At 34.5% G+C, this 61,367-nt stretch overlaps 4 protein-coding genes and 1 pseudogene across 5 annotated transcripts; 1 reads left to right on the forward strand and 4 right to left on the reverse strand.

The window, feature by feature from the left end:
* Positions 1-971: 971 nt before the first annotated feature.
* LOC108996324 lies at positions 972-8,670 on the reverse strand (annotated as a pseudogene).
* Positions 6,908-13,688, forward strand: LOC108996323 (60S acidic ribosomal protein P2-like). The gene is made up of 2 exons (XM_018972158.1): positions 6,908-6,937; positions 13,431-13,688. Exons 1-2 carry the CDS (start codon positions 6,908-6,910, stop codon positions 13,686-13,688), a joined length of 288 nt encoding a protein of 95 aa, XP_018827703.1.
* Positions 13,689-30,331: 16,643 nt separating this feature from the next.
* On the reverse strand, positions 30,332-38,192 carry LOC108996284 (pleiotropic drug resistance protein 1-like). The gene is made up of 24 exons (XM_018972082.2): positions 37,523-38,192; positions 37,251-37,371; positions 37,072-37,160; positions 36,881-36,965; positions 36,610-36,769; positions 36,410-36,486; positions 36,152-36,205; positions 35,945-36,035; positions 35,560-35,861; positions 35,103-35,384; positions 34,703-35,019; positions 34,457-34,617; positions 34,245-34,348; positions 34,001-34,157; positions 33,790-33,915; positions 33,506-33,657; positions 33,056-33,388; positions 32,430-32,720; positions 32,250-32,333; positions 32,007-32,140; positions 31,621-31,848; positions 31,331-31,502; positions 30,981-31,235; positions 30,332-30,890 (listed from the first exon to the last, which is right to left on the reverse strand). The coding sequence occupies exons 1-24, from the start codon at positions 37,846-37,848 to the stop codon at positions 30,630-30,632; spliced, it is 4,362 nt and encodes a 1,453-aa protein (XP_018827627.2). The 5' UTR covers positions 37,849-38,192; the 3' UTR covers positions 30,332-30,629.
* A 5,464-nt stretch (positions 38,193-43,656) lies between these two features.
* LOC108996310 lies at positions 43,657-47,424 on the reverse strand. 2 transcript variants are annotated; one of them, XM_018972136.2, is made up of 2 exons: positions 47,206-47,424; positions 43,657-47,009 (listed from the first exon to the last, which is right to left on the reverse strand). In XM_018972136.2, the coding sequence occupies exon 2, from the start codon at positions 46,994-46,996 to the stop codon at positions 43,826-43,828; it is 3,171 nt and encodes a 1,056-aa protein (XP_018827681.2). In that variant the 5' UTR covers positions 46,997-47,009; positions 47,206-47,424; the 3' UTR covers positions 43,657-43,825. The 2 variants fall into 2 exon arrangements, with proteins under 2 accessions (XP_018827681.2, XP_018827680.2); XM_018972135.2 differs by having other exon boundaries at positions 43,657-47,022.
* A 7,061-nt stretch (positions 47,425-54,485) lies between these two features.
* On the reverse strand, positions 54,486-56,386 carry LOC108996388 (molybdate transporter 2). The gene has a single exon (XM_018972262.2). It carries the CDS (start codon positions 56,322-56,324, stop codon positions 54,954-54,956), a length of 1,371 nt encoding a protein of 456 aa, XP_018827807.2. The 5' UTR covers positions 56,325-56,386; the 3' UTR covers positions 54,486-54,953.
* Between the last annotated feature and the right edge of the window lie 4,981 nt (positions 56,387-61,367).

Below are 61,367 nucleotides of genomic sequence, written 5' to 3' on the forward strand. Positions count from 1 at the left end.
TTATATACGAATCATAAAAAATAAAAATAAAAATCGATAATTATATGTGAAGGATAAACTAAGATTTGGATTTTCTAAATAATGTATAATAGTATATTATATTGAAAGGTTTTAAGTAGTACATGAATTACAGACTATGTACGTACCTAGCTACCCAATCAAATGTGAATTTCTTCATTAAATATATTTCATTCATATAATTATTATAAGTCTTAAAAAACAAATAATATAATATCAATTTATGATTTTCTTCAAATTAAATACAATAAAAAAAATTTACTGAAGACTAACAGCTAATTTAATGATGAAAAAAATGGTCCACTTAAAAAATTTAATTTTTATGAGACAAACATTAATCATTAATCTTATAAATGAACGTGTGGCTTCTGGAAGTTGGGAGACTTTTGACTTGCTTTCGTTTTCAATTTTTCATGGAAGAAAAACTATATATTCTACCTCTACCCCCACTTTGTTTGGTATTTAATTCGAAAAAACGTGAATACAATGAACAACGTTCTGGAAAGAGGAAAAGTTGAGAGAAATGAAAGGTCTTGTTGAAGAAGGTGGACTTCATGAAAAGAAAAAAAGAGAAAAGGAGGATAGAATTAGTGTCGATAACAAATGCAGGAAGATGCCTAGCCTACATGAGTTATATATCTACATCATCATCTATATATTTATCCATCTGATATCTACCATTTGTGGGCCTTGAACCCACAGTTTCTTTGACAATAACTATATATATATATAGCACCTAAAATTAGAGTGGACACAACCAAGTTTCATATGAAGGTATACTTTCTTGACAGGAAGCTTTTGACAGCTCCTTACTAACACCATACTTTTGGGCTGTCAAAGCAGCTGGGAGGCTTTTTCTCTAGCCAATTGCTGCAAGTTCACCTCCCTAGTGTGCAGACGTGGCTAATTTTCATGTAAAAGGTTCATTTTGAGCACCAAACCAGGACTAAAAATGAAAGCAAACCTTAGCTCGGTTGTATTATCAAGTATCTAATGATAAATACATTTGGAATTGGCAAGAGAGAAAATAGTATGGACGTGATTGAGGTTCGCATTGACCCCAAATACACCCAACCCCCCTTACAATCAAAACACTTCTCTATCGCCTTTGGAAATTAAAGACCATTATAGAAAAGGCAAAGATACATCCAAAGAGGACTGCAAAGCCTGCAACCCCAACTGCCACTGCTGCAAGAAAATCATGTTTGTATCCGTAATAACTCCTCGTAAAACCTTCAACTGTTATACCAATATCAAGCATGTCCTTTACATCCCCAAATTGTGAAGCAACCAATCCGTAAATGGACCAAGCTACTGGACATGCCCAGTAGTACCATCTCCACCACATAGGAATCCGCTGTCGTTCACCAAGTATAGAAATAAAAGAAAAAGAAGAACATCAAGTTAGATTTTGTTAGATGCAGGTATCACATAGAATCTGCATACAAAAACTGGCTTATACTCACAGGTAGTGGGATAATGAATCCCGAAAAGATGTTCCATAGTGCATAAAACGCAGTGGCAAATATGATGGCAAAGTGGTGATTTGGTGTCACGGCTACACACATCATGCCATAAAAGGTGAAGTACAATAACGTGAAGTACATAAAAAATAGGTACCAAAAGAATTTGGCAGCAGTCCATTCAAATCCAATCACTGGATAGACTATGACACTGTATACTGCAGCTTGTACAAAAACATATGAGAGCTCAACCACAACCTGCTACGAAAGATGGAAATGAATTAGGATGAAAATTTTCTTTCATTATTATTGATCATGTCTGCTAGATATATCCCCTTATTTACCTGTGCAAATGCATATGAGAAGGCTGAAAGCATTCCAGCAGCCCTCTCTCTGTAGAAGACAGTTCGTTCAACGTCCACAACCGGCTGAACAGCTGAAGCATTTTGGATTCCCAAGAAGATAGTGGCAGCATACATAGAACCCATTGCATTAAAGAGATCTTGTTCTTTCTTGCTACAATTTGAAATAGTTAAATCAAGATGTAGCAATAAACTGCAGGAGTTCAAATTTATTCTTCCAATGGTAACTTACATTTTAGAGCCAAGACCCCAGAACATTGTCCCGAAGGTCAAGGCTATGGCAATTGTGAAGAGCATTCTTGCAGCAGTGTATGGAGGGTTGCGCCAGTAGGACCAGTGTTGTTTCCATAAGCAAGCCACGCATTGTGTGAAAAAGGATTGTGAATATTGAGATGGAAAATAGAGGTCCTTGGAACCAGGAGCAGGCTTGCTCAATTGTTTAATAAGTGCTTTGTTTCTCCTGATGCATTGCCATAAAACATTAGAGTTTCAGCCCCAAATTCAAGGTACAAGGAACTGGGACAAAGATCTTCTATCAGCATTGTCAAGACATACGATAGACTACTATTCTTTTGTACATTGTTGTTAGATGATAAAACATTAAACCTACCTGTATAGCTCTGAGTTTTTGTACACACTAGTAAAATCAATACCCAAATCTATTTCATCAGCTGAAGTGGTAATTTCCAACATCCAAGTTGCTGGGTTGTAGCCATCTTTAATTTTTCTGATTCCTTCAATGCTCTACATGAAAATATAAGAAAGGTCACTAGTATTAGCAAGTCTACAATACATCAAAATTGTTTTTTCCTGATTTCCAAAGCATCCCACCTCAAAATATTTGATAAGATGGCAAGAATGGAGACCCAATGGCCCCACATATATCTCCTGTCCTCCACGTTTCATTAGGAAAAGCTGCAACTCCATGATTTAGCATCACACTCCAATCTAGAAGAGAACCTACAAAAATGCACCTACGACTCATGGATTTTAACATTTCTCACCTCATCAAAAGCTTCAAATACGTCAATGCTTGGTTGATGAATGGTGCAAACTACCGTTCTTCCTGTGTTTACAGTGTTCCTAACTGTCCTCATCACGATTGCAGTGGATCTTGCATCTAGACCGGTAGTTGGCTCATCCATCAATACTATAGAGGGATTTGCAACAAGCTCAACTGCTATGGTGAGCCTTTTCCGCTGCTCAGTTGATAGACCATTCACACCAGGCAACCCAACTAATGCGTGCCTCAAAGGGTTCAGCTCCACTAGCTCCATGACTTCCTCAGTAAACATCTGCAGCCATACACTAGTATTGAGAATCCACAGTTTACAGGCACTGGTATAATATTCAAGCTCCCTAAACAGTTTCAAACTATTTACATTTTAAGTTCAATCACTAGTAATTTTGTTATTAAGTATGTTTAGCTTTAGCAACACCACGCTTAGCTACCAAGCAAATTTTCTTGTCCCTTGAATAAAAAGACTAGTTAATTTGAAAAGGCAAGTAGGTCTATTAGCCTTGATATTGCTCATAAACTGATTTCACAACGTCTTGGTCTGCAAACTTGCCAAGAGAAGACAAGCCCAAACTCTCAAATATGAATGTAAACTAAAATTAAACAAAAATTGACAGCATCCAGCAGGGGAATATGGCTATTTAAGCCTAAGCCATATCTCAATCAAGTTTGAACTGCCACTCGCATTAGAAATCAAGGGAAAAAGAAACAACAAAATCCTCAAACAGTTTGACTCTAAGCTACCGACCTTCCTGGATTCAGAATCAATATCAGGGGATAAACGTAGCCATGCTGAGTAGAGCAAGGACTCATAGACCGTAACATGTGGAGAGTGGATGTCATTTTGCTCACAGTACCCAGAAATTCGAGTAAATGTTTCTTGCTTCTTCAGGTAACCTGAAATTGTGATGTTTCCCTCAATATATCCACCAGTTTTCCTGCCAGCCAACACATCCATCAGAGTTGTTTTACAGGCACCACTAACACCCATCAGAGCTGTGAGAACACCAGGCCTGAAAGCACCACTCACGTCCTTCAGAAGCACCAATTTATCCTCAAGAATACCCTGATCCTTCATTCCCTGCAAGTTCAATTGAAAGAAACGGGAATTCAGTTTCTGGCCAATACTGTCTGAATGAGAAACAATAAGCACTAATTCAAAAACATTTACCATGTGAGTTACCTGTGGCATGTCAACAGAATATGTAATTTCATCAAAGGTGATTGAGTGTGGTTCAAATGAAAGGACCATTCCTCTTTTTCTGTTATTGCTTGCCCTGATGGATGCTCCTGCCAATAGAGATGACGATCCGGAGGAGGTAGTAATTTTTTCTCCACTTCCTGGATGTTGATCAAATTAATTTGGAACTTAAATGGCATGTTAATGATTTTTTTTTTTTTTTTTTGATAAGTTGGCATGTTAATGAAAAATACAAGAGATCAGTGACAATCACAGCACGATAGATAAAAGACATATCACCTATGTCCCTTGAGCTATTCCTTCTGTATGTTAATTGTATGCCGTATCCTGTCCATTCTCCCTGATCATTGCTGTCTGGTAATTCTGATTTCACAGTCTGTGGCTTCCCAAATGCTGCCCAAATAATTAGCAATCAATGCATAGCTTCTACAAGACTTAAAAGAATTGAAAGTTAGAACAGGAGATGAAACGCACAGTTGAGAAGAGTAAGAGCTATGGTGTGATACCCCATATGATATGAGTAAGGGTAGGTGGTGTATAGGATCCCACATTGCTTGGGAAGGGAAAGTTCTTGCTCTTTATAAGGTTCCAATGGAATTCCAATTGTATCATTGACTAGTCCTTTTGGAGTATAGGCCATGTGGTTTGGGCCTTCCATTGGGGCGTTACAAATAGTATCAGAGTCTATCCCAACCAGAAATGTGGGACTTGAGCCGTGCCACCTATAATGGACAGGCCCGACGAGGACATCGGGAATTTAAAGGGGGTAGATTGTGACACCCCATATGATATGAGTAAGGGTAGGTAGTGTAGGGGATCCCACATTGCTTGGAAAGAAGAAGTTCTTGCTCTTTATAAGGTTCCAATGGAGTTCCAATTGTATCATTGACTAGTCCTTTTAGAGTATAGGCCATGTGGTTTGGGCCTTCCATTGGGGCGTTACATATTGTGAAACAGATGTTGAGAAGTAACACAAATCCAATCACTGCCCCAGTGCCTATCCAGTACCAATACGCATGTACGAAGAACCCTCGGGACTTCAATACTTCAACTCCAAGCGGTTCGGTTGAGTTGGGGAGAACCTACATAGTTGACGTTTTTTCTTTAAAAAAAATAGTTTTCTTTTAAGAGGAAGAAAGAGTCTGTGTCAAAATTAGCGGTTCAAATCACTTACATGGCTCCAACTCTTCCCAAGGAACTCATTAACCACTATCGCAATCTGCCCATACATCATTGGCGAAGCCCAGTAGCCCCAAATCCACCCTTTTTTTATATCCTCTGCAGCAGTAAGAAGAAAAAAGCATTCGTTAAGCTATAGTCTAACCATGTGAAACGGGTTAACTTCAACAAAATTTATCAGCTGGACGAACCTCTTGACAGGACAAAGCCACCCAATGCAAAAAGCAAGATCAATACATAGAACCCAAACGTGTTAGCAATAATCATGTTCCTAGAAATTGCCGCAATCAATCGGAATAGTGCAGAAGCCATCTGGGTTAGAGCTACTAGCAGAAGGTATTGTTTAAACAACCTGCAGTTGTACATTTCCAACTTTCATTTGGAACAAAAACGAAAACGTGCTAAAGTAATCTCTAAATACGTGACAGCTTCATCATATGAGTGGATACCTCCCAACATTTGGATCATATCCAATGATATAATAGGTCATAAATACCCAAACACCAACTTCTACGAATGTTATTGGAATTTTGAGGATCCATAAAGGAAGAGCATATGCCCAAGAAGGGTAGAAGAGGAGGTCTCTTTGCTTGAGGAAAAGAGGAAGCTTTGCAATGGTCATTGGTAACTCTCACAATCCATTGAACATGTTCATAGCCACAGTGGCGAACAAAGCACCCATGAAAACTCCTCCATCAGCTACTGAATGACGATGCATCTTGGTTCGTAGGAAAACCGTCATTGTTATAACTCCCACCGATGAAAGCTAAATACAGAGAAAACAGTACTAATCCAAATCACTTTTGAAGACAATTAAAATAGAAGTAAAAAAATAAAATATAGACGCACTTGGATGAGCATGAAGAAGTAGATAATTGAATTCCTCTTCATAAGCAAGTATTCTCTTGAGAAGCAAGCTTTCAACAGCTCCTTAATGCTAACACCATACTTCCTAGTTGTCAAAGCGGCTCTATGGCTCTTTCTCTTGTCATACGGATCCGCAAGTTCGTCTCCGAGTCTCCTTCCCACATCGAATGATTGGAATGCCTCGGCGAATTCCGGGACAGTGATAAAACTGTAAGGTTCATCTTTGCTTACCCAATACTGCTCCTGATCTTTCCTTGAAGTCACCTGTGAATGTATCTGTTCGTTGGTCTATTCCATTTTACAAATAGGCGAGAGGAGGGAAAAAGACTAGATTTAAAATTACCTCTTGCAAGAAGTCAGGCACGCTTTTCCTTTCTGGACATTTAAAGCCCATGAATGCGAAAAAGTCAAGAACTTGTTCACGGGGTCCCTGGTACACAATTTTGCCATCGGAGAGGAGAATAATGTCATCAAAAAGGTCGTAAGTTTCCGGTGCTGGCTGGAGGAGCGAGATGACCGCTGTTCCATCAAGAATGTGAATGTAGTGCTTGAGCGAAATAACGATTTGAAAAGTGGTAGAACTGTCCAACCCAGTTGATATCTCATCCAAGAACAATGCCTTTGCTGGTCCGACCAGCATCTCCCCTTAATTCCATTTCGTAGAGATTATCAAAGCACGAATCACGTTCACATAAAAGTAAGAGAAATGAGTATGAAAGTACTGTACAGTCATTTTAAAAAAATAAAAATAAATATGAGATTTATGTAAAAAGAAATTTATTTTTTATATTAAACAGCTATGCAAATTATATTAAGCAAAATTATTTCAGTATTGATTTCTTAAGATGCACTAATCACCAGATGACGTTTTGAAATTTAAACTCAAAGAAAAGATCATGATCAAATATCAACTTGAATCAGACCAACCATATCGCGATCCGACCCCTTGGCATCTTGCAGAAAAGTCCAAGGTTTCCCTTACAGTCATTTCTCCAATATGGACATCATATTGACTGATATAAGCAGCAGTTCTCTCCGGTACAAATTCTTTCTTGTCATGGCCATTATAAGTCACCCTGCCAGAAAACTGGCGATTTTTCTAATAAGATCTCACTAATCAGTGAGCTTAGAAACAGCCTAGAACCATTTAATTAAAAACTAAATAGAAATCAATTGGGCTGTAACAAAACTTTTGCACCTTAAGACCCAGATCAAGCTTTCCGGCCAACGCCAATAAGAGTGTGGTTTTCCCAGAACTTGGAGGACCCAATAGTAATGTCATTCTTCAAATTTCATATGAACATGCAATATAAGAAATGAGTGCCAGAAATTCTATAAATTCAGAATCCATGGACGTTCCAGATTACACTGATCAAGTTTTTTCAATTCTAACCTACTAGGCCTGATGATTCCACTGACATCTTTAAGGATCCTGAAATGTTTCTTTCTACTTGGAAGGATGTGGAGATACGTCAAGAATCCCTAAACAGTTCATGGGAAAAGTAAATGTAAGAGCAAACAACTAAGAAAAATCCCATTTAATATCTTGTGTGCTTGGTTTTTTGCAGGTTCATATCTTTGGTTTGTTCCGATTTAGGTTAAGTGTCTTTCTTAATAAGGCCATGTGGACTACAGGAATATAATAATTTTGATGTCTAGATTTTTAATTTCATAGCTTATATGCACCTCCCAGATGTCGTATTTATAACCATGATTTTCTTCCGTCACAAGCAAAGACAATCAATAAAATTGGATTACAGTCATCTTCTTAAAAAAAAAAAAAAAAAAACAGAAAACATGTTTTTCTAGTTACCTCTAGGATATTGGCATTGAAGTTGAGGAAAGTAGGCAAAGCCCTGCTTCCTACATAAGCTTCTGCCTCTACATTTAGATGCTCATATCGTACTTCAATTGTAGGAAGCTTAATCCCAACTCTGGAAAATTTCAAAGAAAAAAGAATACCTATCACAGTACCCCAACAAAAAATTAAGAACAAGAGAAAAGCTAATAAATATTGGTAAATCTCATAGCATTAAATTGGCATCAGAGGATAAATCTTACTTATCTATCCGAGCCCTGAGCTTCAACAAGAATATTTCATTATCATCTTCAATTTGTAACCTCTCAATTAACTCCTTCCTTTCTTGCTGTCCAAGATTGTCTATATTGATTTCGGTGGCCTCACCTCGCGATGTAGTTAGTATGCCTATCCTTAAAAGATCGTATGTAGGAAGCCTTTCGAGTGCAGCCCATTTGAGAGCTTCTTCGTCATCTTCATCTCGTGAAGATCTGGAGAAAACTTCCACACCGTTGTTCCTCCATGCAGATGAACTGCTCACACGCAAACTGTTTCTGGTCTTAAAGAGGTCACCAGTCTCCATTACAACCCCAGTACCAAAGATCAAATGCTGCAACAACAGTTAAAACCCGCCAAAAACACCCAGAACTAGTTCTTCGCAGTACTCAACGGCCAATAAAACGTAGGAGTGCAAGGTCTTACGGCTAAGCCCAATGACTCACTTGGGTGGGAAACGCTGAAAACAAAGTAGGAAAAAACTACTTTGCCAACAAAGTATACTCACTGGTACCCCTTTCTCCCCCGAGGTGGTGCTAGGGCCCCCGACGCTTCTACATATCTTTCTATGGAAATTGTTTTTTTCTTTTTTTTTTCGAACGTTTTTTAAATTCATTTAAATATTTCAAAAAAAAATTATAAATTCATTAAAAAATATTTTCTTAATTATTAAATTAAAAAAAATTAAAAATAAAGAAATAACTCGTTACAAAATATCGGTAGAAGGATGATCTACAATTTCTCATCTAAGTTCAAATTATAATTTTTTTTAATTAAACTTTTTATACTAGATTAAATGAATATTTGTAAAACTTTGAGTTATAGTAATTTAAAATTTATTATCAAATTTGGAGAGTTATTGTAGAATGACCAAATCAGTATTTTATGATTTTTCCATCCAACTATCTCTCTTTTTTAATATTAAATTTTAATATTAATACAAAATATTAAATATTACATACAAGTGTATTTATAAAATATTAAATGTTAATATTAATACAAGTGTATTTATAAAATATTAATTTTTAAAAAACTATTATTAAAATATATAATATTATATTATTATTTTGACTTTAAAATGACTAGCTAAATATGAATTATTCTCTCTAAAAATTTTAGCTATAACCAAAACCTTAATTTATAGTCAAAATTTAGACTTTAGCCATTGTCAATACTCCAAGGACTAATACTCACTTGTCAAACGAAAATGGTAGCACAACAAAGCAATGTTTTAAATACTGTATCGGACGTTGTACCGATCAAAATACTGAAATGAAATATTTTGATATCGGTACTGTTTTGAGATAGTGTTTCGGGATAACATTTCGGAATAGTCGATATATAAATAAATTATATTCCAAAATAATAGTCTATATATAAATAAATTATATATAAATACATATATATATAAATTATAAATAGCCTGGTCTGAATTAGGGGTCAAAAAATGAGCTTGTAGTTTGAAAAAATTAAAAAAAAATGAAGGCTGAAATATCGACCGGTACAGACCGAAATACAGGCCGAAATGATCGGTACTGGCCGGTATTTAGGCCGGTACGAAATACAGGTAGTACCTGTATCGGCCCAATGGCCGGTACGGCAAATACCGGCCTTACTGGCCTGTACGGTACGATTTTCACAACTTTGCAACAAAGTATTAAGCAGGTGTGTAATCAGTTTAGTTTGATTTTAAACATTTTGTATACTCAAAAAAGTATATACTAGTTTTGAAAATTTAAGAATTGATATTAGATTGATTAATTATAGAAATCGGGACTTTCCATTTTTCAATTTCAATCCGATTTTTTCGATTTTACAAATAAACAAAATTATACTCCTACAAAACTTTAATAAGTAATTGACTCATATCCCTCATTTTATAATTTTTTACTAAAAATATATAAAATTAAGATTTATATGTTAATATCAATATTCAAATATTATATTAAAAATATAAGATTAATTTATGTTATATCATAAATCAAATGCTATATTAAAACTTTTAAGATTACTTTTATGTTATATCAAATGTTATATTAATTTTATATTATAAGATTAATAGACATAAATAATAAGATTAAAATTTTATTTTATATTAATTAGCAATTTAGCATATAATATAGATATAATATAATATAAATAATATTTTATATAATATAAAAAATTAAATTTAAAAATAAATATCGATCTGGTTGGATTCGAACCGATTTTTAAAATATAAAAATCGATTTAGAACCAATTTCAATTCTTAAGAATCAATTACGAACCAAATTGAGCACACCGGTTTGACCATTTTTTTTACCTAGTGCTGAGTAATTGAAATTTTGCTTCTCATTGTAATGCGAGGAAATGCACATTCTGATCATCGGCCGAATAAGTCAATCTAGTCTGTTTGATTATGCAATTTAGATAAGATAAAATGAAATATTTTATTAAAAATTAAATAAAATATTATTATAATATTTTTTTTAATATATTTTTTAAAAATTTTAAAAATTTGAATTATTTATTATATTTTATATATAAGTTTAATAAAATTGTAATGATTATATGAAATAAGATAGTTTAATTTTATATAACCAAACTAATTCCAAAGAAGATTTATCGTCCGAAGAGTTCAGCTATAACCTTACATAGGAATGCGTGTGTATATATATATATGAGCAAGAATAATAATAAGTATAATTTTTAAATAGACGTACAAAAGAGTAATATTATATACAAGTTCTAAATAGACAAGTCTTGTATAAATTTTTTGTAAAATAATAGGTCTTACTAATAAAGAATAGTTTTTTTACACTTTTTTAATATGTAGTCTATTTTTTTATAAGGACTTGTATGAAACTTATCTATTTAGAACTTGTACAAATCATTTCTTTTTGTAAAAAGTGTCAAAAAGAGCAATTTCTCTTACATTTTTTTAAAAATTAAGTTTACTTTTTTATAAAAATATACACAAAATTTATCTATTTAAAATTTATTCACATTAATTTTCATTTGGACAGTCGGGATACGGGTATTTGTATATGGGACTCTGTATCCAAGTTATCTCTGTATATAATTTTGTAGAATCGATATATTTCAATATATAAAAATTAAAATAAAAGTCAAATTCTTTACCTGTGTTTCCTTGCAGGCTTGCGCCCCTCTTATTCCTTTTTAGTATAATTTTCCTCATTTTTTATCTACTTTATGATTTATCTCTTCTCCACATGGATGACTGAAAAGAAAATTGCCTTATCGCATATCACATTTTATTGTTTTTATTTTATTTCTACTAAATTAATTAAATTATTCTAGTCATTATCTCTCCGCTATATATTTACTAGGAGAAAAATAAATCATATATAGTATATAATATAGGGAAGGTCAGTGAATTTAAAAAAAATAAATCTTCTCGCAATTGGTGGGCTAAAAATGATGGTTCTACAGTTACTGTTAGGATGTGTTTGGATGTTAAAGTGAATTGAGTTGAGATGATAAAATATTATTAAAATATTATTTTTTAATATTATTATTATTTTAAATTTAAAAAAAAATAAATTATTTATTATATTTTATGTTAAGATTTAAAAAAATTATAATAATAAATTTAGATAAATTTAGAATTCCAAGTCATCCGCTCCTGCTGTAGGATGTTTATTTTTTGTTACTTCTTTTTACATGTATTTTTTTAATATTTTTAAATATTTAAAAAAAAAGTTACAATGTTTTTTAATCACTAAATAAATAAAAAAATTTAAAATCTCAGCGGGAGGTTCGGATGACCAGCATTTTCTGGCTAAAAAATCAATCAGTCTGTCACTGATGGAGAGTGCGTCATTGTGCAGCAGGGGATGGGGAGTACTTTCCATTCAATGGCGTTCTTCTGTTATCATTCATCATTCAGATCGATCAGCTCGCGTGAGGGATTGGCTCTCTCTTTCCTACTGTTGCCTTAGGCCCTTAGGCCCTTATCTATCTACCCTCCTTTAAAATTTAATATATGTTTTTCTTTCTTATTAAGAAATAATAAAATAATACGAAATATAATTTTAAGATTTACGATTCGTTTCTTTTTACAAAAAATATAATTTATTATTTTTTTATGTAAATTTAAAATTTATTATTTTTAAATGAAATACGTAAAAGTTATCCACTCTAATATTACGAATATTATTTTTCATAATAATATTAATAATGACAATAACAATAATAATTTTCATACTCTCTACTATCATGATAAATAAAATATAATGAATACTTTCTAATAATTTCATATAAGAATAAATAAAATAAAAGTGAGTGTTGACACCTAAATCGTTAATTGATGAAGCGTGGGATAACCTGCTACTTTCAATTTTTCAAGACCGAGATGACTTGACTCATTATAGATTGATGCTTTTAGCTGAAATGTGGCGTTTGTTGCTCTACTTCACTGATCTTTGGGAGACTTTGATAACAGTAATAATATGGTTTGGTAGGAGAAATCACCTAAATTAAGCTAGGATTAATGAACGGTAATAACTCAAAGTTTATGTTTGAATCTAGATTAGTTAGTTTAAATGTCGTCAATCAACGGTCTTTTAGTTGTGAGAGCAGGATTTGAGAGTGACTAAACGGTAATAACCCAAAGTTTATGTTTGAATCTCTCTCTAGGCCACTTCATTGTAGTTCTTATTTAGGAATAGTTCAATTCTCCGTCATCTTTGTTAATAATATGAGAAGAATTCTTTCTTATAGAACTGAAGAACGGTAGCTCAAGATGGCTATTGGCAAATTTTCTTGTTGTATCATAGATATACTTTGCTACCAATATGTGGCAACCTCAATAAACATAAATGAATTATTTTTCTCGATAGAATTCTATTGGTTTTATCATTTTGGCATATCTTTCTAGTGTGTGATTGAAGGAAGCTTGAGGCCTTTTAAGAAATGGGTTCATAGAATTAAATTAAAAGAAAATCATTTCGTACTACCATTAACTTATGCTCATAATAATCTTTATAGTAATTGGTAGGTTACATTGAGGATCGGAGGCCAGCATCTAACATAGATCCATATATTGTCACTTCCATGATTGCTAAAACCACAATTCTCATAAAGCCTTAGAAAGGATATTGAAGATTGGGAGATAAGAGGAAGGTGGGAGGAAGAAGACTACTATCGAATTCATGTGAATAATTGTCTTTCTCTTTGTCTTGGGGGAAAAAAACTCTGTTTATACTTAAATTGGTTCAATGATGTTGAAACTTTGTGTGTTTTCAAGGTTTTAGGAGGAAATATTAGCCCTTCAGCTGAGAATTTGAAAGACATCCTTAGATCCGTTGGAGCTGAAGTTGTTGATGATAAGATTGAGTTGCTCCTATTTGAGGTGAAGGGTAAAGACATTACTGAGCCTATTGCATCTGGAAGAGAGAAATTGACATTTGTCCCTTATGGTAGTGGTGGTGGTGGTGGTGGCGGCGGCGATGCTGCTGTCGCAGCAGAGCCAACGAAAGCGGAAAAGGTGGAAGAAAAAAGATGAATCAGACAATAATATAGGCTTCAGTCTGTTTGATTGAGAAATTAGGATATTGTGTTATGTTTCAAGATTACTCTAATTCAAGGCTTGGTAGAAATTACAAGTTCATGTTTCTGTAAGCTGTTTATTTATTTTTAATGTTTGGTACTCTTTTAAGATTATGAAGTTATGCAGAAATCTTACATATTAAAGTTAATTATTCTTTCGAATATTGCATGTTGTTTTCTGGTCCTGAGATATTGATATAATCTACTAAAAATAAAAAAGTATGGTTGGTCAGCTTCAAGTTTTGACCAATCTTCCACACAGATGATTTATTACATGAGAGCTGTTGGGTTTTGCCTAGTATTTCTTGTACATGTAGTTTGTAATTGGTTTTGGGATGAGGAAGAATTCTCTAATTAAAATGAAATTATTAATTAATATATAAAGTGTATTTATAAAATATTAAAATAAAAGTTTATCAAATATTATTAAAATATATAATATTATATTATTATTTTAAGTTTTAAATAACTAATCCAACGTGAGTTTACCTAATCAAAAGTTTATGTTATAGCCAAAAGTTGATATTCTAACTAAATTTTAGACTTTAGGCCATTGTCAATACTCTTACATCCCCAAAGAAAAGTTGGATATGGTTAATGAGAAGCAAAACTCTACTCCCACCTATAATCTCCATCGATTTTTTTCACAGATTTAAATTTTTTATTTACTTAATAGTTAAAAAAACATTTTTTAATAAATATATTTTTTAAAATTGTTAAAATATTTAAAAAAATAAAATTATACATTCGGTGAGGAATTTCGATGATATCCCTAAGTGGATGTAGCATCACCTTAATGAGAAATGCCATATCCCTAAGTGGATGTAGCATCACCTTAATGAGAAATGCTACTATATTGTCTCGTTTATTTTATTCTCATATAGTGTCATGCAGTTTATTAAAAAAATATATAAATATAAATATAAAAGTATTATTTATCATCGTGTGATGTCAAGTAATTTATTAAAAAAATTAAAAATACAAATATAAAAGAGTAGATGGAACCTACAGTTTTAATTTTTCTCTTCTTATAATTCTAGATTTCATTTTATTTTAAATATATTTCTTATATTTTTGTAATAAATCACGTGTCACAAGTAACGGAAGAGACAAAATAAGGTATATAACTGTGACCGCGTTGGAGCAATTCTCGAAGGTTAATTTTCTCAACTCGAAAGGCAGCTCCTAGTACTTGTATCACTAACCGCGCTATTTATTTAAAATTTTCACGAAATAATATGGAACCTCAGCATGAATAAAATCATTCGAAAATGAACATATTTCAATCAAATAATAATATATCTACAAGTTATTTATGTTGACGTTGTATTTCACGGGCTTGAACAACTTCACGCTCTCGGTGCAGCACTCCAAATTATTTGGAGCCCCCGACAGTGTTTCGGTATGGCTGTACGATGGCGACTCGTACATCCATAGCGGTGAATGAAAAATAAGTACTGTGAAAGTAAAAAGAGAATATATAAGATTTACGTGGTTCGACAATATGCCTACGTCCACAGGGTTTGTGGAGAGAAGTCTTCAATATAATATATATCTGTTTACAATCACTCATAGATCCTCATGTCTCACTGTATAGAGAAGTTGGAGCTCTTCTTCTTTGTATATTTCCATTGATTCATTCGTCCGGATGACCTATTTTTCATCAGTTCAGAAGAAGTCTTCTTTAATGCAGTCCGGACATCCCCTTTTATAAGCTTGCCTCCCCCTACTGTACACGCCAGCCTGTTTTGAGTCGACAAATTTTTATTGGGTGAACCATTTTTCTTCTCCCCTGATCCTCTGTCATTTTAAGGTCCTCATATCTCTATTATCTCTCATCCCTCCTGACATGTGCAGCTCTCACGTCTCACTTACGTTCCTTCTATCCTTCCTAATATGTGCAGCCCTCTTTTTATCTTGTCTTATTTTTTGTTTTTAATAATATCTTGATGGGCTGGATCCATTTTATAGGCTAATGTATTTTTTTTCCCCAACAATTTACATTTAAAACACGTTGTTTAGTATAAAAAGTTAAGTGTATAGTTAATAGTATTTTCCCAAATTTCAAACACGTTGGACGCATGTAGTTTTCCAGTCGTGCATTTATAGGTTACTTTGGATGTTAAAATTATTTTAAATTATTTATAAATAATAATAAAATAATAATTTATAAATAATAATAAAATAGATCAGCAGCCAAACACAACCTGACAAGAAAATAAAACCGTATTGGAGGATGGGGATGCTTTAATGGCTTTTGGCTTTTTGTTTTCTCATTTTAAGAAAAGTAATGTTATATATAATTGTAGAATGCGTAAATATCATAAAATTATTTTAAAAAAATAAAATTTATTTTAAAAAAATTAATTTTTTTATATAAATTTTATATTTATTTATATTTTTTAAAATAATTATATAATAATTATATATTTATTATTTCTATTTAAGAGAACGTTACAAAAATTATATAAGCGCGATAATTGCCGCTTGTCAGCGCCCAAAATTGTCATTGGGAAGGTCGATTCCTATTGGTGCTGTCACATTAACTTCACATATCCTCCACATTTAATTAATTAAAGTTGAAAGGCTGACATCCTGACAAAGGAGCGGAAGTGTTGAAATGTGATGCCTCCATGATTCATTTTATTAGTGGCACTGTTCTAAGATTTACACTGTTCTAAGATTTACATCCATATCTAGACCAGGACCCACCACAACAGCGATGGTTCTGCTCTCTGGATCCAGAAAGAAAAGGTCAACCAGATGTATAGCCCGTACTCTCGAGTCATTCCTTTCAGTTCTGTTTGAATCCTACTTCGAGCCTTATTGAGTTTATAGGCCCTTCGCTCAACAGAAATGAAAGAAAACATTGAGTTTATAGGTCCTTCACTCAACAAAAATGAAAGAAAAATGATAAATACAGGAGTTTTGCTAGGAAGTAGGAACAACGGGATATGCAATCGGGGATAACCGGGCTATATTGACGGTTTATGTAAAATAAAATATAATAAAAAGGACAAAAGTTTTTTTTAAAAAAAAAAAGGCCATTGTAAACAGAACTTTTTTTTGGATAAGAACATTGTTCCCTAAATTTTTTTTTTTTAAATTTTAATTAAAAATGACAGTTCTTATAATTTTATCATAAATTTTACTCATATTCAAAAAACTTTATACATTTCATTCTCTATTATTTCTCTATTTTATTAAAATAATATTATTTTATTCTTTCTTTATTACTTTTTCCTTTCATTTCTATTTCCATTCTTAATTACTAACTCTTTTGTCTTATTTTTTTCTTTTTAAATATCACATTTTATAAATATTTATACAATTTTTTTTTCTATAAATAGTATTATTTTTCAATTCAACATCGGTATTAAAAATAATAATTTTTTTAATATATGCATTTTCCAACGCGATGGTATTTTTTAATATGATTTTGTCCGTATATACTTGAGTAATATTTTATTTTCATTTGTCTAACGATAACATTTTTTTCATTTTCAATTTCTTAAACGGTAATACTTATCCGCGTATTGATGATAAAAGTTTTTGCAAAATAGTACAACAGTAACATTTTGAATTCCAGCCTCCAACAATAACGTGCCTTGTCATTTCTCCAACGGTAATATTTTCTGTTTGCATTCACATTCTAAAAAACCCAAGTCTCATCTCCAACTTCCTTCATCAAATGACTCATTTTTTTTTTCACAAATTGATCATATACTTGTCATATGATGATGAGTTGGATGTTGTTCTTAATATCGAGGCTGATGGAGAGTCATCGAGACATCGTGGCAATCACCAATATTGTAAATTTATTCGGCGTGATTATATTCAAGGGCCCTTTTTAGCGATTATATCGTAGAAAATCCAGTATATCCCTCCAATCTATTTCGAAAGAGATTTCGGATGAGTCGTCCCCTATTTCTCCGTATTCTAAATGAGATAGAGGCTTACGAGTCCTACTTCATCTAAAGAAGAGATAATGCCAGAAGACTTGGTTTATCTTCTATGTAAAAGATAACTACAACACTTAGAATGCTGGCATATGGGGTTATTAGAGATTTTATGGATGAATATATACATATTGGAAAAAATACCGCAATGGAGAGCCTAAAAAAATTCTGTAAGACAATCGTAACAGTTTTTTCAGATGAATATTTACGGTCTCCAAATGCCAATGATATTGCTTGATTTCTTGCGGTTGGTGAACAATGAGATTTCTCAGGAATGCTAGGAAGCATTGATTGCATGCATTGGAAGTAGAAAAATGGTCCCGCTGCCTGGAAATGTATGTACATTGGCCACATCCGTGAACCAACTATTATTTTAGAAGCTATTACTTCATATGATCTTTGTATATGACATGCATTTTTTGGTATGCCCAGTTCACACAACGATATTAATGTGCTAGATAGACATTTTATTTTCACAAAACTTGCCTAAGGGCGTGCTCCTCTAATCAATTACACAATCAATGGCAACGACTACACTATGAGGTACTACTTTGCTGATGGTATTTATCCCAAGTGGTCAACATTTGTAAAGACGATTCCATCATCCCAAGGGAATAAGAAAAAAAACTTTGTTGCAGCACAAGAATTCGCAAGAAAATATGTCGAGCGTGCCTTCGGGATACTTCAACAACAACTTGCAATCGTTCGTAGACTTTCCCGATTTTTCTAAGTTGATGAGCTAACAAATATAATGAAAGTATGTGTTATTTTATATAACATGATCATTGAGGACGAGCGTGATGATAGTCAGGGTCCGAACATATAGTATGATCAAGTTGATGATGATATTCCAGAACTGTTGCGCAATCCAACAAATGAATTTATCAACTTCATTCAACGCCATCATGAAATTAGAGACAACTTGGCACATCATCAACTACCAGCAGATTTAATTGAACATCAATGGCAGATTTATTCCCAATAATAGAAGAAGAAGGTTCTATTGGATTCTCTATCTTCTCATTAGTAGCGATTATGTATTCATGTTTCCACAATTTTCATTACAAAAAATATTTTTTCTTCAAGAACATGCTGATTGTTACTGTAATATTTTCATTATCTACAATAGTTTAAAGATTTGCAATGTCGAGCTGTAATAAATCAACATCTATTTATGTTAGACTCAAATTCAACGACCACATATTTCTATATTCACAATAAATACTTGCTAACGTACACATTATAAAATACAACAAAAGTGCCAAAGTCTTTTAAAAAAACCATCAACATTAGTCTCAACGATCAAGCAAGTTATACTAATGTGCCAAATATAAAATACAAATGTCCGAATACTGAATAAAAAAATAAGTTACAAAAAAGATGTAGCCTCAAATTTCAAATGCATTGCGTCTCGCCAATATCTTCATTTGAAGTTTCTGGAAATATACCCGCTGAACTCTAGGCAACGTACTCACATCGAGCAACATTATGCGCTCCTCTCTCTATCTCTCTCCCACCGAGCGATTTCCAGTTTCTCCGCCTTCAACCTCATTCTCTCGTCATCTTGTCTACTTTTATATCTCTCCTTTTCTCGATCATATACCATCTTCTCGACCTTGAGTCAAAAAAATTATTTCTCCTGAGCACATGACTCATTCAGGAGAGTATACTTACGCTTGCTCAGCTCCACAAGCTCATCTGATGCCCTGCCTTGGGCCTTACGTTTTTCTTTCTCAGCTTTTCTTCCCATTGGCTTATCTAATTTGATGACATCATTATTCACCAGATTCTTGGCCTCTTTACCACCGACTAAATCCATACGTGAATTAGGTGCAACTGTTAAGGTACAGGAATATGTTGGGGACATCGTTGACCTTCGCTACATCCCGTCCTTTGTGCAATGCTGATTCCATTTCTGCTAGTCCTTCAACAGCTGCAAAAAATTCTCGAACTGAAATGACGTTTTCTCAAGCGATTGGTACATGACCTTAGCTTTATCAAACTTCCAATTCAAGCATAAAATCAAAGAATTAACCACACATTAAAGATAAAGGAAACATAACGTATAAATATCACAATTAAGTACTGGAAATAATAAAAAAACGGATGCTTATATCTTGTCTTGCTCAGTCATGCCACTTTGATTCAACCTTCAACTTGGACAAATTTAGCACAAAATTTGTTCGTCGCATTTTGAATGGCAGATTGCCGATGTATTACGGATCCAACACTCTGCTCATTTGTACTTTATTTATACTCATTGAAGTATTGTCTAACTTTTTTTTCAAAATTGGACGTGTTTTTAGTATGTTCCCTGGATTGCATCAATGCTACTATTCAGCCATGCAGAGACAAGTAACTTGTCTTCTTCGGGGGTGAAGTTTGCACCCCTGGTTGATTTTCTTTGAGAGAGAGGCTTTACTTGGGGTGGGGGTGGAGAGTCATTCAAAGTCACGAGAGATTGTCCACCACCTTGACTACCATAAATGTGGTCAATTTCAGGCTCCTGAGTCAGGAGGCTGGTGAAGAACATATTTTCATGCTCTTGTGAATCCATCTCTAAAAAGTTGTAAACATAGAAATGTGGTACACATGTTAGACAATTAAGAATAATATTTGCAAGTGATTTTGGTAACCGGCTCAAAAATCCTATGGTAACATATGACCACACTTGGCACCCTCCCTAGCATGGCCGCAACAACTGGTTGCCACTATTTATTGGCCATCTGGGTTACCAAGCTATGGAGGTGTGTGCCAAAGTGTCACTTCATCCTTTTTAGATTTTCTTATCATCACAACCAAGGGTTTAAGACAACTCAAATCTAATAACAAAATCAGTTTGCAAAATAGAAAATAAGAGCATTCTCATCCGCTTCCCTAAACACTTGTGTGTTTTAAATGTGACTCAGAATAGTTTACAGAATTTATATCATGTGTGAAACAGGAGCCCAACATCAAATGGCTGCAAAATCTTACCCAAACCCCAGTTGTCTTTTGTGAAAACTATCACAAATTGCAATATGGCCATCCGGGTGAGAATTATCCCGTCATATCGATAGGGCCCCACTAACACTTATGAATTAATTCCCATTAACACCATCATCATAGCCTAACAATAGACATGTAACCCCCCTAACAAGAAATAATTATTCATCAGTACTAAACACTGCAAAAGTCTCAATAAGCAACATGCAAAATGAATAAGAACATAAAAACAACAATTAGAAAGTAGTTCATTTAGTCCAAACTAGGTAATTCAAACCATCAGTAGCTCAGTCCATGGGAACAATAAGCAAAGATACCATCAAATCAATTAATAGCAAGGTAATTGAAATTTGCTCAAACCAACAAACACATGCAACAAATAAGTCCAAACTGTGCAATTCCACAATATTCTACGATGGCAGATTCGAATTTCAGTGTGCATTGAATCATATAAAGATCAAATATGCATACAACCAACAAAATACCACAAATATAAAGATATAATTTGCCGAAAAAATAAACAATTTCCACAATCTAATTGGTGCAATGTCTCAGATTCAACCATGGCATATACATTAGAGCATAAGTCCAAGGATACACAAAGAGACTAATAATTCAAATCATGAAAGAATAATCTGAATAATCTTCTCATTGGGTGAAGGAAAGAACAGTCAAACTGAAGTCAGGCACCCAAACAAAGCCAATCAAAGTGAGGTGTAAGAAGAAGAAGAAAAATCAATTGTCCAAATTCAAACATAGATGCTCAAATTTATGTTCACAATAATAGTATTGAGTGTCCAAATACAACAAGTCCAAACTGAGCACAAGTCCAACATTCAACCATGGCAGTTTCAGATTTCAGTGTGACCTAAATAATAGAAAAAGCCAACATGCAAAAAATACTCGAAATTGCTCAAATTTGCTAAAAGAACAAACAATTTTCTCAAACATATAAGAGCAATGTCTCAAATTCACCCATGGCAGATACATGCATTGAGTGTGCCGTGAATGATACATAGATCCATTATCCATTCAAACCCTAGAGCACCAAATAAAATACAGGGTTTTCGAATTTCAATGGCCAAACAGATCGATTGATACATACAACCAAGAAGTCAAAAAAGGTAACACATATGAAAACCATGGCAGATACATGCATGAAAGTTGCTGTGAATATGCGATATGAACCCGTGGCATCTTGGTGCCCATCAATATGGGTCACGGATCCATGAATATTCAAACCCTAGAGCACTAATTTAAATCTAGGGTTCTCGAATTTCAGTGGCCAAAGTGACAAATACAATTCCATTTAAACTCAAAAATGTATCAGATTCAGTCATGGGAGAGAGGCTCAGTGTGTTCGATTTGTGCAAGAGAGTACAGAGTCCATCCATGGAGAGAAGAAGATGGAATATGTGAGAGAGAAGAGATAACTTACATATAAATGGTGTGAACGGTGTGAGAATAGAAGCGAAGCTACCGTCAAGGGTGGCAAACGGTGCAAGAGAGGGCCTCCACAAACGAGGACAATCGAGAGTGGAAGAGAGGAACACATGGGACCAACAACAAGAAATGAATGGGATGGTCGATTGGGGATGTACAGTGGTTCCCCAAATATGGGGAACGACTGTAACTCCCCTAAATGAAATCCCTAATTTAGGGAATGGGATGGGAGGGAGCTTTTCAGCTTCCCCCAATTTTGTTCCCTAAATTTTAGAGATAACAGTAGTTTAGGCATCCGGATGGGAATGCTCTACGTTCTTTTTCTTCCTTGTTCATACACTAGCTCGTGCATTTATCGCAAGCAACTTTCTCTCTCTCCCTCTCTCTTGCAACCTTTCTTTTCTCTCTCTCAACTTTCTTTTCTCAACTCTCTCTTGCAACTTGGCTCTCAATGTCTCCATCAAAACCCCAACTTCACTCAGTCAGTCAGTTGCAGCAGATCTTCTCTCATCTAGGCATTGATTTTTGTTTTTCTCATGTAACTTTATTCTTTAATTATTTTTGTTTTGTTAAGCATCATTAATAACAAGTTGACAAGTTGAAAAGTACCTGAATGAGCAACAGTTGACGCATAATGGTGGGTTGAAATGCCACCCCCAGTAACACTTCCAATATTTCTCAACCATTCTGGAAATAATTTGGGTTCACTTCTTTCCATAAGGAGCACTGAACAAGAGAAGAAAAATGGAACTCAAGAGGTCCTTCATCAAACCCAGGCTTAATAGCATCTATTTTTTAATCAAGAGAAGAAAACGTTTCGCAGGTGAGAACCTAGAGCACGAGAACGAAGGCAATGTCAAGAAAATTGTATTGAAGAAAAAAGCCTATCTACATCTCCATCTTTAATTAAAGATGGATATCTAGCCGTTGGTGACTTTTTTTTTAGGATGTTTTAAACTAGTCATTCAATCCATGCTCGTACATAAAAACTCGGACTTGATTAGAAAAAGAGAGGGAATGATTACAATAGATAAAATTGATAGAGAGAAAAGAAATGAAATTGAGAGATGGAGGGAGAAAGAAATGAAAAATTTTATTAACAATTTAAATGGGGGCGCCGGTTGCACTAGGCGGTTGCAACAAGTATTTTTGTAAATACACATCATTTGTCACAATATTTTACATAATAATGTTTTAAAATAAAGGTTATTTTTGTAAACTAAGTAATATCATTTTATCAAAATATCCTTATTTTACCATATGTGTTGTAAAATATGTTGTGTGGATATCATTACTCTTTTAAGCATTTGGGATTTATTAATTGTGATAAGTTAGTTCCCCCTAAAAAAATCTCTCATTTTATCCCTTTCTTTTCCTACCCCACAGTTACTTTAAAATGAGACCAGTTCTAGTTTTCAATCCTAAGTTAGGCAGCTATCAACAACAATGACCCTTGAATCTATATCCCATATCTTGTACCCACTCTCTCTTGTTTGCCCCTCATGTCCATTGCTTTTAACAAAGCTCAGCTCTATTAGATGATACAGGACAAAATAAACTACAGGTTATTTAGTTTCAATTGTAATATGTAAAGCTGTCGTTTTCCTTTTTATACATTTCTTTTCTGTTTTATTTCAAATGTACAGTTGTCATTATATTATTAGCTTGGTTTGTTAGTCAGTTAGGATATTTTTGGTGTATATAATCGCACCATGTCACTGTATTGAGAACATTCCAGAAAAGGGAAATTTCTTCTTTTTCACCATCAACTCTACCTCTTTTCTTCTTGTCTCATTGTGCTCTGTTTTGATCATTTGTTGTTGTGCAAAGCACTCTGATTCTATTTCTTACATGGTATCATGAGCAAGTGAGAGGTAATTTCAATGGCAAAAATCAACTCCGACCTTCAGACTCCACCCATTTTGCCTAAACCCAACCACAATGACACCCTTTCCATGTCTCGCTACCTCAACCTCTCTGACCCCTCCAACCCTTTTCGTTTAGACCATGGAGACAGCCCAACCATTACTCTTGTTCTTGAGCTTCTCACTTTCGATAATTAGGCCACATGGTCTCATGCCATGCGTCGTGCTCTCCGTGCCAAGAACAAGCTTGGTTTCATCACTGGTTCTTTGCAGCAACCTACCAATCTCTTGGACCCCTTACTAGATCTATGGGAACGGTGTAATGATATGGTGGTCTCATGGATTCAAAATTCCATCAGTCCATCTATCAAGACCATTGTGGTGTTTGTTGATGATGCTCAAGCCATCTGGAAGGACCTGGAGGAATGCTTCTCACATCAAAACGGCCCAAGCATTTTTCAACTCAAGAAGGCACTCTCTAGTCTTCTTCAAGAGCACGACTCTGTAAGTACCTACCATGGCAAGCTTAAGACACTTTAGGATGAACTTTCTCTTTATGACCCCTTACTTGCCTGTACTTGTGGAAACATGAAAATCCTTTCAAACCGATACCAGAGGGATTGTGTCCTACAATTTTTAATGGGACTCCATGACTCATATTCCCCCATTCGTGACCAGATTGTTAATGGACCCTATCCCATCTGTTACCAAAGTTTTCTCACTGATTCAGCAACAAGAAATGCATCATCAGATGCTATCCAATGTACCCTCCCCTGAAACAATGGTCGTGGCCGTTAAGAAACCCTATTTCCCTTCCAAACAAACCACCAAATTCAACCAATCGTCCAAGAAGGACCGACCATATTGCAGCCACTGTAAGATCTTTGGTCATTCCTTGGAAAACTGTTTCAAACTTGGCAATGCCATTGCCCCTACTTGTTCACATTGTCATTTAGCTGGTCATTCAGTTGACAAGTGTTAGAAGTTGGTTGGCTATCCCCTGGTCACAAATTTCATTCCAAACAGCAGCCCCCTTCTGGAATGAGTGCACATATGGCTTCTTATTCATTGGCTCCTGATTCTCAAGTTGCTAGTGACGACATGATTGGTTTGACCAAGCTTCAATATCAGCAGCTACTGTCCTTGATCCAGCCACAAGATCCTTCAACTGTAGCTGTTATCAACCACTTGGCAGTTTCCTCTCAACCCTCTTCTTCTTCCATTCATACATAAAAAATGTTTGGTATACACACTTGTCTTTCTACACACACACACACAACACCTCACATCACGTTCCTTCTAGTTGGATACTCGATACAGGAGCTACAGACCATATGGTTTGTAATCCCTCACTTTTTACATCAATTAAATCCACTGTTGCTTATTCTGTTAAACTTCCTAATGGGAATTCTACTCCTGTTACTCACATTGGTGACATTCAATTAACTAATACACTCATCTTACGGGATGTTCTTTGTGTCCCTTCATTTTGTTTCAACTTAATTTCAGCAGCTAAGTTGACTCATTCTCTAACTTGCTGCATTTTGTTTTTTTCTCATTATTGTTTCATTCAGGACCTGCTTTCTTGGAAGACGATTGGGAAGGGTAAGCTCAAGCATGGATTATACCACTTGGTTTGCTCAAAAATTTCACCATCAACCCTTGCACAATCTTTGTCAGATCATACATCTCATGCTTTCAAAATTTTCAATACTTTTTCTCCTATTGTTAGCACAGTTACTCACCTTGATCTATGGCACTATCGCCTAGGTCACTTATCTGTTTCTAGGCTTAGAATGATTGTAGATCCCATTGTAAGCAAACGAATATCTTCCATTAATGAAAATCCTTGCAGTGTTTGTCCATTAGCCAAATTCCATAGATTACCTTTTAATGATAGCACTCATATTTCCTCAAGAATCTTTGAACTTATTCACTGTGACTTATGGGATCCTAGCCCTACCATTGCACATGATGGGTCAAGATATTTCTTGACCATGTGGATGATTTTTCTCGATCCACTTGGCTCTATTTGTTGGCACATAAGTCTGAAACTAGAACCTGCATAGAATCATTTCACAATTTGGTCGAAACTCAATTTGGACTCAAGATAAAAATCCTAAGAAGTGATAATGGTGCTGAATTTTTCATAACCGAAATTTTCAATAATAAGGGCATCATCCACCATAAAAGTTGTGTGCAAACCCCTCAACAAAATGGCATTGTTGAGAGGAAGCACCAACATATACTAAATATAGCTTGAGCTTTTCGATTCCAATCCAATTTAACTTTGACATATTGGAGTGACTATGTACTCACAACCACTTACATAATAAACAGGCTGCCCACCCCTCTTTTACAAAATAAATCTCCACATGAGATCCTTTTTAAAATACCACATTCTTATGCCCATGTGAGAGTTTTTGGCTCTCTATGTTTTGCAGCCACCTTGTCACATCCTAGACAAAAATTTGATCATAGGGGTCGAAGATGTGTGTTCCTTGGATATCCCTTTGGGACCAAAGTCTACAAACTTTTAGACCTCACCACTAACACCATTTTGATTTCCCGGGATGTTATCTTTCATGAGTCCATTTTTCCTTTCCATCAATCCACATCTTCTCCACCTTCCTCCACAGAATTTGCACTACCAATTTTTTCATCCATCCCTATTTCTAGCTTCGAATAATTTCCTTCAACTAATTCCACACCACCACATAATCCCAATCTTGAGCAGACCACTGGCAGCACTTCTTCTCCCTCACTGTCCACAATTTCTTCACCATCCTCTCCACGTCTTCTCACTCCCCATCAACCCCTTAGAAGGTCCACTAGACTCAGAAAAGCTCCAGAATACCTCAAAGATTTTCATTGTCACCATGCTTTGCTGCTTCCCCTTGAACAGTTGGCTTCCAAGGTTACACCTGTTTTAAATGGTAAGGTTTTCCCTCTAAGTCATTATCTATCTTATAGAAAATTCAATCCCTCATTTCAAGCCTTCACATCCTCCATTTCTCTCTACACCAAGTCTACATCTTACAAACAGGCTTTGAAGGATCCTGGTTGGTGTCAAGCTATGGAGGCTGAACTTGAGGCTTTGGAACACAATCAAACCTGGACACTCACAGACTTACCTCGAGGCAAAGAAGCTATTGCTTGTAAGTATGTTTACAAAACTAAATTTAAGTCTGATGGAGTTGTGGAAAGACTTAAAACTAGATTACTAGCCAAGGGCTACACACAACAAGAAGGCAAAGATTTTCATGAGACCTTTTCCCATGTCTCTAAACTTGTTACTGTCAGATGCCTTCTTGTTGTTGCTGCCACTAAAGGCTGGTTTTTACTTCATTTTGATGTAAATAATGCATTTTTAAATGGTGATTTGAATGAGGAAATTTATATGAGAAAACCACCTGGTTACACTAAAGGTCAACCCCACCAAGTTTGCAAGCTGCTTAAGAGCATTTATGGGCTTAAACAAACCTCAAGACAATGGAATTTCAAGCTTACTTCATCCTTGCTAGAGTTTGGTTTTATTCAGTCCAAATTTGACTATAGCTTATTTACTAAGCATGATGGACACTTATTTTTTGCTTTGTTAATCTATGTTGATGATATCTTTGTAGCTAGCAATTCTCAAGCCTTAGTTGATTCCACTCAGTCATTTCTTCATTGTAAATTCAAAATTAAGGATCTTGGCTACCTACGCTATTTTTTAGGCTTGGAGATTGCTAGATCGTCTAAGGGAATTCATATTTCACAAAGGAAATATGCCTTGGATATATTGGCTGATGTTGACATGTTGGGTTGTAAACCCCTCAAACTCCCTCTTGATCATAATTTTAAAATTAGCAAGGATACGGGACTCCTATTTCTGATCCCAACATTTATAGAAGACTTATTGGGAGGCTCTTGTACCTTACTATCTCTCGGCCAGATCTCTGTTTTTTTGTACAATTACTAAGTCAGTTCATGGCCAGTCCATCCTCTTCTTACCTGGCAGCCACATACATACTTCTAAGGTATATCAAAGCAGCTCCAAGTCAAGGAATTCTGCTCCCTTCTTCATCTACATTCCAACTCAAAGCCTACTGTGATTCAGATTGGGCTTCTTACCCTAATTCACGTTGCTCAACTACAGGATATTGTATATTTCTTGGTAATTCCTTGGAATCTTGGAAATCCAAGAAACAAACTGTTGTTTCTCGCTCCTCAGCTGAAGCTGAGTATAGAAGTATGGCTACCACATGCACGGAATTGATTTGGCTTCGTTATCTTCTTCAAGATCTTGGCATTTCCCATAAACAAGCTGCTTTTCTCTTTTGTGACAATCAAGCAGCACTTCATATTGCTACAAATCCAATTTTCCACGAGAGGACGAAGCATGTTGAGCTCGACTGCCACTTGATTAGAGAACAAATTCAAGCTGAACAGATTACTACTGCACATGTCTCCTCCAACAACCAATTGGCTGACATCTTTACTAAAGCCTTGTCCTCTTATCTTCTCCACTCACATCTCTCCAAGATGGGAATAGTAAATTACTATTCTCCATCTTGCGGGAGTGTGTTAGATGATACATGACAAAATAAACTACATGTCGTTTAGTTTCAATTGTAATATGTAAAGATGTCGTTTTCCTTTTTATACATTTCTTTTCTGTTTTATTTTAAATGTACAGATGTCATTATATTAGTAGCTTGGTTTGTTAGTTAGTTAGGATATTTTTGGTTTATATAAGTACCAGGTCATTGTATTGAGAACATTCTAGAAAAGTGAAATTTCTTCTTCTTCACCATCGACTCTGCCTCTTTTCTTCTTATCTCATTGTGCTCTGTTTTGATCATTTGTTAATGTGCAAAGCACTCTGATTCTATTTCTTACAAGCTCAGCTATCAAACAAACCCAAACCGTTCAATCTAAGCCATGTTCTTCAGCTCATAGAGAACATTTACACAGGGCTAAGGCATAATTAGTTTGTCGTTATGGTTTGCAAGCAAAATGATCCAAGGGTCTTAAGAATGATGGATGGATTGCGTCACTGTCAATGGTCTGCTAGGGGATGTTTTTTTGGTCCACCCCCTTCAAACAAAAAGCATTTACAGTTGACATGGGTGCAGGAAGATCAGATTTAGTGGGAGGTAACCGACAAGAACAGACAACATTAATTTTTTTTGTTTTCATGATAGACTTGAAATTGCAGCATGACTTTTCTTCGAGAAGTATATTGGAAGAGAAACACAAACTCTCTCTCCATTATTTCTTCAAATGAGTTCGTGTGCTCTAGGACTAGAAGTCGGTGTCTTGGAAAACTATATTGGAAATAAAAGTTCAGAATTCTATAACTCTCTATTTATATAAAAAATAAAGTTAAGTGCCTTAAGCTCACAATTAAATAAATAATAGCGACGAGGAAGATAAGTAATCAGGCACCACTTCTCTCTCTAATAAACTCTCTCCCTTCTGATCTCTAAAAACCTCCTTCGCAGATCTGGCTTGAGGGGTGGGAGCTTCGGCTCCCTTCCCCTCCCTCCCTCCTCCTCCTCCTCTTCCATCCCTTCTGTTCTATGTAGTTTTTGTTTTGTATTTTTATGTATTTTCAGGTAAAATAAGAGTGAATCGCCGATCTGGATTTTCCCGCCGCCATAGTCCAGCACGCGCTCCGCCATGGTGATGCCCTGCCGCTGATCTTAAAGACCACCGAATGCGGCACCAAACGGAGTGGTGAGTAGCCCGCATGTGCGGATCGAAGTTTCGGCGTCGTTTGGAGCGTGGCCTTCACGCACCACCCGGGAGCCTCTGCTAACACCATGCGCGGCATTCTGGAGTCTGTGAGTCCGGGATCTCCAAGGTCGACTTGCAGTTCCCTTCCCAGAGTGGCGCGTGTACTGCACGCGCCACAACAGCCTCTGTGTTCTGTTTTCTTTTATTGCAGTGTTTTTCTTTATAGTTTTCTTTATGTAATGTAGTTTCTAGGTTAATAAAAATTTAAAAAAATTAGTACCTTCGGACTTTGGTCCGAATGGAGTATTAGTCCCCCCTCCGCATTGACGGGGTTGTTGGGGTTTGGTATATCCTACCCTGCTTAGTCGGGGTATGAAGCTTTGTAATCTCTGTCGTGGACAGATGTGGTATTTTTTCTAAAGATCTAGGTCTTTAGAGATTTACTATCTGGACTAGACCATGTTAGTCACGAAAGTGTACTGGGAAGATATTAACGATTGTAATTGATTTATTTTTCAAATCAACTTTGTAAGTTCTCTCTTAATGAAGGTTAACACCTATTTACTCAAAAAAAAAAAAAAATAGCGACAACAATAATAAAGTGCCTTATTAATACATGTACGTAGGTGGTGAAATATATATATATATATAATTTATAAATTTGGACAAATGCTAGCCTGTTGCTAGCATGAATCCAAACATATATCATCCTATACAAATATTAAGAGTAATTTTACGTACAATCGTGAAATATACAAACACCGTATAATCGCTTTAAAAAAAAGCGTTGTTCATTATTAAAAAATTAATTTTTTTAATGTGAATCTTATATTTTATTCACTTTTTTTAAAACGATTATACGGCAGTTACATAATTCACAATTACAAATATATTTTCTCAAATATTAATCATTACGATTTTCTATCGCCTTTGGAAATTAAAGGCCTTGATGGAGAAGGCAAAGATGAATCCAAAGAGCACTGCAAACCCAGCAACCACAACTCCCACAACTCCCAGAAAATCATGCCTGAATCCCAAATAACTTTTCAAATATTCTTCCACGGTTTGATCATTGTCCTCCAGTCGGTCCTGTACATCTCCAAATTGTGAAACAACTAGTCCATACAAAGTCCAAGCAACTGGGCAAGCCCAGTAGTACCATCTCCACCATATTGGAATCCTCTGTTTTTGGCAGAAAAAAAGGAGTTATGTATTGTTATGTAAATCTGTGCTGTTATTATAAACCGTAGATCAAAAGTTGCAAATACTTACAGTTCGTGGGACGATGAATCCTGAAAACAGGTTCCATATGGCATAGAATGCTGAGGATACTATGGCAGCAATATGGTGGTTTGGTGTAAAAGCCACACTCATCATGCCATAGAAGGTGAAGTAGAGCAATGTGAAGTACATGAAAAACAAATACCAAAAGAATTTGGCTGCGGTCCATTCGAATCCAATCATTGCGTAAACTATAATGCCATATACTGCAGATTGCATGAAAACATATGGGAGCTCAATTGCAACCTGGAGGTACATCAGATGAGAATTTTATTATTACCTTCTACAAAGTTATTGAGTTTTATACATGAATATGTGTGGAATATATGAACCTAGTTTACCTGTCCAAATGCATAAGGCAAGGCTGAATACATTCCAGCAGCTCTTTCTCTGTAGAAGACAGTTCGTTCAACAGCCACAACAGGTTGCACAGATGAAGAGTTTTGGACACCAAGGAAGAGAACAGCAGCATACATGGAACCCATCGCATTGAATAAATCTATTGTCCTCTTGCTGCAATTTAAAATGTAAAGGAAAATTAAAATGTTGCAGTGATGTGTATGAATCGTTAATAGACCAGTGAATAAAATGTTTTTTTTTTTTCCCGAGTTTTCCAGTAAAAATAACTTACGTCTTGGAGCCAAGGTCCCAGAACATTGTCCCAAATGTCAAGGCTATGAATACTGTGAAGAGAAATCTCACGGCAGTATATGGTGGGTTACGCCAATAAGACAAGCGTTGTTTCCACAGGCAAGCCATGCACTGAGTCCAAAATGACTGTGAAAACTGAGTCGGGAAATAGAGATCCTTTGAAGCTGGAGCGGGCTTGCTCAACTCTGCAATCAATGCTTTGTTCCTCCTGAGACATATGCCACACAGCAGAAAAAGTTTCAGCCAAAACATCTAAGTTCTCAATAATGACGATGATCTTATACATAGATCCTCAAGATGGTAGGCTTTTCCTTTTTCTTCTTTTCAGTCATACGATGTGGTGAACCAATTAAAAAATGAACATACCTGTATAGGTCCGAGTTTTTGTACAAAGTGGTAAAGTCTACGCCCAAAGTAAGTTCTTCCGCTGGAGTCGTAACTTCCAACATCCAAGTTGCTGGATTATAACCATCTTTAATTTTTCTGACTCCTTCCATGTTCTAGTAGCCAAAGAAAGGTATGTGTGTTAGGAAATTTACAACATATATCCAGATTTATGGACGTTTGGAAGTCTTTATTTTTCATTTCTGTAGCATCCTACGGTCCTACCTCAAAATACTTGATAAGATGGCTAGAGTGGTGACCCAACGGCCCAACGTATATCTCTTGTCCTCCACGCTTCATTAGGAAAAGCTGCAATTCATGTTTTTATATATACATCATTCTCAAGTATACAAGAGAATCAACAAATGTTCACCTAGCTATCTGCAGATTATTTATAGTTCTCACCTCATCAAAAGCTTCAAATATGTCAATGCTTGGCTGATGGATTGTGCACAAAACAGTTCTTCCTGTGTCTACCGTGTTCCTAACTGTTCTCATGACAATTGCAGCAGCTCTTGCATCTAGACCTGAAGTTGGCTCATCCATAAATATTATGGAGGGGTTAGCCACAAGCTCAACTGCAATAGTGAGCCTCTTGCGCTGCTCGGTAGAAAGACCATTCACACCGGGCAACCCAACTAGTGCATTCCTCAATGGGTTCAGCTCCACAAGCTCCATGACTTCCTCAATGAACATCTGCAACCATGTGTGATCAGAATCATGAATCCAGATTTCGGGTAATGGTATTCAAACTCTTTATGGTAAGTTCAATCATCTTTTATCATCATGTCATGCCTTTCATACTCCGACTATACACGCACGAGAGGGTGCAAAATTAATAGTGCTCATTGCCTTATTCTCTGCCATGTCGAGAGAAGACAAGCTCAAATTTGACATATGTGTGTGCGCATGTAAACTTGGGCAAGAATCTCCGTACTCCAGCATGAGCACAAGCCATATTGTCAACTGCCCTTAAAGAAATTAGAAATAAGAACAAAAAAGTGAAACAGAGTTGTCTTTTAGATACCAACCTTTCTTGTTTCCGAATCAACATCAGAGGACAAGCGGAGCCATGCTGAATAGACCAAGGACTCATACACAGTAACATGAGGAGAATGAATGTCATTTTGCTCACAGTACCCAGAAATTCGAGCAAACGTTTCTTGCTTCTTTGGGTACCCCGAAATTGTGATGTTCCCCTCAATATATCCACCAGTTTTCCTACCAGCCAGCACATCCATCAGAGTTGTTTTACCAGCACCGCTTACACCCATCAGAGCTGTGAGAACACCTGGCCTGAAAGCCCCACTCACACCCTTCAGAAGCACCAATTTATCCTGAAGAACACCCTGCTCCTTCATTTCCTGCATGTTCAGTTGAAGAAAATGAGGTCTCAAGTTCTCTTGTATTGACCTTTCGACTTAAGTATTGTCCTGAAACTTTTTCAGTTCTAGTGTTCCAGAGATATATGATTAAGTTACCTGTGGCATGTCAACAGAATACATAATTTCATCAAAGGTGATTGAATGTTGTTCAAATGGAAGGACCATTCCTCTTTTTCCGTTACGACTAGCCTCAATTTCAAATGAGGACCTGGTGGAGGTACTTCCTCTCCTACTGTCTCGTCCACTCCCTGCATGTCAATTAAGTTCAATAGGAATCTAGGAGTAGTATGAGCTATTTAAATATATATGTGTGTGTGTGTCTGAGCTGCAATAAAACTATTGACGCTCAAAAGTTACCGTGCATATTTGCAGCGTCTTACCTATAGCTCTACGATGATGACTTGAGCTGTTTTCTCTGCGTGTTAACTCTACGCCTTCTCCTGTCCTATTCCCCTGTTCATCGCTTTCAGGTTCGTCTGATTTTACAGTCTGTGACTTCCCGAATGCTGCACCGTCAAAATATAGTACACTATCAATACAAAAGCTACTACAGTTAGAAGGCCTAAAAGTGGAAAAGATGGAAATACGCACGGTTAAGATAAGCGAGGGAGAAGGTGAAACCGATGTTGAATAGTATGATGAATCCAAATGATGCTCCCACGCCTATCCAATACCAATATGCTTGTGGGAAGAACCCGCGTGACTTCATCACTGTAACTCCCAGTGGTTCGTTTGTGTTTGGGAGAACCTTTAAAGGACAAATTTAATCAAACATTAGCTTTATTTCAAGCGGTACAGATCATAATTGTTCAAAAGAAATAGTTCAAGAAATTACCTTTTTCCAATTGTTTCCCAGGAACTCGTTAACTAATATTGCATTTTGGCCGTACATCAAAGGCGACATCCAGTAACCCCATATCCACCATTTCTTTACATCGTCTGTAGAAGCAAAGCGAAGTGAAGAAAAGGAGCATTCTTTAATGTATAGTGCATATACCGGGGAAAAAATGTTAAAAAAACTAATTTCTCAGTTCAAAATATCGTTACCTCTGGAGAGGATAAAGCCACCCAAGGCAAAGAGCAAGAGCAGTGCAAATGACCCAAAAGTATTAGCAACAATCATGTTCCTACCCATTGCTGCAATAAATCGGAAGAGTGCAGAGGCCATCTGGTTCACAAGTACTAGCAAAAAGTATTGCCTAAACAACCTGCAATACATACATTTCCAAATATTAGGAAGCACAAACTCGGGTAAAACAGCTTCTAAATGTGCAACAAATTTGTTGTACATACCTCCCGACATTTGGATCAAATCCAATGACATAGTAGGTCATGAAGACCCAGACAGCAACTTCCAAAAAGGTTACTGGGATTTTAAGGATCCATGTTGGAAGAGCATATACCCATGAAGGATAGAAGAGGAGGTCCCTTTGCTTGTAAAACACAGGAAGCTTTATAATGGTCATGGACAACTCTGACATTCCATTAAACATAATCATAACCACTGTGAAAAACAAAGCACCCAAATAGATTGTTCCATCGGTTGAATCACGACGAGGCATCTTCGTCCGTAGGAAAATTGTCATTGCAATCAGTGCCATAAGGAAAAGCTAAAATGCAGGGACGAAAGCAGAGTCAATATCCTGTTTTTTACAGAGAAATGAAAGCAATACCAAGTAAAATTTAAACTTACTTGTGATAGCTTGAAGACGTAAACAAACGAATTCCTCTTCATCAGTAAGTATTCTCTTGAGAAGGAAGCTTTTAACAGTTCCTTCTTACCAACACCATACGTTTTGGTTGTCAAGGCAGCTGGGTGACTTTTTGTCTTGTCATAAGGAGCTGAAAGTTCATCTCCTATTCTTCTTCCCACATGGGATGATTGGAATGCCTCAGCAAATTCCCTTACTGTGACAAAACTGTAAGGCGCATCTCTGCGTGCCCAATACTGCTCCTGATCCTTCCTTGATGTCACCTGTGACCAAATGATCAGAAACAAATAACGGGCATGAGATTCCACATGTAAGGCTCGCCATCTAAGACTTGTTGTTGAGGTTCTTCAGCTAACTCCATACATTTTGCTTTGTCCAAACAATTACTTGCCCATTATTAGTAAGAATGAGACCATCAAAGTCTAGATTTACACTAACCTCTTGCAGAAAGTCAGCCACACCTTTCCTGTCAGGACATTTAAATCCCATGGATTCAAAAAACTCGAGAACGTTTTCACGGGGTCCCTGGTACACAATATAGCCATCGGAGAGGAGAATAATGTCATCAAAAAGATCGTAAGTCTCCGGTGCTGGCTGCAGTAGAGAGATGACTGCTGTCCCATCCAGAATCTGAACATACTGCCTGAGCGAATTAACAATTTGGAAAGTTGTCGAGCTGTCCAATCCGGTAGATATTTCGTCCATAAACAATGCCTTCGCTGGTCCGACTAGCATTTCCCCTGTAATTTGACTTATGCAGATTATCATACAGGCAACTCATATCAAAGAAAGTGAATTTCATTTGCCATGCAGTTTCGTGTACCTGTCGTTACACGCTTCCTTTGACCACCAGAGATACCCCTCACCATTTCATCCCCTACCATGGTATCGGCACACACTTCTAAACCCAAAACCTGAAAGTTCGAGGAAGCACATTAAAGATACTGAAGGATATGATTCGCTAAATCCTAATAAGTAGTAATCATTTTCTAAATGCAGAACTCAAACGGCAAATGAGCAATATTATTACCTTCAATATATAATCTGTCGCCACATCAGCCTCCTGGCCTTCAGTTGTTGCAGCCTGATATATCAGAAGCAAATGGAGAACAGAAAGCCATCATCACTTACTGTGAAACTTTATTATGTTAAAAATCAAATTAATTACTACTCAATAAAAAATTGACCAAAAGCTTCAGTCATGCTAAAGATTACAGTTCCAAGCAGTGTTTGTAGTATTAGTTCTGGAATCCTAGATATAATTAATGGCCAATAGCTTCTGACTCACCTTCATGTAGATATCGACATCTGGATCTGGTTTGATATTTGCCTCTTTTTCTCTTCTTGACAACTCTGCTAGCATATCTGCAGATTTCAAAAATATATAGTAGTCATTATTTGTATGTTACAGATTACTTGTGGAAAAATTTAAATATTCAAGGAAAGCTAAAAAATGGAACTAGTGATCCCATAAGATAGTTTGCTAACCATAGCGTGACCCGACCCCTTGGCACCTTGCTGAGAAGGCCAAGGTTTCCCTTACAGTCATTTCTCCAATATGGAGATCATATTGACTGATATAAGCCGCAGTTCTCTGAGGTACAAACTCCCTCATGTCATGGCCATTATAAGTCACCCTCCCAGAAACCTGAAATGACAAGTCGCGGTTTTCTAGTTAGAGATGAGATTGGAGTGCCAAAACAGAGCTAGGAAACGAAAACCCAAGAAAGGATTGGAGCTGAAACGGTATTATTTTCACCTTTAAAGTTGGGTCAAGCTTTCCGGCCAGAGCTAGTAAGAGTGTTGTCTTCCCAGAACTTGGAGGACCCAATAGCAAAGTCATTCTGTCAATTACATATGCACAAAATGAAACATGGGTTTCAGAAATACAGTCTTAAATCTTAATATCCAGCATCCAATTCATGATTTCAGATGGGGATGTTTTCTCACCTCCTAGGCTTTATGACTCCAGTAACATCTTTAAGGATAGACAAATGTTTCTTTTGACTTGAAAGAATATGGAAGAAATTCAAGAACCCCTGCCGAGTGTAAATTCAAGAACAACTTAATTAACAAAAACGCTTAAAAATATATGAATGTGTCATGGTATATAGTTCGCAAACGGTTACCTCCAGCATATTGACAGAGAAGTTAAAGAAGGTAGGCAAAGCTCTGCCTCCTACATGAGCCTCTGCCTCAACATTCACGTGCTCAAACCTGACTTCGATTGTTGGAAGATCAATCCCGACTCTGAGAGATTCCCGGAAACAAGAAAATTCGTTACGGTACTGAAGAAATTACGCACGAAAGCTAAGTACACTTGAAGAAATACGTTAACTCCATTTCGTTACCTTGAAAACTGACGAAAAAAAAAAGCGTAAATAATTGGCAGAGCTCTTACCTATCTATCCGATTCCTGACCTTCAACAAGAACTTCTCGTTATCCTCGTCGGCTAATTTCACCAACCTCTCAAGCAGTTTCTTCCTTTCGTCTAATCCGAGATTCTGTAAATCGACTTCAATGGCCTCACCTCTTGAAGTAGTTAGTATACCTTTTCTTAGACGATCAAAGGTAGGAAGCTTCTCGAGGGCAGCCCACTTAAGAGCTTCTTCATCATCTTCTTCTCGCGAAGACATCGAGAAAACGTCCATAGCATTATTCCTCCATACCGACGAATTCCGTAATCGTAAACTACCAGTGGCCCTGTAAAGGTCACTGCTATCCATTTTTAGAACCCTGAATAAAGATCACTGCGGCTAAAACACCTCAAACCCACCAAAACCCAGAAATATTTCTTCAGGATTTACTCGAACATGATATGGGTATAAATACCGAAGCTATATAGCTGCCACAATTAACTGCAAAAGTCCACCCAACCCAGAATTGTATTCCTCTAGGCAAACCAGGTTTCAAAGTCTATGGACAGGAACCCACGCAACAATAGGTAAGAATTATCCACTCTGCAGGGTAGGAGAACGCCAAAAAAAAAAAAAAAAACTGCTTATTAACTACTCAATAAAAAAGCTGATGAAAGACAGATCAGAATGTATGTATTTATGTATGTTGGTTCAGATTTTCACAACGAATATATAAGCATGGTGAATGGGGTCTATATAGGGAGTGCAAGTGAACCGCATCGGCGGCTTTTAAAGTGGACTTCCACACTCCAGGTCCAGGAGCCAGCTTCTTAGTTCTTACGTGAAAACAGGACCCACACAAACAAAACAAGACCAAAAACAAAAAAAAATTGGAAGTCATTGCCATTTGTGGATGGGTTCCCAAGTCTCTCGACTGTGAACGCAGGCGCCACCTTTTGTTGACCAACGATTCAAATATGAAATTATTTGTAAAAGTATTAAATAGGCCATTTCGTGTATCTCGGTTTGCCTTATGTCCGAATAAAATTGTGAATCTGAAGGTATGGACTTGGAGCAGATGCAAACTGATTTGATTGGCTTTCTAGCTTTGCGGAGGAATGGTTTTCATCAGTGGTTGGATGTTAATCGTTTATTTTTTATGCTTGGGTTTGTCTTTTATGTCTATTTATAACCTTTAAATGTCTATTTCTAATCAAGATTTTCCTTCACTATAAATGAAAATTGTCAATAAAATTGAGATTTTGAAAAAATAAAATAAAATTCGTGTCTCATTTTAATAAAAATTACTTTTTTTATAAATAATTTATATATTTAAAACTTGTACCCAGCGTTTCCCTATTACTAAACAATCCAAATTATCCAGTCAGCTTCTTGTTCACGATCTGCCTTTCTAGACCGACCACAAACGTCCAGGAAGAGAGTAGATAATAATTTTCTCTAAAGACTTTTGATTTTTTTTTTTTTAAGAAAGTAATCAAGCGGAACTTGGGCAATAAGCAAACAAATAATTTTGGATAGGTACGGGCATGACAGCGGGGAAAGGATGGTTTGTTGGGTTAGATAGTTCAAAGAGATATAAAACATTTGATTCCCCTTTTCTTAATACATAATTCGGTGCTATAGTTTAATCAGATCAAGGACGGCTGCTAAAATCTGCCTGCATTTTAATTTATTTATTGAATGCTGAATTATAATTTTAACCAATTAATTGTAATTTATTATGGAATCAATGACTTCATGAATGACCCTATCACTCTTCAATTATTTTTAATTTTTAATGTTTTAGTACACGCTACCTTAATATTTTATTCTTTATTAAATTATTCTTGTTTCTATGTTTCTAGAATATATATATATATATATATATATATATATATATATATATATACCGCTATTTTAATTTTTATCAGTCGCCTCGTCGGTTTGGTTGAAAAACATGAACATGGGATCTTATCCAATTTATTGCATTCTCCTATTTTATTTTACAAAAATGTCACGGGCAAGGGTCCATACCTAGGGACATTCTTAAATTTAATGCAAAATTGATGTTTTTGCACCTCATTCGTGGAATAGAAAATTCTGAAGGTAGTTGGCGGTGGGGCTAATGTATAGGGACAGGCTCCAGGCTGAGAAGCTTTCCAACATAAGTGTATAAAAAAATATTTACATATAATATTTTTTATAACATTTTAGGTAATTATATTGTGAATAAGCGGTATTTTTAGAACATAATTTATAAAAATTATATTTATCTTAAAATATTATTAGAAAATATGTTATAAAATGTAACGTATGTGCATCGTTATTCTAAATTTATTAGGCCCTTTTTGTGTATAGTATGGGTTACCTACCTGTCTTTTTTTTTTTTCACATAAGCCACCGATCTACGTTTGACTCTTGACTTTTATTATTATTATTATTATTATTATTTTCTGATTCAGAAACGGTGCCTTTTTTTTAATTTTTATTTTTTTCTATCCCATAGTTGCATGAATGTCTCATGAATGAAATCAGCACTGACATAATAGTGAAAGTGTCAACATTTGCTAAAGTACGGTACTGTGAAATCTAGATTTTACTAACAATTAAAAAAAGGGAAAATAAATGTATTTTGGTTCTTGTCGGGACGTGGCCTCTCCTGAAAAAGATTAATTTTTTTTGGGAAAAAAAGGGAAGTCTTTGAATTATTGTGGTCAAAATGACCATGCTTGGTTTCGTCATCAAAACACGAGGTGTGGACTAAAATTAAAGAGAGAGACATGAGTGGGGTATCTCGAACTTGGAAGTCTACCAATTTGCTCCCGTCGTGCAGGGCGTGCCCTGACTTTTTGACCACGTTGCGCTTCCTAGAAAACAGTGGGCACTTTCTCAATAGTCGCTGCTTTCGTAATTATTGAATGTGAAATCACAATTTATTTTAAAAATTTAAATTGATAAAAAATTTAAATTTTATTATTTATTTTATATCTTAATATTAATTTTTATGTATAAATTACTTTCTTTCAATAAATAATCTAATACGTAAAATATTTAATTAAATTAGATAAAATGTAGAGTCAGATTCATTAGAGTGTTGAGTCAGATTCAAATTTAAGATTTCTGCTTTAATACTATATAAAATTATTATTTATCTAAATAAATTGATAAGATGAGATAAATTTTATTATTTATTTTATATATCAATATTATATTTGTACTAGCACCGAGTAATTAGTAGGTAATTCTAGAATGAGAATCGCTACATATATATATAAAAGATTATTTAAAACTAAATTTATTAACGTACGTTTATAATATTTATTTTATAATAAAAATAATTTTATAATTTAATATAATATGTTAAATCACGTGTTTTGTTGTTGATTTATGTAGGTGTGCTCTACGTAGGCCGCGTGGCTCATGGCACATGTGTGGTAACGCATCAAGGGACACGGAAAAAAATATAATTTTCCAGATTGCACCAGTTGATATTCCAACTTGGGCAAACCGTTTGGAGAGGGAACCATTACGACCATTGGATTAGGTCCAATCCTTATGTCACTTGGTAACAGGTATAATAAGGTTTTGTTTGGTAATTAAATTCATCTCAATTCATCATTATAATTTTTTAAAATTTTAAAATAATAATAATATTAAAAAATAATATTATAATAATATTTTATAATTTAAACTCAACTCAATTCAACATCTAAATACAATCTAAATATACATGTTCGTATCGGATTATAGAAAAATAAAAAGTTACAACTTTTTATTTACATCTTTTGGCCCTTTATAAATAGACTCATTGGCCTACGAATTCAACATTAAATTGACAAAATATAGAACGCAGTTTCGAAATTATCTCTCTTTCAAAAGTTTTCATTTTTTCAAAACTTATAATTAGGATTTGTTTATTTTGTAGAAAACAGATTTCTAATCTGTTAGTTGAATAGTAAAATTTGAAGGTATTCGAAATCTAATTTCATGTGTACATAATGTAGTTAAACAAATAAATTTGTTCTGGACTTTATTATATATTTGAGGCAAATTCGCTTGTAATTCGTGTGCATATCGTTATTGGTGAGGGCGAATATTGTCTTAAAAAAAGCGACATTCATAACACATATTAAAGCAAATTTTTCTCTCACTATTTTTTGTTTTACAATCCCTTTTATTCCAACAATTACTTAGTAATTTTACTTTTATATAATATGTTCAACGCGTGATACTCACAACCTATTATAAAATATCATGTCATTTGAAATTAGGTGAAATCCGTACTAATCACAACCTATTGTAATAAGAGTAGCACTACAGCCGTTGCTCCCAGCTGTTTTTAATGATTTTGAGATTTCTTTTACACATTTAAATATTTTTTAAAAAATAAAAAAAATTATAATATTATTAAAAAATACTTACCTAATAATTAAGTAAATAAAAAATAAAAAAATTACAGCAGCAAAAACTATTGGTTAGAGTAGTATTACTCTCGTAATAACTCTATGCAAATGATAGTTTTTTTTTTTTTTTTTTTCATTTCAATTAAACTTTTATTTCAGGGTTAGGTATAGGTAGACTTGGAGGCATGTAACATTTTCGTAAAAGTTTACAACATTTTCTAAAATTCTTAAACATAGTTTCATAATATTTTTATAAAAGTGATGAGATCTATTAAAAATATGTTCAAATTGAGAAAGTTTTTAGAGAAGTTTTTATTTTGTGAGGATTTTTTTTTATTTTGTGAAGGGAAAGAAGAATTTTGAATTTTGTGAGGAATGCTTCTTCTTCGGTTTTTTTTTTTTTTTTTTTAAATTCTGTAAAAGTTAATTCTATATTTTTTAACGTAATTATTTCTAAGAATCTTTCTTGAACGCATATGATATTGCTTTAACATAAATATATTAGGTGAGATTAGTTGGAAGTGGCATGAAATATGAATACATATATACACACACTCAATTCAAAAGCTATGCCTTTAATTTTAATGAGAAAAGCTACTTTGCCGCCCGCCCACTCTTAATTAATTAAGCAATAAAGGTTTCCGGCCGACCTTGCGGTTCACGTTGATGTGAGAAGTGAAACCAAAGTCGCCTTCAAATTGATGTTGGAGGTTCAGTCGGGAATCGGGACTCAAATTTCAAGCTTTTTCTAGAACATCAAAGGTTTTCACATAAATGATTTCAGAAGCATTCTTGTTGGAGACTTCATCTGTAATTGGACTTGACAGAGAGTGTTTCGATCAAGAAACTAGTATGGTAGGGTTGAGACCGGTCTGAGGCACGTTTTTGTTGATATTCTGCATAAACCATAAAACAACCCACTTTATAACTTATTCAGTTCTGGTTGATCTCATTTTTATAGGACCATAAAGTCATATGGGAAGTTTTGCAAGAGATGGACTAATTCCACATCTCTAGACGTACTTTATTTTTCTCTATGCATCTCTTTCTTTAGAAACAGCCGAAGCAAATACTTGACTAAAGAAAAAAATAATACATCAATCATTTACTCCTATCCAGCCTTTGCGGAAAAAGAACATTAAGCCATTAACTTGATGGGCATTTCTTGTTGATTACTGCTATATTTATAAAATAATTATATAAAAATAATTCTATAAATTGACGTGATTTTATCTGATCTGTTATATCTACTTTATAATAAAAATAATTTTATAATCTAACAAACTACATCAAGCCACTTTAGTTTGTGAGATTACTTTTATGTAATCCCTTTGTAGCTATAGTATTTCCCTTTCTAGTTTTATCAAAATGATTACATCAATAGGAAACATTAAAGTAATGGAGGCTGGACATGTAAATTAAAGGCTCAAGTCGAGTAATGCTACACAACCTCCTCAATCTCTATACATTATATTTTTTTTTAATTTTAAAATTTTTTAATATTTAAAATTTTTTTTTTGAATTTATTTTTTTTGAATTAATTCAATTCTTCTATTCATTATTCATATATTAAATATTTGATAAAAGAAAAAAATTAAAAAAAATGTGGTGTGTGGAATTTATGTGAATAGTAGGAAGTTATGTAAAAATTTTCTGCTTATAACCAACCCGAGTCAGTATTTATCAAGTTCGTTAAAGTGGTGGAGCTTTTACGACAGTAAAGAGGTACAAAAATGTGGAAACCAGCATGAAAAAAGATAAATCGATATGGATGGGAAAACATGTTTTTTTTTTATAAGTTGGATGGGAAAACATGGTTCAGTAATTACTCTTTCAGAAAAGCAGCATTTCTTATTTAACAACAGTAAGCAACCAAGATAACATCTACTTTTGATGTTTGTCTACAACAAAATATTCTTCACATCATTTGAAATATTTTCATCTCATTCTACATCATTGCCCTCTTTCTCAAGAGCGGTCTTACCATTGATCCCGGATACAAGCTCAGCTTCAACTGTTTGAGAAGGTAAGCGCTCGTACATTCTGAACCTTGATGGAAGAAGCTTACAACGACCCAAAGTAAGAGTCTGCCTAAGCTTCTCATAATTCCATCTTTGCTGAATATAGATAGCAATTGCAAGAATAACTGCTGTCACCGGTATCGCAATATCCCCAAACTTTGAGTAAAAATCAAAACTTGGGTTGACAAACTCATAATCTTCAGCAAAGAATGGATTACGAACGGGAGCTCTTGCATAATCATAAATGTGGGGGAACAGTCTGACAGCTGTGATTCCAATGAAATAGAGTTTCCTGAGTGGTTTACAATCAATCTGCCACACAAAATTGCCAATAAGTTGGGGGAGCAGGAAAAAATCTTGAACAAGACCCACATATTCTTCTAGTACTGTTTCCCATTCCTGCAGCAAGTGGGAATTTCTTTCCAAGATTAGAGTATGTGTTTTTGCCCGGAGAGATCTCTGGCTGGTCTTCGTACTATGAATGATTAGAACAATCATGAACCCGATCACATGGATGCTGAAGGTAGTAATAAGTATGCGCTTATCACTGGGGACACGGTGCAGTTCTAGAGGGGGGGCTTGTGTTAATAATCTAATGCGAGATTTCCACACCTTCTGGCAAAGCCTTAAAGTCAATATAAATGAGACCATTACAAGAAGCTTCACCGTGTAATCAATCATATGGAACCACTGATTATTCTCGAGTTCATAAGATTGCATCTCATAAGAATCGGAAGCCATTCTCTTGAAAAGAGCTTCTGCTCCTGTGATCAGCGGAAGGCTATAACCAAGAGCTTGGATACCTAGCATGACAAGGGACATATAAGGAATAGAAACCAAATTATGCTTCATGTAAAACAGCTGGCTAGAAATGCAAGCTATTGCAAATGAAAGGGTCAAAATCCGGAGGATTCCCTCAACAGCCCTATGAGACAGGATGTCTTCCCGCTGCTTCCTGTACATAACCGGAAACGTTTGGAGCTTGATTCTACTAAAGTGGAGGGGGTCATCTTCATTCCTTTTGCTGTTAATGGAAATCTTTGCCGTTGGATCCACTAACCAACGAGCTGTAGTGGGAGGGTACGACACCACCACCTCAATTAAACAGTCCATCCCAGCTTCAAGATCCATGCTTGCAAATAAGATCTTCCAAGAGGCTCGGACATCCCTGCAACCAACTAGATACATCTTCCCAACATGTGGATCATAAAGACCCTCCAAGAAAAGCACAGAAAAATTGTTATAAGCTTTTCCAGTAAGTGTGAGTTGTGCTGATACATTGAGAAGGAGCTGCTTTTCGGTGTATTCAGCCTTGGTGTGGTAAGGAGTCTCCTCTTCTGTGGTGGAACCATTTGACCAGTAGCGCCCAAATAAGGGACCAACTGAAAGAATTTCCAGTTGAACTTCAGTTTTTGGCAATCGAGGACTAGGAAATGGATCAGGAACTGCAGAGACATGAAGGGTGAGATCTTCTGAGAGAAGCGAAAGACTCACTAGGAATGCCTCTGTGTCTTCCAGTTTGGGGAATTGAAGCAAAGATTTCTTGATGACAGTTCCAAAAGTGAAGGGCTCATTCTCTTCTAGGATAGTACCGGCTTCATCAAGTTTTGAGTAGATGTAATATGGATGGGAGGCTTTAAAATAATTCCACAACTCCGTAGGCTGCACTATCTTTTCAAATGACAATGGGAAGTATGATGCGTTGTTCTTATCAAGGCTGGAAAAACTCCCAAAAACAATGCTTCGTTGCTTTATGGAAAATGAGATAGGTATGTACAAACAGATCCGGGAAGTGCAGCCAATCCCTTCACTGCCAATGAGTCCAAGGCAGCCAACCATGCAAAGCTGCCCACTGGAAGACTTCCAAATACCCTCAGCAGCAACAGTCATGTTGCTAACCCCAGACCTCACTGCTGCAGTATACTGATTCTCCAATGGAGGAACAGCTCTAAACACAGCTGAAACCATTGCAGAACTGACATTTCCCCGTGCAGCTTTTTGCTCACACTTTAGATTCTGGATATAGAGTTTAACATCTTTGAAACCTCCATCTGTTGCTTTAATCTCCTTATCCGATATATATGGACCCAGCTTACTGCAAAATTCATCTGTGCCATTGCATCTCCAGTTTGGCACAACTGTGAAAGCTTGGTCCCGAGTAACTTCTTCAAGTATTTCACAAAAATGAGAACCTTTATAGACACTAACGCCACCATTCATCAAGCTATCCTGGAATGGGTATCGATCACACGCTTTGGACACAACCTTTTCAGAAGCAAACTCATAGTCTGTTGACGTGCCCAGCTGGGACAAAATTTGAACCTCATCAAAGTACTTGGGGTTGGATTTTGGGTTTAAACTTCTCATTTCCCCTCGGATCACCCGGCTTGTCAATGTGAATGTCATGGGAAAGCGAAGAACCAGCAGAATTCGATCATCTTGCAAAAGAGGAGGCTGGTCATAACGCGGAATAGAAACCTTCACCCATTCCCATGGATCGATGGTATTGGGCTCCCTAGATGGCAACATTGCACTCCCCAACAAGCACAACACTCTTTCCCCGCCATTTTTCTTGGATTCGGTGTAAATCCCTTCAAAGGCAATAGAGAGCTGGGAATGACCGGGCCATATCTGAAAGTGTGGATTTCCATCAAATCCACTATCCGTAAATGAACCATCTCGTGTTATTCCCATACTTAACAACCCACTGACACTCACTGACTTCCTAGATCGACGAGTATGATCAACATCCTTTACCCAAAAAGAAACCAAATTTAATGGATCCGGAGTATCAGATGAATTCTTTGGAACTTCTCTATCATCAAATGGCATAATTGGAGCCTTACCTACCTCCTGACTCCAATCCCCATTAATAAAAAAGAGCTCCTTTTTAACAATATACACCTTGTTTTCTTCAGGTCTCAATTCAAAGGCAGAAGATAGAACAGAAGCACATTCTTTTTTCACTTCGTCTATTCTATCATAATTGTAGTTTATGGGATCTGCTTCTAGGAGTTCTGGATTTGCATAACCAAATCCGAAAAACAATCCACACACTGACCAGACAATAAAAGCAAAAGATGCAACTTTCATGATTCCAATTGCTCTGCCAGAAATTTCTATAAGACTAGTTCAGTTTTTGCAACAGAAATCATAAGCATAAACATGAACTTAGCTACTTAATTCGTTCCAGATGACCATGAAGAAGATTAGAGTAAATGAGAGAAAGGTCAAATCCAAGTTCATAGTTTGGATGCGTATGGAGTCAAATTAATTTGACATTTTGCTTGAGGAAGGCTAACCTGAACTTGGAATTGTTCCTTTGTGTCTTGTCGCTTAGATATCTCTGAATCGGAAACCCACTTTGTAGAACTCTGGATCTTAGGCTTGTAAAACCGTTCGGTACCCGTTAGAACTTTACCTCGGAGTTTGGATCTTGGGGAGACCGTGGAAGAGTGAAGTTGAAGTGGTTCTGGTGCAAGCGTCCATCGTCTTCTACATGTCCACACAACTTTCCGAAGCGCGTGTGAATCGATCGAGTAAATGAGAAATTAAAGAGGATAGAGATGAATATTTCAGTATTTCTTTTAATAATTCATCTCCCATCTTTCGGAGAGCGAATAGATTCAGTTTAAATTCAAAAAATGTTTTATTTCATCTCATTTTATTTTATTATTATAATTTTTTTAAATCTTAATTTAATTTTTTTAAATTTTAAAATAATAATAATATTAAAAAAATAATATTCTAACAATATTTTTTTCAACTTTCAACTTTTATTTAAAACCATCTCAGAATCTAAACCAGTCCTAATTCAATTGTGTTGATTAAACCAATGTTTTGAATACCTTACCGGTCAAGGTACTGAAACAAAATATTTCGATACTGGTACTGTTTCGTGTATTGTTTCGAAATAATCGATATATAAATAAATTACATATAAATACATATATATAAATTATAAATAGTCTAGTCTGAATTAAGAATAAAAAAATGAGTTTGTAGTTTAAAAAAATAAAAAAAATTAAAAGTCGAAATATCGGTCAGTACGGGTCGAAATACAGTAGACCGGTACGAAATATGTGTAATACATGTATCAGACCAGTGACCGATACGATATATTTCGACCGTACTAGTCAGTACAGTACGGTATTTAAAACAATAAATTGAACACCTAATTCCTAATTTATGAAGTTGGTCGATATGAAATTCCTTTACTTTAATAACTTTTTTTCTATAAACCGTAGAAATGAAACTATCTAATTCAAAATTTAATATTACCCGATATATTTATTCTTAATCAAGCTAGCTCGAAATTAATATAATCTTTTATAGTTAACCTAGTTATAATATACTCAGACATTGAGATATCTTTTCTACACTAACAGTAATATCGTCCTATAAGAATATTATGACTGTCCATTTAGAGGTTTTTATAAAATAACCATTCAAAAAGCTTAAATAGAACTGACAAAAAAAGAAAAAAAAAATATTTCCATTTGGTTTCTCAATAATTAATATTGATTTGAGACATTCATCATCACATAGTACAAATACTCCATTTAGGTCTATTGAATTTTGTAGATAATATGATTAATATCTCTGATCCAAATAAAAAGAATGTAATCCAATTATACATTATGTTGGGTGGTTGTTACTTAATAAGGATTTGGCAGACTGCTTGGTGGGATGTCGTGGTCGACACGGACTTTCTAACGCGTGGGCACTCTGTTTTGAGTATTTTTTAGGATAATTTAGTCATTTCAAGTTGCCTTTTTAAAATTCGACTAATCGTGATTCGTGACACTTGGGTTTTTTGTTTTTAAACGTGAGGGTAGTTCGGGTAGAATTAATTTGTTGACATACAACCTAACGTGGTTCACGAGTAATCGCCAATCAACACCGCTAGTCTCGGGAAGTGGAAAGAATATAAAATAAATTACATAATATTAATTTTGCATTCAACAAATATTTTTTTTTTTATTTTTTCTTTCACCATTTTTTAAAATTATTTAGATATATTTTTTTAAAAAAATCATATATTCATTTAAAAATACTTACTGATTATTAAGTAAAAAAATAAAATAAAATAAAATAAAAATCTGTAGAGGATTTCTACTGAAATCCTATGTGAAACTAGTGTTTTCCTTTATTTTATGTATTTATGCTGGAGTCTACAAAAACTCTAGAAAATTCAACTCGTAGAGATGACCCATTTTATAAGGCAGCATGTCCTGTCAGGGAGCTTATTAAGTCCTAATTTTAAATAGCAAAACTCTCTCTTTTTATCTTATTTTATTTTATTTTATTTCATCACAATATTTAAATATTATAAATATTTTTTAATTTTAAATCTTTAATTTTTTCATCTAATTATTATAAATTTTTTAAATTTTTAAACAAAACATAAAAAATAATTTAATTTTTTTAAATTCCAAAATAAAAATTATATTAAAAAAATTATATTCTAATAATATTTTAACTTTATAATATTTTTATTCAACTTTTTCTCTTTCATTTCATAAAAATCTATAAAACATCTTAACTCAAACTATTTTATTGTTATTTATAAATTATTTAATTACTATTTACATATCATCTTATTGCATTATTTAAACGAGGATTAAGTTTACGAAAATCATGCTCTGACCAATAAAACGTACACACAAAATGTAATAGATAGTATTTTTTTTCTTAAGTATTTGTTAGTTTATTTTTTAGTATTTTATTTTTTAAAAAAGTATAATGCTACATGTGTCTTTTAATTGTCTCGTTTTAATTTCTCATTTGACATGGATACCCCATTTGGCACGTTAAGAACATTCTCATTGGATTAGCTAAAAGTTAAATTTAATGAAAATTTAGCTATTAAGTCATAAAATAACTTACATTAAAATAATTATATTTCAAATACAATAATATCTAAAATAATTTCTAAATTTAAAAGAAATTATTCATTCATCAAATATATTTTATATTCTTTTTTTCTCTATCTTTTTAATATCAATTATTTCTCTCTCCATTTTAAATGACAATTAAAAAAATATAATTAGAATACAATTACTAATTAATATATAATATTATGAATAGTAAAATATGATAAAATTAAAAAAATTCATAATTAAAAAATTTAAAAATTTTTCAAAATTATTAATTATTAATTACTCATTATTATATAATGAATAAATGGATAATCTAATGTGGAGATTTGATGTGAATAATCAAAGTTAAATTCATCTTATATTATTTTATTGTCATATAATGAAAAAATGGCTATTCCAATATAGAAACTTATGTGAATGTAATAGCTAAATGCTAAATTTATCTTACATGCATAAAAAATATACTTTAATTTTAACTAATCCAATAAGAGTGCTCTTGATTTATTTTTTTCACTTTTTGAAAGCCTAAAACAAAGCCATCCCTGTTTTACCGTTTTACCCATTCCCTCCCTCGTCTTAGAGCACTTTCATTAGATTATCTAAAATTAAAGTACATTTTTTATGAATGTAAGATGAATTTAACATTTAGCTATTACATTCACATAAGTTTCTACATTAGAATAATTATTTTTTCATTATATGACAATAAAATAATATAAGATGAATTTAACTTTGACTATTCACATCAAATCTCCATATTAGATTATCTATTTATTCATTATATAGTAATGAGTAATTAATAATTTTTTTTTTATTTTTTTAATTATGAATTTATTTTATTTTATCATATTTTACTATTCATAATATTATATATTAATTAGTAATTGTATTTTAATTATATTTTTTCAATTGTCATTTAAAATAAAGAGAGAAATAATTGATATTAAAAGGAGAGAGAAAAAAAATATAAAATAGATTTGATGAATGAATAGTTACTTTCAAATTTAGAAATTATTTTAGATATTACTGTAATTATATTCTAAATATTTAAAATATAACTATTTTAATGTGAACTATTTTATGATTTAATAGTTAAATTCTCATTAAATTTAACTTTTAATTAATCCAATAAGAATGCTCTTAGCAGGCAATCATCTCCCCTCCAGTTCGCATTGCCCCGCACTACCCATCCCGCGCAAGTCTCCATCTCCCCTACCCCAACAAAGTCCCCTCCGGTTCGCATTATCCCTGCCCCACACTACCCCTCCCTCGCAAGTCTGCATCTCCAACAACGTCCATCTCTAACTTGCTCGACCTCATCTTTGAAGTCGTCTCCCACACCCTCCATCTCCGACCGGCCTCATTTCCTAAGTTCTTCGACCTCATCTCCTAAGTTCTTCAACCTCATCTCCCCTGCATTGACCCTCGTTCAGGTAAATCGATATATATTTATATATATATATATATTTTTTTCGTAATCAATTTTTTTTTTCCGTTTCGCTTGAGTTTTGGTCATTGTTGTATTGTTGTGTTGTTCTGAGGTCTGAGATTTTTTTAGTTGTTTCCCCTGAGTTCTGAGACTCGTTGTTGTGGTTGAGACCTCATATACATGGTGAGATTAAAGGAATGATTCTATCCAGCACTAAGTGCTTGATAGAACGCCACAACAGAATTTGCTTGTGTATTAATGTGTATATTTGTATTATTAATGCCACATTAATTTATTAATGTGTATATAGGAGTAGATTAATTACTTGAATTATGTGAAGAAAAATCCAAACTCAACTTGGGTCAATCAAAAAGTTGTCATAAAAATGCATCCATATTTTATAGGAGTAGTTTAAACTTTCTACTGGACCTGGTTTATCTGGTACAGAGACAGGTGAATAAAAATGCATCCATGTCTCTCTATTTTTTTTTTTTTTTAATACTGAGATTGAAACATTAGGTGGTCATTTAACCACCATCAAATTAAAAGAAATGACCTAAAAGAATTTAATAGGCATACTCTATAAACTTGGGATAACACCCCAAATGAATTTAAAACTATAGAATTATATTTAGAGTGTGCCATTAATTATATTTAGAGTATTAAGTAATGTAGTACTAAAAGGTGATTGCACCACAACGAAGCTGAAGTTCCTTTTTATTAATGTTGTATACTAAATTTACGATTCACTTATTATAGATGCGTAGAGCTAAATTATAATGGTTATTCTAATGCACAGCGGGTCACACTCCAGATGAATGATGAGCAGCACACAACAAAGCTAAGTTTGGACACATGCGCCAGATTTCGTTGCAACTCCTTTGACTGCAACTGAAAAATCGACACCCGTCATTATCCTTCATATGCGCAGTTCGTCTACATGTTTTAATACCACAAAAACATATTGGGTATTCATTTTGTCAAGAGTTATTTGAGCAAGAGACATTGCTAGTGCTACTACGTGCTTTAGACATTGTATCAATATTTATAGCCTCGTGTACGAATTGATGTTGATCCTAAAAATATCTAGCCTCGTGTAGGAAGAATGCATTTTATTCATCGTGTGCATAATCAAGTTGTGCATTAGTGTGAGAACCTAATTAACAAAAATAGAACAAGAAAGGTAGAAAAATCCAACCAGCCAGATGCATTTTTTTTTATCACCAAAAAAAAAAAAACAAAAAACCAAAGTTCATTAACAACCACAAGCTAAAAGGGTACCTACTGAAATCTCTTGACACGAGTTAATCTAGTAAGTGCGTGTTGACCAGAAAAAATACTGGCCTGCACATTATAAGAATTAGAAAAAAATACTGGCATGCACGTGAGAGAGGATGTCAAAGAATAATCACACATTGTCTGTAGACAAGGTCTTGGATATATTTATAAGGAATTAACAATCCTCTCTTGTAGAACTGATTTTATAAGATGAGTTAGGCCCATGAATTTTCTCAGTGCGCCACTGGCCTCATTGCGATGCAAAACCCTAAAATTAGCCAGTTGAAATAAAAGTTCTATAAAACAAATCATAAACAATCAAGATAGTGATGATGCAAAGAAGTGACATAAAGGTAATTACTTAATAATGGGATTAGGAATAAAAGAAAATAGGATGATATGTTCAGCAAATCATACTTTAGGTTTTTGGTTAAAGACCTTTTTTTATTAGTACCTCACTCAATTTAATAAAAGAAAAGGTGCAAGTGTGCTGCCTAAGTACATTGGGAGTATACATAGAAGAGCACCTAGTTGATGGGAAAGAGAACAAGAATTTAGAAAATTATAAATGAAGAAAAGCCAGTTTCGTTGTGGACACTATAACATTACCCTGTAGTCTTTGAAATTGTAGGCTAGTTTAGCAACAAATGCTTGTGGTTCTCCTAAGCATTTTCACAAACATTTCAGTTGCATTCCTTGTTTTCATAGTTGTATCCATCATTCCATTTCCATTACCTACCTTAGTACAATACAGTGACTCATAGCAATGATCATAACAAACTCTTTTCAAATAAACAGGTAAATTGTGTTAACAACATCTTGTTAAAAAAATCACAAAGAAATGCGTAGCATTATAACACGATGTAGGGGTTTACTGAAGTAAAAGAAAATTTTGATTTACCTGAATGAGGGCCGATGCGAGGGAGATAAGGTATAAGAACTCAATGAATGAGGCCGGTCGGAGATGGAGGGTGTGGGAGACAACTTCGGAGATGAGGTCGAGCAGGTCGGAGATGGACATTGTCGAAGATGGGGACCTACGAGGGAGGGGTAGTGCGAGGCAGGGATAATGCGAATTGAAGGGGACGTTGTCGAGGCAGGGGAGATGGAGACATGCACGGGATGGGTAGTGCGGGGCAATGTGAACTAGAGGTGAGATGTTTGCCTGCGAAGTCGAGGGAGGGAATGGGTAAAACAGTAAAACATGGAGGGCTTTTTTTAGGCTTTCAAAAAGTTAAAAAAAAAAAGAAAGAAATCAAGTTAGCATGCCAGATAGGGTATCCACGTCAAGCGAGAAAGTAAAAAGGGATCATCAAGCGGGACCTGTAGCATTATCCTTAAAAAAATATACACAAAAATGCTTTTTAAAAAAAAAACATAACACTGATCGTACCCTTCTTGGTACCGATCCTCCATGGATATAGCATCATCCTTTTATGCCTCTTTTGTTTTCATAGATGAAATGAGATGAAATGAGTTGAGTTGAGATTAAAATTAAAAATTGAATAAAATATTATTAGATTATATTTTTTTAATATTATTTTTATTTTAAGATTTGAAAAAATTAAATTGTTTATTTTATTTTTATGTAGAGATTTTAAAAAATTATAATAATTAGATAAGATGAGATAAAAAGAGTTAAAAAATTTTATAAAAACAAACTAGGCCTTTTAAGTTTATATTTCTGGCTTAAATTCCAGTGCTTTCTGAAGAGTGAGCCATATCTTTTGTGAAGGGTACAACACACAAACTAGGCCTTTATGTCTTGCAATCTTGGTGCTGCAATTTTTGTTGTTTTTGACGGGCTCCAGATTCTCTTACCAACTGCAATTTATGGCGAGTTAAATTGGTTCCCTGACATGTGACACTTTAACCTAACCAAACACTGATCTAAGCAATGGATCCAGTTTCATCACATGTAGAAAGGGTAGTGATAGGGTAGTAAAATAAAAAATAAAAAATAAAAAAATCAAATCTTGCAGATAGGTAGTAATAGGTAGCAATCCTATAATTATTATCATTATTATGTAGAAAACTCGACTCCTAGTGTCTCTGTCTTTTTCTTGGCACATCTGGTGTCTCTGCAGCAAAAGCCAATTCAATCCAAGCAAACTAACCGGAGACTGATTCAACATTTCTAGCTGCAGAATACACCACATGAAGGTACTGGCCAGTGTTCGGCTCCAGTGATACTTCTCCACTGGTTTGCACCAAACCACTGTCCAAGGAAATACCCCATAACATAAACCATGACTTGGATTTAATAGCATGCCTACTTACAAGCTATTTCAGGTGAAAAATGCCAATCATAAAACGCCTGGGAAACCAAAATGGGAAAGTTTCAGAAAATGAGAATGTCCCACAAACTAAGTTACATTATGTGGGAATCGACCTGGCTCTATCAATGTCGTCCCTTCGAGGAGAAATCGTAAGATTGCGCAGCCTAAACAAACACAAGTTCCTAAGGAATTATGCCCGTAGTCTCATCATCATCTGAAGATTTGGGAAAACCAGAATTACCAGAACACTCCATTTGCCTCAGTTTTAATACCAGGAAGAGCAAAATCCCACACCCAAACCCCAGAGCAGCACTGGAGCCGGTCAAAGAAACCGCAGCACAGACCAACATCACAAAAGACTCTTCCTTTGTGTTCATATCCCTACAAGCCATAGCCAACTCAATCCCAGCAAAAAGCAATAGCACCCCAAGAATCCCAATCGGAAAATGACCCAAAATCCTCCCAAACGAATTCCCAAACACCAATCCAAGAATCAGCTTCCCTATCCCCAAGAACACCACAGACAGGCCACTCCTACCCCCGAACCTGTACTGCCCTGCAAGCCCACCAGCACCATGGCACACCGGCATTGCCCCAAACCAGCACCCTACAAAGTTCATAATCCCAACACTAACCGAAACCTTCATCACCGAGGCCTCACGGTCAGGGAACAAGTCCCCGGACAACTTACACACCGCGATCACTGAATTCAATATAGATAACGGAATCTGTGGTATCGCTGCGCGAAAAAACCCGATTTTCCAGTCCTTCCACGTAATCCTTACCAAACTTATCTTCGACGGACCAAATTCAAGACCCTTGAAGGCCGAAGGGTTGCGAAGAAAACAAAGAAGCATACCGATCAAGAACACAATGAGGGCAGAAGGAATAGAAGAGAGAAGCCATAACCTTTCAGACACTCGACGACGTCGAAAGCTTTCGTTTTCAGTTTCTTCATTTACAGTATACGTAGGATTGTCACCAGCGCCAGTGGTAAGCACAAGAAATAGGAGAGCAAAGAGAGCAACAAGGACACCATCGAGGCCGAGCCAGGAACGAGGAGCTCCTGATTTGGAAGTGGCTAAGTCTTGGTCATAGCGGATGTATTTGATGGCGGAGAAGGCGAAAGAGAGGCCCTGAGAGAGCTGGACGCCGCGTACGACGGGGAGGGGAAGGAAGCGGTAGAGGAGGGACATGAGGCCAGTGGAGCCGAGGATGAGAAGAACGGCAGCTGTGGAGAGGCCGGCGGCAGCGAGCTGGGGGACGGAGAGGTGGGGGGACTCGGAGACGGCAACGGCAGCGATGGACTTCATGGGCTGGACGGGCATGGGGATGTCGAATAGGAGGCCTGTGGCGACGTTGTAGAGGGCGGTGAAGACAAGAGTGGTGCCGAGATCAAGGTGAGAGACGAGGGTGAGGGTGAGGACGATGGGGATGTAAGTTCCCAGATCTCCCACGGCGCCGGAGAGCTCGGAGGAGAGAGTGGTCTTCAGGCGGAAGCGGCGGTGCCATGGGGTTGAAAGGAGAGGAGTGGTGGTGGTGCTTTTGTCCATTGAGGCAGTGAACGGAAAGGACCTGGATGTTGCAATTATTGGATTTTGCGGATAAGCAAATAAATAATAACATAGAAATGATATTTGCAACAGAATGCAAGTGTCCTAATTTTTTTGAAAAAATAAGTTCACATATAAATTCCACACTTTTTTTAAAATATTATAATTATTTACGTATTTTATAATTATATTTACCGTTATTTTAAGGGAAATATTTTAATTATAAAATAATTAATTAAAAATAATTTTATAAATTAATATAATTTGATATAATTTATCAATTATAAATCTATTTTATTATAAAATAAATCTAATAAATTATATAAAATTATATTAATTTATAAAATTATTTTTCTTCATGTAGTAATTATATACATATCTTGCTCTTATCCTTTATGGTTAGATAAAGGGAAAAAAAAAAAAAGTTGGAGAATATCTTAAGATTCGGATAATTAATAATGAATATACTGGCTCGGTGGAAGCATATAATGGTCTTCCCATCCCCTTCAACGAGAGGGTATCCTCTCCGGTACGACAGTGATATATGGGGTGTAATTGGTGTCTTATAGTCCAGTTTTGGATAAATTTTGACATATAAATTGATTTTTGAAATTTAAGAATTTAAATTTAATTTTAAAATTTTTAACTTTTTTTTTCAGTTCGGTTCGGACCGGTTTATTTTTTTTAATTTGCTGCTTACACATGCTACATAAATTAGATTTGAGATCCGGTTCTTCTGATACTTGTTTTTCACAAAGAAACTTCTCTTCTTATTCTTTAGGCATGTTTGACAATAGATCTCATTCTAAAATTCTTATATCATTTCATTTTATTTTTAAATATAATTTAAATTTAAATATTTTTTAAATAATCATTACAACTTTTTAAAACTAATCATTACAACTTTTTCAAACTTAAAAAAAAAAAAAATTCTAACTTTTTTCAAATCAAATAATATTATAAAACAATATGATAATAATATTTAAACTTTATAATATTTTTTTTCAACTTTTTTTTTCTCATTTTTCAAAACTAAAAAAATACTCAATTCAAATTATCTCACTACTATTCACAGACTATCTTACTACTATCTACAAATTATTTTGTTTGAAATTTTAGAAAAATTGTAATTATTAGTTTGAAAAAATTGTAATAATTAATTTAAAAATATTTATATTTGAATTATATTTGAGAATGAGATGAGATGAAATAAGAATTCTTGAATAAGATCTATTTCCAAACAAATCAGACTTCACTGCTTCATCATTAGTAGAATCAGGTGAAACATAATTTATAGTATAATTTATTATGCAAAAATATATATTTGTCCTTTTATATATAAAAAGTAATTTTATCTTAATAACTTAATATTAATATTTATGTTTAAAATTAAGATTTCATGTTATATTAATTTTATATTATATTAAGATTTTATAAGATTCATTTTATGTTATAAGATTAACACACATGAAAAGATTTTATAAGATTCATTTTATGTTATAAGATTAACACACATGAATAATAAAATCAAAATTACATATTATATTAATTAAAAATTTATCATATAATATAATCTAAAAAATATAAAAAATATTTTATATATAATATAAAATATTAAAAATATATATTGATCCAATTCGATTCAAACTGAATCTTAAAATATGAACATTGTCACATTGATATCGAACCGGTATCAGACTAGGTCGAATTTTTTTAATTACCTACCTATATTTGGTTCTTCAGTGAGGACGATTCAACCAAATTTTTTTTTATTTTTATACACCTACCTATATTTGGTTCTTCAGTGTTAAGAGTTGCTTATTAAGTCTTTTAAATAAACGAGTTTTGTTACTTATTATCTATATATATTATATTTTTTTATTTTTTTAAACTAATTAAATTTTTTATTCATAATCTATATATCACATATTTTATAAAAAAAAATATAACGTATAATATGTGAAGATGATAAATAAAATTTTTCAAAACAATTGGATTTAGAAATAAACAAGAGACTGTTGTGTCAAAAGTCTACGGTCTTCCACCTAATTAATGATATGGTGGGGTTTCTTTTAATTAATAAATCAAATAAATAAATGCCATTATCTATCTGATATTTTATCTTCTTTGGTTAGTCTGATTAATGTAACATATAAAACCATTTAACAATTAAAATATGTCACGGTGTAATTAAAAATAAATGTTAACATTGTTGAATCGACATTCTTATTGCATCGATTCCATCGGGTAGAGTTACAAGGAGCAATTATAATATGCATTGAGAAATAATATCCTTACTACTCCGGTACAATTTGTCTACAACTTTTTAATAAAATAATATTTTTTAAATATTTATTTTAGTTTTGATTTTGATTTTGATTTGATATGTTTAAAAAAATATTATTTTATTTAAAAATGGTAGAAAAATTATAAATAAGTGGCATGGCTGCATAATGGGAAAGAAGCCAATCCAAACGCATCACCACCACACAAGATAGAATCCCACACGCACGCGTTATAAATGGAAATGCTAGTCGGACTGAAAGATTGACACATCTATTTGTATGCATAAAGTTATATAATCTCGATTTTGATAAATCTGACTTTTTAAGAATTCGTTTTGAGACCATGGCTGGCTAAATTCCCCTCAATGGATATCAGCCAAAAAAATTCAGATAAAGATTGAGTGAGATGGTCACGATTTAGGTGTAACAATATAGAAAGTATTAGAAATTATATTTACAATCGTAGAATGTGCAATTTCAATATTTTATATGATTAAACTTCCGTTTTTTCTCACATTAAAATTTTTCATTTATTGTCATTATTAAATTAGACAAAAAGGGTATATATATGTTTAAAATGCTATTGTTATATCTATTGTTATATCGTTATTGTTTTGAAAAGTTAATATAATAACTTACATGATTTTAATGCTACATTAAAAAAGTATCGTAATATTAGGATGGATTTTTTTTTTTTTGTTGAGAAAATATTAGGATGGTTTTGGGTTTTATACGTTGTTTGGTTCTGGTTGCAAGTGTCATTTGTTGACATTGTGAATATCTGACAGGTCTGTGAATGAACTAATGTGCTTGTCTTGAATGAATGTGCTTTGTCAGTAGCTCAACAATTTTCTTGAATGAATAAACAGTTTGCCACTAAAAATGCCTGTCTTGAATGAATGAACAATTTACAGTTTGCCACTAAAAATGCTATTCTCGAATGAATGAACAATTTGCCACTAAAAATGCTTGTCTTAGGTGAGTTAATTCAAGACTAGTTAATTTGGATGGTTAATTGAGTTAATACCCAGCTTTAACAATTTTCTATTTATTTATTTTTTCTTTTTTAATTTCTCAATTTATCCAATTACATACCTAGAGTATGTTTCCAAAATAAACCATGTTAGCCCATCTTATAGTAGCATATGATTGTATGCTAGTATAAATCTAATATATTTACTTGTTTTTAACTGTTAGATTATGTTCACAGATTCAACTTAGAGTGGATGGAACACAGCCGGATACTGGGGATGGGACACAATCGGATCTATGTGAAGCTGTAGATGGGGATTTTGGTTTTCAATTCCAATGATATTGACTAGATGGAGTTGTTATTTGGACTAAAGGTATTCTTAGGACATGATTATGTTGATTATTTGGATTTAAAATATTCGAAGTTGTTTTTTTATTTTAGGTGATAGTGAAGTTACAAGTCTTTTTTTACTATGATTCCATAATACTGATGATATGGAGATGTAGATCACAGTGAGGAGTTCTTTCTCCGTATCCTGCAATTTAAGGCCACAAATAACTTACAATGTTAAAAGAAGGCTATGCAGTTTCGATTTATTCTGTTGTAAACAACATGTAACATGTTGATAGACTGTTATTGTGTATTGATGTTTATAACTGTAGTATATGTGAAGATAGTACTTCTTTTGTATTGTTGTGTATTGATGTTTATAACTTATACTGCAGTAAATTTGTTGAACATCTTCTAAATTATTTCCCATATTCGATGGGATTTGTTTTCTATTCTAGGTCGCCTTACATATTTTTATATGTTCATTGGATATTATGAAACCAGTTGATTCCAAATTACAAGAAGGATTATATATCCAGCCTGCTGGGGAGTTTAAAGCTCGTTCACAAATAAATCCTTACCCAACAACAAAGAAACGAATAATGGAGCAGTATAGATTATTGCATTATTTGTCGAATTACATTGGCAATGCGGTATGTATGCCCATCCAATTATCAAATGGGAAATTTATATACTAGTTCAAGGATCAGAAGATCTGTTCTGCACTAGCAATATTCAACATAATCATGTGATAACCACGTGTTTAGCCTCAAAACAACAAGTCATTTTAACAATTTCCATTACTAGACAACACAATGTCACGTTTACAACAAAAACATTTTCTGTCATAACTAATTTTTTGCTACCAAAACATAGTAGTTATTGTATCTGGCGCTAAACACAAAGACTAAGTTCCTAACTCCCTTACAATAAAGTGAGCAACTAGTTGGTTGAGATTATACACAATAAAATTTCAAAATATGATGTACAAAGTTCCCGAAAATACAACGGATGTCTACTTCTTGCCTTTGAATATCGACTTGGTTGTTGTGAACTCCCAACTCTCTCTTTACAATCTCTTCCTCTCTTCACAATCTCTTCTTTTTCGAAGCTCCTCCTCATTCCTTAACAATTCAGTTCCTCTCTTCACAAGTTTTTTTTTTCTTCACAAATATTTGCAGTATGGTAATCCCTAATGACCAACAAACAAATGACTAGTTGTTAAGCCATCATTTTTCTACAAGTTCATCCATATTCAGCATATTTTTAGGCCGAGATTTTCAATCCCATATGATGGATTAACATTATCGTATTGCAGTGATTTGGCTTAACTACTAGATTAGTATTGACCTAACTAATCTACCAGCAGTTTTGTTAGATTTAGTTAAGCCATCATATAAGTGTTAAGCCAAATCACTGCAATAACATCGTGTTAGATTTAGTTAAGCCATCATA

The sequence above is a fragment of the Juglans regia genome, chromosome 7, assembly GCF_001411555.2.
Source record: "Juglans regia cultivar Chandler chromosome 7, Walnut 2.0, whole genome shotgun sequence".
Taxonomy (NCBI): domain Eukaryota; kingdom Viridiplantae; phylum Streptophyta; class Magnoliopsida; order Fagales; family Juglandaceae; genus Juglans; species Juglans regia.

What these genes read in the sequence shown, in the direction of transcription:
- LOC108996323 (XM_018972158.1), top strand. Translation starts at nt 6,908, where the DNA reads ATGCAAATTATATTAAGCAAAATTATTTCA. An exon ending in TATTAAGCAAAATTATTTCA is followed by an intron (nt 6,938 to 13,430) that starts GTATTGATTTCT and finishes TGTGTTTTCAAG; the next exon opens with GTTTTAGGAGGAAATATTAG.
- LOC108996388 (XM_018972262.2), bottom strand. Translation starts at nt 56,324, where the DNA reads ATGGACAAAAGCACCACCACCACTCCTCTCCTTTCAACCCCATGGCAC.
- LOC108996284 (XM_018972082.2), bottom strand. Translation starts at nt 37,848, where the DNA reads ATGGATAGCAGTGACCTTTACAGGGCCACTGGTAGTTTACGATTACGG. An exon ending in TTGATTCGGAAACAAGAAAG is followed by an intron (nt 32,721 to 33,055) that starts GTTGGTATCTAA and finishes ACATGGTTGCAG; the next exon opens with ATGTTCATTGAGGAAGTCAT. An exon ending in TATTTGAAGCTTTTGATGAG is followed by an intron (nt 32,334 to 32,429) that starts GTGAGAACTATA and finishes CATGAATTGCAG; the next exon opens with CTTTTCCTAATGAAGCGTGG.
- LOC108996310 (XM_018972136.2), bottom strand. Translation starts at nt 46,996, where the DNA reads ATGAAAGTTGCATCTTTTGCTTTTATTGTCTGGTCAGTGTGTGGATTG.